We start from the raw sequence: 71,723 nt of genomic DNA, 5'->3' as shown, positions 1-71,723 counted from the left end.
TTGCATACATGTATTGTAATATTGTACATTTTTATCAATTTGCTAGAATATGTGATACCTCACCAACAAGTATCTTTTAACGAAATTCAATCAGAATATTTATCAATTTTTTAAAAATATTTTAGTTGTTGCGTTACTTGTTGGTGTCCCTGCCACACTGTACTATGGTGTAGCCGTGCGTTATGCACGTGGATTGTTTACTTTCGTTTTGACGGGGGCTTTACTGAATAGAGTCTGGTGACTGTACATAGAAATTTCTTTGAATAAAAGTCGAATCGTTCACTCATGTGCACTCACTAAGTGTTATGCAAAGCAGGGGCAGTGGTTCAAGGATATCTATGACGACTTGCAGAAAGTGTGCAAGAACGCGACTTGAATGCTTTTATATGTTCACAATACAACGACGCTGTTTAGCACTTTTCTCCACTACAGCCTGTGCTAAGAATTGTTGCATTTCATACGCCTCCCATTTATTTATCTGTCATCTGAAATCAACGCAAATTTTTCCCTACAAGCACAGAGAAGTATTCTTTCAGTGAAAACTTTTTTAAACGTTTTTTTTTTGAAGTCGAAAGAAGTCCGTGATGCTTATCTTTCTAACTAGACTGGGGTTTAGATCTTTACTAAAGACTGAAGAATTTCATGTATATTTTTTTCAGTGTATGTCAACCTAAGACTGCTTATGGTTTGTCGCAAATAATTATAAACGTTTAAAAGGAATTCCTAAAACTGCGTTTTATTACTTGTCTTTACTTCCAGAAACATGACGACATTGACGGCCCTTTTTCAAAGCTCGACTTCGTTTCCGAATTCGCTTTATCACATAAAGCTTTTAATGTTCCGATAATTGTTTTAAAAATAAATCGCTTGCTTCATATATCATACAGTTTAATACTTCTGTAAAAAAACATTGACTAATTTTAACCTGGAATCTTCAAAGTTGGACACCCAAACAGCACTGTTAGCAGGCGGAGCCGAATTGAGACCACGCCGCGTTTTGGAAAATGCCGGTAACGGTCGTCAAATTCAAACTAGTGCACGACGCAGCAAAAAGTTCGCCCCTCGTATACGATCCGAGTGCAAAATCGTCGTTGAATTTCAAGTTTTCTAAATAAAAGCAATGGATATTAATTATCAACTATTTTTTTTATTTTTAATAAGCAATTAGCAGTTAATAAAACATATATTATACTCGGAAATACTCTGACACTATCCGATTGTCGACGAAATGAATTCGGCAAACTTCGGACACTTTCGGAAAGAATTCCTCCCGTTTTAGTCACGTGATGTAAATTGTAATACATTGTATTACCGGAGGCTACCTGACCTAAGATTCATCAGGAATAGTCGGAACCTTTTGGTCTGGGAACCAGACTACGCAAAACGATGATCAACAAAATGTTGTGGAACAAAACGGAGCATTTAATATCGCTTTTTAGGCCCTAATTGATCGTGGACTAATGCTGGCTCTGAAAAGCCAACCACAAATTTGATTGAGGAAATAAAATAATTGGAAATCACAAGTTCATGGGGAATATTTCGTTTCATTTACAGTGTTCCATTTCCGTGTATGTTCAGCCATGATAGCCTGGCCATAGAGAGGTCTGTTTACTCTGGCGTGATGTGGTTCAAAATAGCAGCCAAAAAGGTTAGGGAAACTACCCTCGATGAGCAATAGGCATACAAGTTGGCAATATTTATGACGAACAAAAGCCCAAGTTCACGTAATCATAAAGTGGGTTCATCCCCATGGCAACGGCATTGATATTATAATTAAAGAATGAACCCGGCAGACCCAGACGGCACAAACACCTGATTTATTCCGAACCATCTCGCGTGCTTCCTCCCGCCAAATTGCGTTAACATGCCATAAACATCAGCGGGAGGGTGCATAATGAGAACAGCCAAACATTCGACACCTTTGGAGCTGTGTGACACAGTGAGAAATTTCCAGGACAATTGTGTGTACGGTAACCAGACGTACCCAGATTTTTAAAGAGGAAATTGCCGACCTCAAACTTGTTAGTGCCATATTTGGCAACTATAATGTGCGTTATTAGTTTAATTACACAAATGAACAGGTTAATTAAACATAGTACCATTGAAGGTACCTAAAAGTAAACATAGAAGACCGACAGACGAACAGAAAATGTTACAAAATAAGCATATTTGTCTGGATAATTTTTTTAGGGCGTTACCGGCAAGTTAACACAAACTTGGTGTCAAATAAATCAAGGGAGTTACTTTTCTTTGACTTTTCATACAAGTTAACATAAACTTTAACTGTATGACCTGCAGTGGCGTAGCCACGGGGGGGGGGGGGGGGGGGGGCGTAGGGGGCGACAGCCCCCCCCCAGTCGCCTCCCCCACTGAGATTTTGAGTTTCTAAAAAAATTATCATTGATCTACATGACGCCCCCATGAAATGTTCCCCCCCCCACTGAAAAATTCCTGGCTACGCCACTGACAGTACATACAGGGGACGAAGTTGGAAAAGAAACACGCATCGCGATATCGGAACGCTTGCGCGTAGTTCAGACAAGTCAAAAGATCTATCTTTGTTTTTTTCGTTTTTTTTCTTTTTTCCATGGAAAGTGAATTTCGATTTTCAATTATTTAGCTTGACCCACCCACCCACAATTTGGAAAAAAGATCGAAATTTTAAAACATTGAAAATTCCGAATGGCCCCTTACTGTGGTACTTTTTTGGTGTATACATGATGAAAAATGACCATTTTCTCAGCAACCCAAAGTGCTATTTCCAAGATTTCTTTTTCAGTATTGTTGTGGCGCAGGATTCTTTTGTTTATGGTCAGTGTGCTGTCCAGAGGGCTGAGAGACAATGGGCGGATTAGTATAGTGAGCCATGAATGGCTTTTGTTCGGCTTGTGCATACTTCGCGTACTTAAGATCAACGCCTTAACGTACTTAAGATCAAATTTCACCATTGGTATGCGTTGCATTGAGAATATAAGCGGGTATAGGCGGGGCTTTGTCCCCTATGGCTTTCAGCGTTGCATCAATTGTGGCATCCCCAGTCAGTTCTTTTGTTTGTGCAAATTGCGTAGCTTGCTTTTCTGGTTTTGCTGTTGGCTTTCCTTGTAAAAGGGCCACCATTTTGGTTTCAAACTCGTCACTTCTTGTGCAAAGGGTGTGCATGGCCTTCGTAACTTGTTGTGTATTAGCTTCTACAACTTTGATCAACGTACTCATTTGATTAGCCAGTAGAGCAATATTTGGGTCGGGTTTGATTTCTGGTTTGGGTGACTCATTGCCATTTTCCGTATCAGTGTATTCAACGGTTATTAACCCTTTTTCTGACAATTCATGTAGTTTGGATTGAAGGGGTGGTGTTTCATGGAAGTCGTCTATCGTTACATTGCCCTTTTCGTTTCCGACAGTAGTTATAATCTGAGCAAATTTTAACCCTATCCCAGGAAGAGTGGTTAGTTCTTCGGATGAAGCTTTGTTGATATTAATCGCCATGTTGTTACATTATTAGCCCTTACTTACTTAAATGAATTTATATTACGAAGAAGCTGTTATTTGGGCTGTATCGACAGCCGGTCACTTTCGATACTGCCAACGCCTTCTGTTGGAAGTGACGCTCAACAGTTGGAATACAGGTCAACTCGTACGCGAACCAACTCGTACGCGACCAACTCGTACGCGGGTCAATTCGTACGCGAACCGACTCGTACGCGGACCGACTCGTACGCGGACCGACTCGTACGCGGACCAACTCGTACGCGGACCAACTCGTACGCGTGAGTTTAGACGATTGGTTTAGCTCACATGGACAGATGAAATTAGGTTCGGTACGGTAGGTCGGCATAATTTTACCTTTTCTGAAAGGTGGAGATTTTCAAATTAAATGTAGTTGATTTTTGAATCCGCCAGTGCTACTTACAGTAGAAGAATTCTGCGTTTGTTTGTTTTTTTACAAGTTCGCTTGATTGATTGGGAAGTTGTCTTCGCGATAACCAGTATGATTGGTTCCCGCCGCACCGCGCACTGTGTATAAAGAATGCATGATTGAATCGCTGTAACCTGTGTATGCCGCGGTACAATTGCTGGTTGGTTAGACAAGTAAAATGACAAGAAAACACCGATATTTGCGAGGTCTATTGTATAAAAAGGAGCTACTATAAAAAAAAGGAATATAGCATCACGCATGCTTATACAGTTGTACGGACAGTGTCCGCCAGTTTTTTGCTTGGTTCAGATAGTTTTTTAGTCCTAATTATTATATATCCAAATAATATTTTGTAAAAAAAGAAAAAATGGGGAGTTGATTTTTTCATTTTTTGTTAAAATCATAATTTTATATAATTTCACCGGAAATGCGAGGTTTCTTGCCGTCAAATGCGATTTTCTTGGGTCAGAAAATTAATTTTTTGCTTGGGTCCGATAATTTTTTAGTCCTAATTATTCAGTATCCAAATTATATTTTGTAAATTAAAACAATGGGGAGGTGAATTTCATTGATTTTTTAAAATTAGAATTTTATTTAATTTCACCAGAAATTCGAGGTTGCCCTAAAAATATTTTTTTTTTCTTGGATCCGAAAATTAATTTTTAGCTTTGGTCCGATAATTTTTAGTCCTAATTATTATGTCTCCAAATTATATTTTGTAAAATAAAACAATGGGGAGGTGAATTTGATTTATTTTAAAAAAATTGAATTTTATTTAATATCACTGCAAATGCGTGGTGGCCCTGAAAAGGACCGATTGTGTTTTCAGTTAGTGCAATTGTCTATTCTCTCACTCCCAATCACACACAACGGTCACACATTGAACTACGGACTGCCCGTCACACTATTCCCAAATTCTTACCAACCATGCCAACCCAATCCTCGAAACCACTCCTAAAATGGCCCGCGTACGAGTTGTCTCGCGTACGAGTTGACCAATCCGCGTACGAGTTGACTCGCGTACGAGTTGGTTCGCGTACGAGTTGACCTGTTTCCAACAGTTTGACCTGATTGGCAGTATTAACGCAATTTAGGCTGACAATGGTTGTTATCTTTGGCGAATCAATTTTCATGTACCAAAAAACGCTGTACACTTTATGGATAATTTTAACAGCTTCTTTATTACTTACAGCACTATGTAATTATGAAAAATTCTCAAACATGTACATATCTAAACCAACAAAATATATTAACAACATGTCATTGGTTTTGACGAGTGTGGCCTCATAAGATATCTCTCAGCAAACGCGAAGATACATCGTTCATTAAATACTTGTCAACGAAATTTGTTTTTCTCAACAAACGCCGAAAAAATGTTCCAAAAAAATGATACTTCATTTGAATTACCGATTTATTCTCGTTGCCAATGTTGTATTGGCACCTTATTACCTCAGTGCGGGGTGCACGGCGGTGGATATGGAACGCCAAACGTACCAATTTATGATGTTACCGGGTAAACGTAATTTGATGATGTCGTCAATGCATTATGTGACGTAGTCAATGCATTATGTGATGTAGTCAATCCATTATGTGATGTCGTCAAGCTATTATGTGATGTAGTCAATCTATTATGTGATGTAGTCAATTCATTATGTGATGTCGTCAATCTATTTTGTGATGTAGTCAATCCATTATGTGATGTAGTCAATCTATTATCTGATGTAGTCAATCCATTATGTGATGTAGTCAATTCATTATGTGATGTAGTCAATCTATTATGTGATGTAGTCAATTCATTATGTGATGTCGTCAATCTATTATGTGATGTCGTCAATCCATTATGTGATGTAGTCCATCCTTTATGTGATGTAGTCAATCTATTATGTGATGTAGTCAATCCATTATGTGATGTAGTCAATCCATTATGTGATGTAGTCAATCCATTATGTGATGTAGTCAATCCATTATGTGATGTAGTCAATTCATTATGTGATGTAGTCAATTCATTATGTGATGTAGTCAATCCATTATGTGATGTCGTCAATCCATTATGTGATGTAGTCCATCCTTTATGTGATGTAGTCAATCTATTATGTGATGTAGTCAATCCATTATGTGATGTAGTCAATCCATTATGTGATGTAGTCAATCCATTATGTGATGTTCTCAATCCATTATGTGATGTAGTCAATTCATTATGTGATGTAGTCAATTCATTATGTGATGTAGTCAATCCATTATGTGATGTAGTCAATCCATTATGTGATGTCGTCAATCCATTATGTGATGTCGTCAATCTATTTTGTGATGTAGTCAATCCATTATGTGATGTCGTCAACCCATTATGTGATGTTCTCAATCCATTATGTGATGTCGTCAATCTATTATGTGATGTAGTCAAGCCATTATGTGATGTAGTCAATTCATTATGTGATGTCGTCAATCCATTATGTGATGTCAATCTATTTTGTGATGTAGTCAATCCATTATGTGATGTAGTCAATCCATTATGTGATGTAGTCAATCCATTATGTGATGTAGTCAGTCCATTATGTGATGTCGTCAACCCATTTACGTGGAGTTACTGCGTAATGGATTGACAACACCGCATAATAGATTCACTACATCACATAATTCGGGAGCCAGGGTGACCGTTTTAGCTGAATTTCGGCTAAATTTGACAGAATTTTTCGGGACAAAAACTAGTGAGACAGAAAGTTTAGCAGATCGATTTCGTTAAGGAGCAAGCAGAATTTTGTAAAATTGGTAATTTGACGGGAAAATATGGCAGATTTGAAAATATAGCCGATTAGTTTTGAAATAGCTTCAATTTGAAGCTGCCTGACTGTAAAATACTTATGCCAGTATAGACACGTGCAGTAAAAAAAATCAATTATTTTTTTAAAGGAAATTTTATATTTCTTTTGTTTAAGGAAATTATATACTGCATGTGAGCATAAGTGGTTATAATGAATTCCGTGTAATGATAGGTGATTTAGTAGATTTTTGTTAAATCTAGCAGATTTTGAAAGTACATCTAGCAGAATGCTGCCAGTACCTTACGGTCACCCTGGCAGGAACTATATAAAGGGATAGCTCACAGCGTATTGCATTGACCATACTCACGTGGAAGCGGCATGCAGGCGTGTGCTGCGTTAAAGTTGTGAACATGTGACTCTCGATATCAGACGTAATGTTATCCTAATTACCAGACACATATTACCATGAAGACTTTGTCTGTTTTTATGACACTTCGGACATTGTTATTAATTATAATAATGGAACACAGAACATGTTTAAATTATCCCTTGAGCCCAATGAAAAGTACCAAGCACATTTTGCTAAAATTAATTTCATCATCGGCGACGTCAAATTATATAAATGTCGTGTCTAGTCAGGTTTTATTATACGGCAATAAATTCGGTCAGCGCTCTTTTAAGACGCGCCTTCGGAGCCCTGTAGTTAATTTCTTTATCATAAATTCATGATGCACCGGCATGCTTCAATTTTGGAATGATTTCGTTTTCATCAAGAAAATGAGCCGTCTTGCTGTACGATGGAGAATATAGGTACAGGGAAGTGTATGAAGAGAGCCCTAGGGTGGTTGGACATTTTTAATAGTTTTACCAGATCCAGATGAACCTTGCTGAGGATGTGCTAGCTATCATAGCATCGCTGTTTGAGACAGGCATGCGAAAATATTATCCAGTGAGTTATTGTGCAACTGAGCAGAAGAGGGAATTAAAGGGAAAATACAACATTTGCAAACATCAAAAAATAAAACTACCAAATCATTTTGAAATACCTTGCTGGACTGTTAGTGAATGACAGTGTGCACCTGGTATACTGTCATTTTCAAGAAAAGTGGTATTTTTGTATCAATTTCCAACGCTGATCGGCCGATCAGCGTTGGAAACAACTGGCTTTTTTCCCCAAATACTGGCCCCGTGACCATCGCACTTGTTTGCAATCGATTACAAACCTATGAACGGGTACGAGCCAGCAAGACTGGTTCCCTGACCTTACAATTCCCCAATGTATGTAAACTGCTCTGTTTCTTCTTATATGGAGTCAGGTAACCAGACTACAGGAAAATGATAGTTTTTCTTGGTTTTTATAGCATTTTCGAACCCAAACCCCGCTCAAAAAAGTCAGTGTCACTATATTTGCTATATATTTCCAACCCCCCATTCCATCCATTTCTGAAAATTACAGCAAAAACAAATGATGTGTATTCCCTTTAAGAAAACAATGGTGGAAGGAGATTAAGCTTGTTGATAGATTTATATGAACCAGTTTATCTGTTGGAGACAGAGATCCAAGGGCAGGCTAATTAGGTTCACGTGCTCAAAACAACTGAGCAGAAGGGCGGATGGCGGATCCAGGCATTTTTGCAGGGGGGAGGGGAGTCGGAGGTCAGGGCCGTCAGGGTTTTTTATGTCCAATTGTTGTGGACAGGCGGTTATAAAAACTAAAACCTTACTGCCTGCAAGCTATCAGAGGGGGAAGGGGGGGGGGGGTAGGGACATACGCTTTAGAACGGCACAGATCATTACAGACTTAAATTTTCCATGTGCCGCGAAAGACAACGAATTATTTCAGGAATGATCGGTGGGTGGCAAAGTGGGATGGGATTAAGAATTAGTGGAACAAGAAAAGTACTAACAGGTAGTGTGGTTATAGATCAGTAAACGTTTGATTATGATCATGTATAATCCTACAAGACAAATTGAAAGTGCTGAATATGTCAACTTCTGTAATTAACTGGTTATGTCCCACCTTAGTGATCGTAGCAAGTATTGAGGCCTTTTAATATCAGATTGTCTTGACTAATAGTAATATACCTATGAACCGCTAACCGTGTAACTGGTCATAAACTTGTCGTGCTATGAAAGATTCTTAATACCAATTAACAAATTGAGATACATTCTGTATATATATTTATCCTTTCGATTAGAACTTTCATAAAAATAGAAGTATATTATTCAGATTAAAGAAAGAAAGAAAAAGCGCCTGGAAATTTAGTGGGGCCTAAATCATCTATTATTAAACGATATCCATTTATAAACACTGATAATCACATGCAGTTTATAATTTTCTTAAACAAAGAAATATAAAATTTGCTTTAAAAAAATTAATTGATTTTTTTTTTACAGCACGTGTCTATCCTGGCATAAGTGCTTTACAGTCAGGCAGCTTCAAATTGAAGCTTTTTCAAAACTAATCGGCTATATTTTCAAATCAGCCATATTTTTCCGTCAAAATACCTATATTACAAAATTCTGCTTGCTCTTTAACGAAATCGATCTGCTAAACTTTGTGTTTCACTCGTTTTGGCCCGAAATATTCTGTCAAATTTAGCCGAAACTAGTCAGCTAAAACGGTCACCCTGGCTCCCGAATTATGTGATGTAGTGAATCTATTATGCGGTGTTGTCAATCCATTACGCAGTAACTCCACGTAAATGGGTTGACGATATAATGGACTGACTACATCACGAAATAGATTGACGACATCACATAATGGATTGACTACATCACATAATGCATTGACTACATCACATAATGGATTGACTACATCACATAATGCATTGACTACATCACATAATGCATTGACTACATCACATAATGGATTGACTACATCACAAAATGGATTGACGACATCACATAATGGATTGACTACATCACATAATGCATTGACAACATCACATAATGGATTGACTACATCACAAAATGGATTGACGACATCACATAATGGATTGACTACATCACATAATGCATTGACTACATCACATAATAAATTGACTACATCACATAATGCATTGACTACATCACATAATGGATTGACTACATCACATAATGCATTGACTACATCACATAATGGATTGACGACATCACATAATAGATTAACGACATCGCATAATGGATTGACGACATCACATAATGGATTGTGAACATCACATAATGGATTGACGACATCACATAATAGATTGACTACATCACATAATAGATTGACGACATCACATAATGGATTGACGACGTCACATGATGGATTGACGACATCACATAATAGATTGACTACATCACATAATAGATTGACGACATCACATAATAGATTGACGACATCATCATATTACGTTTACCCGGTAACATCATAAATTGGTACGTTTGGCGTTCCATAGGTGGATAGGTTGAGTCTTGGGTGGGTAGCTCAGCACGCAGTACAGGGACTCAATAGACGTGTAGACTGTGTTGAAGTTACTCACAAGACTGCCACAAGGCCACAAGGCCGGCTGGCAGCTCAGAAGGCAGCCGCGCCATGCTTCAGTGACTTTATTCATGGAGATTTATATTGAAATACCTTTATTGTTATTCACATCAGTGATACAATAAGAACATTAAGAAATTACATTTATTTATAAATAAAACCATCTACGTTTTGTTCATTATCACACAGAAAACGTCAAACATGGACAAATTCACAAATGTACATACACCAAAGTAGCAGTAAAAAAAAAAAAAAAAAAGGAAGAAGGGGGGAACCTAGGACTCAGGCGTAGGAACAGGGGGGAACCCTGAAAGGGCCTGGCAAGGTAAAAAGGGGAAAATTCCACCATCTGGAGGGGGACAAAGCTATAAAAAAAAGGCAATTTGGAGGGACATGTATATTAAAAAAAAAAAAATGTGTTTTTTTTTTTTTTTTTTTTTTTAAAAGGGAGAGATTCAACATGCACAGAATACTTGCAATAAACACCTAAACCCTAATGTCTGGAAATAGAAAAAAAAAAGGAGAAAAAAATTGCACATTCAAAGGCCTTACTTGATGCTCAACTTCCAGTCAAGCTAGGGAACTTGTATAAGAAATTGAATTTGCACAGAACTTACATTTGCAAAGGATGGCTTCTAGGCTATAATATTATAATGGAGCGCCAATCACATTCAAACTCCCTATATTAAAAAAAAAAAACAATAGAAACTGCATGTATAAGTAACATTTAAAAAAATATTGATAAAACTGTCACAGATCATATTCACACAAAAAAAGAAAAAAAAGACATGGACTGGAATTAAAAACTTAAAACTTAAAACTTAAAAAGTCTAAGTTTTTACATGTAGCCCGATGAGCAAAAAAAATTTTTTTTCCACACAAAATCAGCTTATGAAAAGGAAGAAATTGCACATGTATTCAAGGGCCTGAAGATGCTCAACTACGAGCCAACCTAGGGAGCCTCTATCAGAGAGTATAATTTGCTGACAAAAATGCCAATGAGCCCACCATTAAATTTAAGGGAAAAAATAACCCAAAATGACAGTCCCATTCGAGATCCCTTTACACTGAACATGTATCCCTGAATCAAATTACAGCAATTTTCTGAAATTATTCACACATTCGCTGGTTTTTATAATAATAAATGAGTGGTTTAAATGACCAGTCACACTCGATTCTCCGGTTACTGAATACAGTATATGAGGCATTCACTACTGTAAAACACATTCTCCATGCTTTATTCAAAGCTTACTACACCAGCTTACTGCTCCAGGGTCGTTCAAGACTTCGTAGATTTTTTTTCGTAGATTTTTTTGCGTTGGTTAAGCGACACATTCGGCCTTCAAAATTGTTCCAATGTTCAAACAAAAATCCTTCTGTTCAGTTATAGGTTATGCATGTTTTGTAAACTTTCATATTAATGCGGCAAAATTCAAATTAAAAATAGCTCCGTAGATTCCATGATTTTCTCGACTGTTTTATTCGACTTTAACAGAAATGTTTCATTATTTTGTGTATGTGGCAACAGAATTAATTCTCCCCATTTTGAAACGAACAATATGATTTTGATGGAGGTGTCCAACAGAAGAATGGCACAGGCTTTACATGTTACATGTATATGTATAGTCCGACCCGTAAAGTCATACACATGTACGTGTATGTGTGTACATTTTATACAGTACATGTACAGTACATGTGTACATGTATTTGTACATGTACATGTACATGTACATGTACGTCGGTTACATAGTGAGGTACATTAGTAACAAAAATGCTAAGGATCGTTACACAGTGGACAAAAGCACCATTTTTTCACCAAAGCATCTCCATGGTATACCTTTTCGAAAAAAAGACGGACGCAAAAAATTGGATGATGGAAAGGGCATGTATGACGTTATTATGACGTCATCAGCTAATTATTACATGAAAAAATATAAATTAATAATAATCTTCAGAACTGCAAGCATCTCAACAACAAATTTGGTATCAAATTAAAGGGGACAACAAGATCTTTCATTTGAGTGGTATGTCATTGGGATGGAATATAGTTGAGGGTGATTTTGTGGGTCAAAAAAACCTTTTTGGTCAAAAGACCTGTTTTTTCGGCTAAAATCATGGATTTTGGGTAGTCACTTTGACACCTGGTTTTAACATGCAAACAGTATGTGGTATTGTGAGATGTTGTTTTTAAGTCAGAGAGAAAGGCTCAAATTCTATGCCAAAAGATTTTTTGTAATTGATTATTAGTATCTTAAATGTTTAAACTTGTTCCAAAGATAAGCGGAGAAGTGAGGTACCAATAGTGATAAAATCGTGACACGGGTGGACAAAAGCACCATTTTCACACCAAAGCATCTCCATTATTTACCTTTTCGAAAACAAGGTAGGATACAAAAATTGGATGATGGGAAGGGCCATTTATTACATCATTATGACGTCATCGGCTAATTATTACACACTTATACATTAAAATGGAGATATTAGTTAGGAATAAGCCATGGATCGTTTTTTTTCATTTAATATACGTTTCTGAGATCAAGGAAAGCTGTGCAGTTACCAATTTTGTTCTTAGTTCTTTAAAAGATTTAAATACAAATAGTTTGATAAAATGAGGGATGTTTTCTAATTTAATGTATTATATTAAACATGTATGTACATGTACATTTGACTCTCGCTCCTATCCCCTGTTGTGATCAATGATTCGTTAAAATGCAATGTCTTACGTCATGATTATCTCATAAATGTTACCTCAGGAATGATGCCACAAGGCATTATTTTCCACAAAAGTTTCTACTGTCCCTTCGGCTCCGTATTCTACATCAACTGGCAATGCATTTATTGCCCTAAACCCTTCAACATTAGCCAGGAATTGAGCATATACTTCTCCGGCGTTACAATTTAAACCTTTTTGTGGACAACGTAGTTTTTCTGGTGTAGTTTGCATGCAGATAATGCAAGCAGTCCAATCCATGATGACTGTCCTGAAATACGATAGTAACTGTTCACATAAGCAATAAAAAGGTAGAATGTTCAAACCAATTATACGTTCGAATGTTGCAAAATAATACGTTTTGTGGAAGTTTGTAAACTTGCAAAGGTATATTTTACGCAAGATGAATTATATCTACAATTTCTACGAAGACTTCTGTTCATTTTTACCAAAATCTCTAATAATTAATAAACAAGACTACAGATGAAGCTTATTTAAAGATTATTTATTTGCACGATCTCAGTCGCAATCCAGCTTTGTGTAAACAAGAAAGGATAAACTACTCACACAGTGGACCTTCAGAGATGCTCTGCCCGTGTCACACAGAAGATGATGTCTGATGGATAGATGGATGGAATAGGATAGACGGTCCATCAACGACAAGGATAGTGTATTTAATCGAGAAACACACTATCGAACCTTCGGACTATTGAATCTTATTTTCAAGCCCGCTGGAACAAAGTTTTGCCAGGGGGTGCTGGAATTTCTAAAGGACGGACAAAATTAATGCTAACGCGGAGCACAAAGCCCTTACGGCGTGGCTTAAAGGGCCCCTAAAAGCTTTGGAATATGGATGCTCTGTGGTGCAATATGAGGCGATTCCTGGCCACTTTCATATGACTTTTTTAGCAAAGGTTTTTTTGAGATTATAAAGAAAATTAATTTTACTTTTTTGTTTAGAATATACTGTTGCTCTTATGACGTTTCTACTGTACTGAAAAGTCGAAAACCCTGTATTTTTTATCTCCATTTTTTGTTCCATTTAATTCTGGACAAAGAATTGTATCATTATGCATGACATCGCACGTAAATATTATTGTTGCTAGGCTGCTTTCTTACATTTAGTAAATTCCGTCGTGTATGTTTTTTTTCCCCGAGCCCTTACGGTGTGAGGCCACAGGGCCAGGGGCCTGCTTTAAGGCCCCTGAAAATGTTGGATTCTGGATGCACTGTGATGAAATATACTGAAGTATATACTTAAACTTATAAAACCCGAAAGGGTGTTTTTTGGTTCAAGTTAAAACAAAATGGTTCCACTGGAAGCGGGTGAATTTCTGTTCATAAAAATATTCACATAGGCCTAAACGATGTAGCTCTTGATATATTTGCAGTGTTATTTGTTTGTTACAGGGAATGGCAAATATAAAAGACTAACAGACCAAATGCATCTTTATGTTTATGATCGGTAGGTGGCAAGTTTGCGGCTAGGCAAGGATTTATCGGTCTACTGAGTTTTTATGAGGAAAAACTTGCAAAGGGTAACACATGAATAGCTTTTTTATTAAAACGAAACTACACTGGAACTAGTTTCAATGGAAGCCCGTCCCACTCCTATTAGGTTGGGATGTGTGTGAACCTTGATATTTGTTAATTTTGAGTACAGAATGCTAGCAACGTCAATGAAACTTTTAAATGAAAAGAAAAACCTTCAGGGGAAAGGTATGAACTTTGCCCCTATTGAAAGAAAAACATCGTGGCAAGCATAATCAACTTTGCCACCATTGTCATGGAAAAGGTTATTTTTTCGGGTCAAAGCTTCCATAATGGCGGAAATATCATAGACATGTCATGATTTTAGATACATTGAGAGAAATATCGATTCTGCACTGCCTGAACATTTAGAAAATACCTCCTCCTGATATTTTACAGTGTTACTTTGTGCTAGACGCTCGAAGCGCTAGCTAGCTAGCAACGTCAATGAAATTTTTAAATGAAAAGAAAAACCTTCAGGGGAAAGGTATGAACTTTGCCCCTATTGAAAGATCGAATGAAAAAAATTGTGACAAGCATAATCAACTTTGCCACCATTGTCATGGAAAAGGTTATTTTTTTCAGGTCAAAGCTTCCATAATGGCGGAAATATCATAGACATGTCATGATTTTAGATACATTGAGAGAAATATCGATTCTGCACTGCCTGAAAATTTAGAAAATACCTCCTCCTGATATTTTACAGTGTTACTTTGTGCTAGACGTTCGAAGCGCCGCGCTAAGCCGCGGCAAAACTAGAAACGAACAAAACGAGGGAGATATTTTTAGAGCAAGCATAATGTATAGCGCAGCGGCGCAATTTCAACGTCGTAGAACACTGCTGGCTGGAACACATTTTTGCCCGGGAGTAGGGGGTGCTTAAGCATATTTCAGCACCCCAATCCAAAAAGTTGGGGGTGTTGCAGCACCCACAGCACCCCCCGTTCCCGCGGGCTTGTTATTTTCGTCTCGGACTATTGAACCTTCGGACTGATTAACCTTATTCTAAATTCGGACTATCGAACCTTCGGATAAATAAACCTTCAGACTGATGAACCTTCGGATTAATGAACCTTCGGACTTTTGCATCAAATGTTCGGATTAACGAACCTTATTTCATTTTCGGACTAACGAACCCCCCTTATGGAAATTTTGTGCATTTGAACTATCGAACCTTCGGACTAAAGAACCTTCGGACTATTGGACCTTCGGACTATCGAGCCCCCGTTTGTAATACATTGTTAAAAGACGTATCATCACCATTTCCGGCCACTCTGTTAATCTATTTCAGGTTACCACGTTCCTTTCTGTCTGGCTCCTAACCCATACCTCATTACCCGTAATATACAACACATATAAGAATGTTACGTCTTCCAGCTATAGTAAATGGTCAAAACAAATGGACGTGGTAAAGACCAAATTCAAGGAGCCGCACAATGTCACACAATTTATTTTCTGCGTGACAAATACCGTCATTGTAGCACTTTTGTCCATAATAAAAAATGCTTAGATTTTTCAAGAAAATTTGAAAATAGTGACGTCACTGCAACAGCAAATCAGCTTATTGTTACTTTTAAGTAACAATGAGCTGATTTGCTGTTGCAGTGACGTCACTATTTTCAAATGTCACTGATTATATCACTCTTCAATTCCCTGACCCTCAAAATGTCAAATTAATTACTTGGAATCTCATCACAACGCTTCACGACCTTATTTTCTACAATTAATTACTGTACGAACTTGGTAGTATATTGTGACGTCATTATTACGTCATAAAGTACCCTTCCTGTCATCTGATTTTTTACATCCTACCCTATTTTTGATCGTAACACATTGCCAAAGCATTGGTGAAAAAATGGTGCTTTTAAATACCATGTAACGATCCTTAGCATTTTTGTTACAAATGTAGTTCGCTATAAGATGCCTCACTTTTCCGCTTATCTTTGGAACAAGTTTAAACATATTTATGATACTAATAATCAATTACAAAAACTCTGGCATAGAATTTGAACTTTTCTCTCTAACTTAAAAACAACATCTCACAATACCACATACTGTTTGCATGTTTAAACAAAGTGTCAATGTGACTACCCAAAATCCATGATTTTAGCCTAAAAACATGTCTTTTGACCAAAAAAGTTTTTTTTTGACCCACAAAATCACCCTCAACTATATTCCACCCCCATGACACACCACTCAAATGAAAGAGCTTGCTGTCCCCTTTAATTTGATACCACATTTGTTGTTGTAATGCTTGTAGTTCTGAAGATTATTATTAATTTATATTTTTTTCATGTAATTATTAGCTGATGACGTCATAATGACGTCATACATGCTCTTCCCATCATCCAATTTTTTGCGTCCGTCTTTTTTTCGAAAAGGTATACCATGGAGATGCTTTGGTGAAAAAATGGTGCTTTTGTCCACTGTGTCACGATTTTTTCACTAAGGTACCTCACCAACAGCGCTGTGCGGTTTTAACGCTCGGTTCAGTTCGGTCCCTTTGAGAGCGCTATAACGGGAATCTATGGTTACGGCGTGGCGTGTCATTTAAGTCAAGGGTTTTTGAAGGCTTCTATCACCAAAGATCATTATATAAACATTATATAAACATTATATAAATGAAGTCCCTGAAAATTACTCAGATTTCAACTCACTACAAGAAGTGGAATACTCACCGTAGACTCAAATCAAGGTGGAGCTCTTATAAGCGACAACACTTTAGATAACCACAATGAAGCAAAATATAACGACGGACTTTTCCCCCGAGTGTTTGCCGCCGCCCAACATGTGCCCTATGATCAAGGACCGTAAGTATACGGTCCACGAACCGAAAAAGCACCGCAGTACACAGACACTAATTATTCATACGCGCTCGGTAAAAATCGAGAACTAAAACTTAATTAACCCCGCTAATTATAAACACAGATTCTACAGGTTTGATGCCGTTGCATTTGTAAACACTTCTGGTCTTAAACAAATATTAAAACTGCATGCGAAGAAACTTTACAAAAGAAAACAGGGCGGGTCTAGTTTCCATGGCGTAAGAATTCAGAGAAAACACTCAAGCGGACATTTTGCATGTTCATTGTTGGTCCACTTAACAAAATAGTCAATAAACCAAAAATAACATGGTATATGGAGACCCTGGAAAAGTTGCTTAAACTGCATGTCCCGTTAACGCATGCACACGTCTGTCAAAGTTTATTATTATGAACCAAGGGCGGATCCTGAACCCAAGTTTCTTGGGGGCCAAAAATGTTTTAGTCCCCCCAAAAGTGGGTCCAAAATATTACAGCAATTTCTGACCATTTAAACCAAATCACTTTGAGGAAAAGATGTCGGTGGACGCAGTGCCTGCTTTTAGGGCAATGTAACTTTAAAAAACATTGGCTTCGTTTTGAAGGGAGGGAGGGGAGGGGGGGGGGGGGCTTGGTCCCCGTTGGCCATTGGATCCGCCCTTGTTATGAACAAGCCAGTAAAAAACACTCATCTAAACATGAATATCTAGTTTAAGGATTATCTGAGCACACCTCTCCCTGAGCAGATAGTTCTTTAAACTTGCTCTCTTTGTTTGTGCTTTTTAAGAAATTCATTTTTTGTTCTGACGAATTTTCAACAAATATATAAAAATACGTAGAAAACGGCCTTTTTATCTACAGGTGACTATAACTCTCTAAAACAAGGCTTTTACTTGGCTTGATCGATCTTTTGCGTTCGCACAGCTAGTGGACTGGTCCCGGTCCCTGCATTATCGAATGCAATAGGGTGGTGGGAACCAGCCTACAATCAGGCACCTGAATTCAGGCGGCAAAATGATACGAAAAATTGTACATTATTCCACGACTACATAAAAACGAACGTGTGCGCATTTGTTTTCTTGTTATTCATAAGTAGATAAGATTGCATGGAAAATAGCCATTTAAAAATACATGTAACTCGATTTCTGTCCCAGACGAATCTCGAAAATGGCATGGGGGGAATGCAACTTTAAGAGGCACGCTTTTTGACATAATTTTCTGCTCAAAGCAAATGACACCAATTATTGACAAACAATGCGTGCAATGTGTGGATGGCTGAGCACTGTATGGTTATATCAAATAAGAGCTGAAAAATGTGGCAAAGTTCAAAGGTAGGTCCTGAATGGTCACGATCTCCCCTTTCAGCAGACAATGACGTCACAATAAAGAAATGTATTACACCCTTTACGCCAAATGAAACGGGTGTTCAATCCTTTCAGCCGAGTACTAAAAGGTTATTTTTACCCTTTCAGCCTAAGATCAATGATCCCCAGTCGTCCAAAAAAAAACCCTAACCCTGCTCAATCCAACTACAGGCGAGTGAACAAAAACTTCAATGATACAAAAGAGCTTTTTTTTTCAAAACCAAGTTGAAGTTTTGAACTTCTTACACATTGTAAGAATGACATATTCGTTAGTAACACTGTGTGGAATTTAATTGCATGTACCGTTTCTTTTGTGAACCTTTTTTATGAGGTACACGTTGTGTCCACAAGGCGTCTAAAATTGCACAAGAGCACACAATTGTGTGTACCCAGAGCCGTTCTTTCTGCGAGGTTAAAACTGAGACATGCATTAACTTTAGTAAAGGGCAGTGCTGCGATTGTGTGAACAACGTAGGACACCGTATTACCCACAGAGAATCTTGAGTAAACATATTAAAAGAAGTGAAACAGAAAAACAATGAAACAGCAACATTCTGTTGCCTCGTGGACAAAATCGTACATCGCGCACGGCAAGTAAAAAGGTTAATAAAACACAAACGGTTAATGCAATTACTTCACTTTTTATAACACAAGGTTACAAACGAATAGGTAATTCTTGCAATGTTTAACCCCTTAAGGACGGGGTGTAATGGGGACATTCCTCCACACATAGAGCAAGTGGCCCGCATGACTGCACAGCCTTTGTGTGGTAGCGGGACTGCACAAAAGCAGCAGCTGTGGAACTACCCACTAGCTGTGTGCCACGGCATACCACAGCTGGCAACCGCATTCCAATGAGGATTAGCGGCCGCGGCCATGACCGCTTCCCGTGCGCATGGGGCTAAAAAGTTCGAAGCTTCAGCTTGGTTTTGAAAAAAGATGGCTCCTTTGCATCATGGGATTTTTTTTTTTTAACTCATTCTGTATTTTACATTTCCTTTTGATACTGTTGGATTGAGCAGTAATCCGTTTGTATATTATAATATTCCTGTTGGAATCTGTTGGATTCAGCAGGCAACTGAAAACATTCAGAGTCAGATTCTGTTGGGTACTGGTAAATAATGCCAAGTTGGACTCTGTTGGATCCAGCAGACAGCAGAACAAGTGGTCCCTTGGCAGCATGTGTCAACCTTCTGTGCGGTCGTTCCCTATACTTATGTTTTTTGTTATTAAAAAAAGTTTATTTTGTGCATTGTTAAACGACCTCAAATGACCCTAGTTGACCTTTGATCTCCAATACTCAAAGACTTGTGATGAACCCCCAGCCAAGGAGCACGCTATGCAAGTTACGTTAAAATCCATTAAATTCTGCAGAGAAAGAAATATTTGAAGCGTATTTGAACAATGACCTCTAATGACCCATACATGACCTTTGACCTCAGTAATCCAATGAAGAATTGTGGCTTCCCACCCAAGAATCACTGCATCCAAGTTTCATCAAAATCCATGGTAGCATGTTGAAGCTATACATTTTTTTTTAAAACATGACCTAAACTTGTTAATTGTATCATAATTGACTCATTTGACCTTTGACCTGTGACAATTGACCTGAAATATATTCCACATTATCTGTGGTACTCAATGACCCTTGTGTCCAAGTTTCATGGAAATCAGGCGAATGCTTGGGTAATGAGAGTTATTTGAAAAACTTTTAACATACGGACGCTGGTCATACAGAATTTAGGACTGGTACCGTAAGTGTCTCCCAAAACATTCGTTGGGTTGACACAAAAACGAGGCACGGTTGGATTCTGTTGGAGTCGGCAGGCCAGTCATTTTATATGTTGAGGTACCCAACAACTAGGCATGTTGGATTGCATTGGATTGAACAATAAACTCATTATGAGTAACCGTCATTCAAATTCATACAAAAAAAAAAATCAGTCTTGTAAAAGTAAAAAAATAACATGATAGGCCCTTAGGCCAAAAAAAAAAAAGGCTCCGGTTTCGGGAATGGAGCTTGCCCAAAAAGTGGTGCAGCGACGTGGCTTTTTTTTCTTTTTTACCTGATTTTTTTGCTTCAAATGTCAGCTGATGACTGCAAATGGTGGCCCACTAAACTTAGTGCAAATTATATGGGAGTCCAGGGAGGCCACATAAAGCTTATTCTCGACCATAACCCAATCTAAAAACACGTTAAAATTGTGCAGCAGCAGAATTCCAGTCAGACCAGTGAGTTTGGCGGTTTTCAGACATCATCTTTCATTGAAAAAAAAAACTTTTTCATTTTGCCGACGCGCATGGCTACGGCGACGCGCGCGCATACCAGAAACCGAATACTTTTTTTTTTGGCCTTAGACATAAAGAGCTTTTAAAGAATTGTTATCCAATTATAATACACTGATGTAATCTTGTGGACAGTTGCAAATACTGCATATTAAAATGTTGGATTGGGAAAGAAGTTTTATCAGAGGTCAAATAAAGTATTGTCGTAATCAACAGGATGGAGCAGATTAGCTCATTAAACAAGTATTTTTCAACGTTCTTACAAAGATCGCCTACACGGATTCCATGTAGTGCCCGCTTAAAGGGAAAATACAACATTTGCAAACATCGAAAACAAAACTACCGAATTGTTACGAAATACCTTACTAGGATGTTGGTGAATGACAGTCTAAAGCATCCTGTAAAATTATGGCACCTGGTGTGAAGTCATTTTCAAGACAAATTGAACTTTTGTATACATTTCCAACAGTCGTCGGCCGACCAGCGTTGGAAAAACCTAACTACAGTCGACTCTCGTTAGTACAAACTCTGTTAATACAAAATTCTGGTTATAACAAACATAAAGCCTTGGTCCCGACTGTGCATTTATGTGCACAATGAATGGGACTGATGTTCCTCTTAATACAAAATTCTGATAAAACAAACAATTTGGCTAGGTCCGACCGAGTTTGTTATAACGAGACTCGACTGTATTTTTCAAACTACTGCTCCATATTTCCAATTTTTTTTTTTCAGTCAAAATTTTGTTTGCTATTGGTTCTATGTTCATGAACGGGTGCAGGCCAGCTAGACTGGTTCCCTTACCTTACAATTTTCCGGCATTTTTGATCCATTTCATCTTTAGTAGAGTCGGAGAACCAGACTACTTGAACATGTTTGTTTTTCTTGGTTTTTGCAGCATTTTTGAACACAAAACTTCAAACATGTCAGTGTAACAATATTTGATCTATTATACTAACCCCCAAATTAGTTCGTTTCTGAAAATTACAGCAAAAGCCAATGATGTACATTCCCTTTAAATTCTCTATCACGTACACAATCTGGAACGTGGAGCTTCCAGGAAGCATTGCTGTGCGCATTACGTAAAATGCGTAACTGAACCCTAACCACCCTGAATCCTTGAAAAACCTCTTTGCCAACGTGGAGGAATTTGGAGGATTGAGGTTACATGGCCAAAGTGCGTTACTGATTCCGTAGGATGCACTTTGTTAAGGTCTTGGGCTGGACCTTGTGTTGTTTTTGCTCAGCCATGCATACATTTAGGCCCGGATTATGCTTGAAATCCTCCATACTGCTCTAGGATGTCACTGGCCAAGCATCAACATACTGACAGTCACTGCCGCAGGATTTTGCAGGATTCAGGCAGTGGTCACCCCTCCACGGACCATATTCAAGAAACAATGGAGGAATTTGCAGGACTGAGGCTACATGTATATGCTATTTTTCCATGAGGCCAATTGGAGGATTTTGCAGGATTGAGGCTACCTCCTAGCAAAAAGGCCTAGGGAGTTAGGTTTAAAACTCTCTGTAAATATCACTTCATATGAGTATTGATGACCCTTGAACGTACCGGTTTATGTACAAACAATGCGCTACCGGTTTTCCAGTGCAGTGGAGAAAGTTGGACGATGCCGAAAGGCTCGTAGCAAAAATGCCTCCAGAGAAAGAGTAAAATTGCTAGAACAGTAACAATCCCACTAAATCCACTTGTATATAGGTCGGTCGTCCACAATCTGTACTTCCATTTTGACCGGGCATTTGAACCAATGGGAAAGCAGCTCCTCTGTGTAGCCAATCAGGAAGTAGTATTTCTGCGGAGCCATATTTCGGAGCATGATGGCGACCAGGATGATTTGATTGGATCGTCGTTTGATGATGAGATCGGTGGCCAGACAGTTATGGAAGGTTCCGTAGATGAACTTTCGGATGAAGAGGTCGTCCACGGCAATGTCGGCTGCGCCGTGTTCGTCTTTGAGATGAGCTATGGGAAATGTCGGAAAAGGAGAATTTCAAATGGTGGCAAATAAATGCAGTGTTGTAATTGATGCGCGTGTGTGGATCACAAGTGCGTCACAAAACTGGTCACAAAATAACAAGAGGATTCACAAGTTCAGTCACAAGTAAATCACAAGTCAATTCACAAGTTTAATCACAATTAAATCGCAAGTAGATTCATAAGTTCAGTCAAAAGTAAATCGCACGCAGATTCCCAAGTTCAGACACAAGTCAATCACACGTCAATTTACAAGTTCAGTCACAAGTAAATCACAAGTGGATTCATAAGTTCAGTCACAAGTAAATTGCAAGTTGCTTCACAAGTTCAGTCACAGGTAAATCGCAAGTTCAGTCACAAGTTCAGTCACAAGTAAATTGCAAGTTGATTCACAAGTTCAGTCACAAGTAAATCGCAAGTGGATCCACAAGTTCAGTCAGAAGTGAATCGCAAGTGGATTCACAAGTTCAGTCACAAGTAAATCGCAAGTGGATTCACAAGTTCAGTCACAAGTAAATCGCAAGTGGATTCACAAGTTCAGTCACAAGTAAATCGCATGTGATCCACAAGTTCAGTCAGAAGTGAATCGCAAGTTCAGTCACAAGTTCAGTCACAAGTAAATTGCAAGTTGATACACAAGTTCAGTCACAAGTAAATCGCAAGTGGATCCACAGGTTCAGTCAAAAGTGAATCGCAAGTGGATCCACAAGTTCAGTCAGAAGTGAATCGCAAGTTCAGTCACAAGTAAATTGCAAGTTGATTCACAAGTTCAGTCACAAGTAAATCGCAAGTGGATCCACAAGTTCAGTCAGAAGTGAATCGCAAGTTCAGTCACAAGTTCAGTCAGAAGTGAATCGCAAGTGGATTCACAAGTTCAGTCACAAGTAAATCGCAAGTGGATTCACAAGTTCAGTCACAAGTAAATCGCATGTGATCCACAAGTTCAGTCAGAAGTGAATCGCAAGTTCAGTCACAAGTTCAGTCACAAGTAAATTGCAAGTTGATACACAAGTTCAGTCACAAGTAAATCGCAAGTGGATCCACAGGTTCAGTCACAAGTAAATCGCAAGTGCATCCACAAGTTCAGTCAGAAGTGAATCGCAAGTTCAGTCACAAGTAAATTGCAAGTTGATTCACAAGTTCAGTCACAAGTAAATCACAAGTCAATTCACAAGTTTAATCACAATTAAATCGCAAGTGGATTCATAAGTTCAGTCAAAAGTAAATCGCACGCGGATTCCCAAGTTCAGACACAAGTAAATCACACGTCAATTCACAAGTTTAATCACAATTAAATCGCAAGTTGATTCACAAGACCAGTCACAAGTAAATCGCAAGTGGATCCACAAGTTTAATCACAATTAAATTGCAAGTTGATTCACAAGTTCAGTCACAAGTGAATCGCAAGTGGATCCACAAGTTTAATCACAATTAAATCGCAAGTTGATTCACAAGTTCAGTCACAAGTAAATCGCAAGTGGATCCACAAGTTCAGTCACAAGTAAATCGCAAGTTGATTCACAAATTCAGTCAAAAGTAAATCACAAGTGCATCCACAAGTTCAGTCAGAAGTGAATCGCAAGTTCAGTCACAAGTAAATTGCAAGTTGATCCACAAGTTCAGTCAAAAGTAAATCGCAAGCAGATTCACAAGTTCAGTCACAGGTAAATCGCAAGTGGATTCACAAGTCCAGTGTCAAGTAAATCGCAAGCAGATTCACAAGTTCAGTCACAGGTAAGGCCAAGTTCGCGCAAGGACTATAGTTGACCAATGGTTAACTAACGTTTGCCCGAACTCTGTCTAGTCGACGGTGGTTGACTACGCTAGTCCACTATTTGGAACCAGCCTACTGGGGTTGGTTGCTTCGCTGGTAACCAATAGCCGCGCGCATTCATAACGCTAGCAGAGAGCCAGGATCCAGAAGTTTTGCGATGACATTTTGACCAGCATTCGACTAGAGACGTTCGCACGTTGCTATTAGTGCGTAAGCGTAAGGTACGTCACAAATCAACCACTAGTCGACTAACGGTCCTTGCCCGAACTTGGCCTAAATCGCAAGTCAATTCGCAAGTTCAGTCACAAGTACATGTACATCATATCCGGGACGGGTTCCAGACAAGTTGGGGGTAGAATCATTCACCTTGTCCAGAAGAAGCTCAGCATTTGTCCCAGACATGTTCCAGGGAAATTTTCAAAATAGAAACTGCTTGACTCACTAATAATAATAAACTTCATTGCGAGAAGATTGCGGGGAAGTTGTTCATAATCCTGCAACTTATACACGATACAAAGTCCGGAACATGTCCGGAACTCGTCCCAGATATGAATTGGGACGGGCTCTAAGAGATTAATATCTGTTGTAACGTCTTGTCTAATTTGAAGAATTTTCCTGAAGTTAGTTATGCTAGAGGAATAAATCATCTTGTCAGTGCAACAAGGTTGTAACTCCATTCTGCAACAAAGTCTTATCTCGTGCGAATACGCTCTGCGCAACAAGGTTGTATCTCAACGTCCATTGACTTTCGTGTGTACATCCGGGTTATTTTAAGTGAGATATGACCTTTTGACTTTCTGAATCTCGCGTTTCAGGTACTGCCCATTTTAGGAGATACGGACAAGACGAAATATTCAAGTCAAGCATGCCCCACCTGTGTGTTGGGCGCTCCAGCCCTTTCTGACGCCTATCTGGAAAGGCGGGTTAGCCTGTTCATATGTGATGGGCTTTTCTCCTTTGCTCACTCGGGCACGGCCGGCAACAGTCTTGCTGCATACTGCACTTGTTTGCAGACATCGGAACGGCAGATTGGACCGATGAATGGTGCGCTGAAGCTGTGGAAAGAAAGACAAGGTTGCTAAGTCAAAAAGTTTTCTAAAACCTGGCTACTGGAAAATATATACATCCTTGGCCCTACAGCCATGAGGTTAAAAGAATTCTACCAACTTTGGGGTAGCAGGATTTGGCAGATTGGAATGGCAGACTGGACCACTGTAGCATTTAAACAGTCATGACAGCGGCTGATCAAAACACTAACATAGAAATGGGGGTCTTTCACTTTACAATCGCAGAAATCGTACTAGGGCACAATTGCAGAATACCCTGTCAATTAATCTGTCCACCATGTACGGTCGTGGTCATAGTCGGCTTAGAAATCACGATTGACTGACCTAAATACACCTTCTCACTCCCACTTGTAGCCCCATAATTACCTCCGTAAATAAAGGCCACACTTGGAACATGTACCCGAAAATGTAGCACTTTGTCAAGTTTTTATTTTCACATTTAGACTTTAACCCTTACCCTACTAGACCCTCCAACGCATGCCAATATGTGCCTCAAGAAAATCTCCTATGTTTTTTGCATGGCCCTCCAATATCTGCCATGTCATTTCAAGGGTAACTGGACAGGCACTCCAATACATGCCACAGAGAACAATGAGAGTCCTCTGATAACAATCAAGTGCCCCCAGCTGGTCAGTATCAGGCACCCTCCAGGGCCTCCAACTCCTGCCAATTGGAGCCTTCACTGCTACATCAAAGTATCCTCCAATAAACTGCAGCTGGAGGGCATTGGCATAACCAACTGACATGCAGTAAACTACCCTCAGAGAGTAAGGGTTAATTGTAGTTTATTTACGCTTTAGAAGCATACTCATCTTCCTTATAGCAATAGAAAATTAGTCACCCCCATTTTCAGACACCCATATTTCCAGGTTCGTTTGCACAAGTTTGCATGTATCTAAAAATTCCAACACGAAATTACATGAAAAGCAGATGTCTGACTCTGAAAAAGGAGGGGACTATCGCTGTAAAGAGGGCGAGTATGCTTCTAAAGTGTAAATAAACTACAAAAAAGTCCTAAAGCTCCATAGACGCGGCGCTATAGGATCTTTGAGAATTCCTAGCCTAGGCCAGGAAGATTTTTTAAAAGGAAAATAGCGCCCTCTTTTGGATCTCCCGACTCAATCGGCACTCCGATCCCACCGACCTCTTCGACTACACTTTTATGGGGTAATTTTCGAGTGGTGGGACATACTGCAATTAGCATACTCCTTGAAATGCATTCCGGTATCAGATTATAGTAAATGTATCGTTATACGCGTATACGAGTGAGAAAAATCAATGAAATACTGACTGAAATAACCCGTGCTCCAAATCTCTGTAAGTGCATGGGAGTCGCCATCTTGGAATCTCCATCAATGCAACGACTGGGGGCGCTGTAACAGCAGGGCGGTTACGGAAAAATTGTGAAAAATTGGTTGCAGCTCGGTTGCATGGACAACAAAGTCGGCTTCGGATTTGTTTCCGCTCATGATACAGAAATGGTATTACTATTACATCTATTTGTTTTTCTTTTAAGGTGCTGTTCTTAATAATTATGTCCTTTTTATTAGTAATTATTGTTTTTTTTCAGCGTGTTTGATGGAAATATATATATTGTTTTAATTGTTGGCGGTTTGTTTTGACAACGAACTCCAGCCGGCCCAGGGCCAGGCGTACGATGAGCTTGAAATTTGGCCAAGTACAATTTATATTAAATCACGATTAGTGCAACTTCTGGAAAGAATGTTGTCTTAACATTGTCGCAGTTACACTCTGGTTGCTAAAATGAAAATATCAGCGACGGAAGTGTTCCAGACAGTTGTAGCTCAGGCACAGCTAGTCCGAGTAACTTGGACCCAACTTATCGCCTTTTTTAACATTTGGACATGGTCTGGCGATCGCCAGACCATGTCCAAATGTTAAAAAAGGCGATAAGTTGGGTCATCGCCTTTTTTAACATTTGGACATGGTCTGGCGATCGCCAGACCATGTCCAAATGTTAAAAAAGGCGATAAGTTGGGTCCAAGTTACTCGGACTAAGGCACAGCTTGATCCTGAAAAGGCTGTTGCCGACTGTTCTGTGTCATTGCAAGGTCGACCTGAGAGCGGCTTTAGTCTTACCTTGGCCCAAAAGTTTGAAATATTATATATGTACTATCAACCCCATTACGCCAATGTTTGGGCTAAATCCGGCCCATTGTGAATATAAACTTACCATTCTTAATCGATTGAATAGAAAGTTGGTGTGCACTAGGACCAGCTTTACATCAGGCTTACCCTGTCTTGGTTTCTCATTTACAGATGAACGACACTTTCAAAGGTCGTCTGCAAGACGCTGCATTAATCGATCCATACTACCTCAAGAATGGCACCGGTGGAGTGTCGAGGCATCACTTCTCTGAGATTCCCCATTATCTGCAGGGAAATCCGTTCATCCAGCGTGGATACCTGTCCCAGTTGTCGTATAAAAAGTGCATAAAAAGGTAGGTTTGTTTGTTGGCCAAACTTGTTTGATGTGCGTGAAGTGTCTGTTAACAAATATATCCCATTTTTTGGCACAATCCTCCAGGATAACTGCATTGTACAACATTATTCACATATTATTGGAAACGAACAAAAGGCATGACAAGCAAATTATCATATGCCTTTTTTTATGGGATGTATTATTATCGCAAACGTGCCATAGATTTTGTAATGACTTCTATTTTTGAAATGTTTTACCAAACAGTACTTTTCTGTGGTCTAACGAGACAGTCAACGTGTGGAGCCATCTCATCGGATTCCTGATCTTCTTAGCCTTGACGATTTACGATAACCTGGTCACCATACCAAACTTCAATGGAACGCTGAGCGACCATTTGATCTACACGGTCTTTCTGACATGTTTTCAGGTAAAGTTGAGAGATGGTAGCATTAAATCTCGCCATGTTGGCCACAAAAAAATAATTACAAAATATCCCAAAGAAAATTGGTTGGAGTAAACACATTTTTTCAAATTTGTGAAAGAATGGTCTGAATACTGTGCAAGATCTTGAATTTCATCTTCAATAATATAAAGTTCTGTCCATTACCTTTCACTGTAAAAGTTAAGCGTCTAATAAAGTACGAGTACTTGTAGACATTACTATTACATTTTTTTATGGTTATAGCTCAGTTTTTGTCACCGGAAAAATGAAGAAAGTGTGCCCCAAAAGAGCCAGTTCACGTTCACTTTTCATGCGAACGTCTTGGTACCATAAAACTCGGCAGCAACTTGTGCTTGTGTCTCAAAATTAAAACATCCCGAAATGCCAAGCGGCGTCACTTTTTGCCCTGCGTTTGCTGGAGTTCGCGGTCTCCCCAAATGTCAAACTATAAAAAAAAACCTGTTTTGGACGAACTCTCAGTGCTGAGATTTTTCTTGAAAAGTGAGCAATATGCTCCAGAGAAAGCCGTGGAAATTTTGGACTTAATATTTGTTGGTTTTTTTAATTAGAGTGTCATTTTTATGGTCTTTAACTTTTACATGGGATAATGGATATCTCGAAATATTCTCGATACTGGATTTCCGACATATCGATTATTGACAATTCTAATATCGACACTGTAGATCTTATGAACGGTGCTCAGATGCACTGGATTCCCATAAAATGGTGCATGTTTTAAGGTCAACTTGCAGGCTCTATTGTTTGAATAAAATGAATCTCGATCTCCAAAAATGTTACATTTCCTACTTTGCAATCAAATCATGACACTGAATTAAATCCCTTCGACTGAGTGAATCACATTTTCCTGCCATTTTTACCCATCTAGGTATACATGCTATGCTCTTAATCTGTGAAATTGTTCCTATAGTCCTTTATCATGCTGCCACCATTTCAGTCATGTTCCCTGTATCCAATAACAGCACTGAATAATAATGTTTTTATGCAAAACGGAACCAGACTATTTTTCCTTCTAGCCTCGCTTTGGTTACGTTGATTTGAATGGGAAAAAATCAAGATGGCTGCAACATGATAGTCTATTCTGTTCAATTTCCTTTTCAGAATCAATCGCCAATTTCCCTGATCATGAATAGCAGACTTTTCTTCTTTCTTTCTAGGTTTGTATGCTATGCTCAGCCGGTTTCCATCTGTTCCGTGTTCATTCGGAGGAAGTGTCCAAGCGTTGGTTTAGTCTAGATCTAGCTGGGGTCTCTGTCGGCATGCTGGGTTGCTATTTCCCTTCCGTCTACTATGGGTTTTTCTGCTATCCGGTGAGTACAAGAGAATGTGGAAAAAGTTTGATAAGGGATGTTATTGGTTAAAGGGACGATACAACATTTGCAAAAATCAAAAAACGAAATGATCCAATTATCACGAAATACCTTACTGATTGATAGGGACTGACATTCCCTTTAACTTGTGGTTGATTTGACGACATACTTTGCACCTGCACGCTAGGAGCGCAACGTTCGTGGGTGAGAAAGGCCCACGGGCAAAATTAATCACCCATGAGTTGGGCACTACCGAGTGTAACCCTCACCCATGTAGTTCCTCAGGACTACCCTGCTAAATCCAACAGAGTCTAACCGGAGTTTCCTGCTCAATCCACTGTGCCTTATTTTGAGTTGTCTGCTGAATCCAACGGAGTCCAACATGGCGTTATAATGCAGTTCAGTTGCCTGCTGAATCCAACATTTTGCATGAGGAATGTACACAAGGGGTTAACTGCTCAATCCAACAGGCTCCATCGGGTATATGACATAGTTGGATCCTGTTGGATTCAACTAACACCATCCAAGAAGTCTTCATTATTGCTTGAATGAAGGCCTTTGTGCATTTTCATTGTTTCATCGGTGATAAATTTGGTTTTAATTTTATCCAAATAATTTTTTTTTGGAAGTGAATAATGAAGCAACTTATTACACGTACACATACAAGTATGTCCACTTGTCTTGCAATATGTACATGCATATATAAAAACTTAATGTGCAAAAAAAAAACCTTACAAATTTAAAATCCCATCTAACGACCCTTCCTTTTTGGGCAATTTTACTGCAAACACAAAAAGGATTTTGGCCTTTGCATTCAAGACGCATGTTTTCATCCAAATGCTTTGACTGAATGTTATCAATTTTTGTATTGTGACTTGAGATTGCACACTTTGTTTTCCCTTTCCTGCGTGTAGTACTGGAAGAACGTCCACATGGTCATCGTGTGCTCCCTTCTCGCCATGACGCTGACCGTACAGCTTCATCGACGTTTCCTGACGTCCGCCTGGGCCACCAAACGGCTTCTACTATTCTGTATATCGGTAGCCTACGGCGTCGGGCCCAGTATACACTGGATATATCTCCATGGAGGGTTCCAAGAAGAAATAGTCCAAGTGAGTCTCCTTTGACGTTGCATGAACAGCAGATAGCGCTTTTGAGTATTTTAGTACTCGTACTCGGGTACATGTTTTTGGTACTCGTAATCATGACAAAGTACTCAAATTTTCTCCCGCCAAGAATTTAAACATTTTTTTAAGAGCTAGACATGCAGAAACAGAATCAGTTTTCAACTGTATGTGAGATTGGGCTGCATTTGTTGAACCCTCCTGCTGTGTGAACAGTCAAAGACAGTCAAAACATCAATCCTCTTCCCCTGCCATGACTTTTGCACAGGCTAGTCAATAACAGTCAGATCATATTTCAGGCAAGCACTCTGACTAGTCAAATTCAGTCAACCGACAAAAGCAGGCAAGTTGTAGGCTCAGCTGGCTAATCAATCACCTACAGTCAAAGCGTAGCTGTATCAAGTTACATAAACAGTCACAGCCAGTCAATCCTGCTTTATGTGGGCTGGGAGCTCTTAAAGATTGAAAACAGTCACTTGATTGATTTTGACTGCAAGGAGAACTTGGCACAAAATGTGTGTTTGCATAGAAGGGTTAGTTTGATAGCAAAAAGCCTTTGAAAGCACGCAACGCATTGAACTTCGCTCCTACTTGTAGAAAGTACTAGTACTGGCACTCATACTCGCACTCAAGTACTGCCTTGAACTGATAATCGTACTCATGAAAAAGAATTCATACTCGTAATCATGACAAAGTACTCGTAAACAAAACAGTGACCCTGATAGCTCCACGGAAAATTTATAAACAAAGGGCGGTGCCATATCATGGGAATAGATATACGGTGGCGGGTCATTTGTGTTGGTAATCAAACCTTTTCTTGGTTTTCCTTTCCTTTTGCAGATTTTCGTTCCAAAGTTGATACTAATGTACACCTTAGCAATCTTAGCCCTCTTCTTTTACGCTTCCAAGTTTCCAGAACGTTGCTTCCCTGGTAAGTTACGATGCACTTCTTCTTTTTTTTGTTCAGTTTACTGCTAACTTTTGAATTGTTTGATTGTCCATATTTGAAACTGGCAAAAGCTGTCGAAATTTCGGATCTTGCAGTGTTTCAGTATTAGTGTTTGTTTTTGTCTAAGTTGTTCATGAATTGCAATGAAGTCATGAAAATCAGAAGAAAAAAAATTGGAAAGGTTGTTTTCTGTTGATCAATGATAAATTGATGTTCCTTCTGCTACAAAACTTGATACTCAGAGAATCAGATTTGTCCTTTTTTTCACATCTGCTTGTCCGACTCTTTAATTCTACATCAGTATTTTATTCTGAGTTCCTATAGAAGATTCAAATGTGATTGAAACTCTTTGTAAGAGAATTACCCCGCCCCCCCTCCCGAAAAAAAATAATTGAAGGATTTTTCATTGATGTTTTATGCAGGTAAAGTGGACTACATTGGCTCCAGCCACCAGTGGTGGCACATCATTATCGTTATCGTATTCCTATGGTGGCATCACGTCGGAATCGAACTGGTAGAATACAGGACCAAATACCCATGCCTTAGTGAGAATGGAAGTCTATTATCTCTATAGCATGCATGCCTCTATTACCCATACCCAGAGGCTGAACTGCAATGGGGGGGGGGGGGGGGGTGATGGAGGCACCCCTTCCCCATTGAAGACCAGTGCCCCGCCCTCCACCCCAGCCCCGCTCAGAATTTTTGAGAAGGCCAAAATAGCATGTTATTGTGTAGAACTTATTGAGTGTCCCCTGCTGAAAATAGGGCCCTTAAACTCCGTCCCCCCCCCCCCCACCACCACAAATTGGACCCCTGTTATGCCACCCCCAATTACACGCCAACCCCCTCCAACCCCCCACCCTGCCCCCTCCAACCCCCCACCCTGCCCCTCCACACACACATGCATGCAAAAACCCCACCCACTCTACCCTCCCCCTCCCATATAAACTTGAATTCATGTACATGTATATTACATTAACTAGGTCGTGCTATTGCGATCTGGTACACGGTACCCTGGGTGTACTTATACATGTAAATGTTTTGTGCAATTTGCACATGTACAAGTTCAACTTGCAGCTGTTTAAATGCATGCTGTCTTCAGTGATAGAATATATTTGGTCCTAGAATTAATTAGGCCCCCCCAAAAAAGTCTCCGGTTTCTGGTATGGAGCTTGCCCAAAAAGTGGTGCGGCGACGCGGCTTTTTTTTTTTTTTTACCTGATTTTTTTGCTTCATATGTGTGCTGATGACTGCAAATGGTGCCCGACTAAACTTAGTGCAAATATATGGGAGTCCAGAGAGGCCACATAAAGCTTATTCTCGACCATAACCCAATCTAAAAACACGTTAAAATTGTGCAGCAGCAGGATTCCAGTCAAACCAGTGAGTTTGGCGGTTTTGAGACATCATCTTTCATTGAAAAAAAAACTTTTTCATTTTGCCGACGCGCATGGCTACGGCGACGTGCGCATACCAGAAACCGGAGACTTTTTTTTTTGGCCTTATGACAGCATTTATTAAATGTTTATGGAAAACCTTTCTCATTTTGGTCTTTTTCTCTAAAGAGTGCAATTGGTGGACAAATTGACAATGTCACCTTCCCACACATATTTGTAATCTTTTTCATACCCCAGTTTAAGATTATTTGTATTTACCTCAGTGCCCCACCTGTAATTTCTAATTTCTTTTAATAATTTTATATGAAATTGTTGATTAAATCCAACATCTTGCCGTTTTGTCCGATATCCCAATTCGTATCTCCTTTGTAGGAAATTTGAAGCTTAAAATGTAACTTAATTGGAATTTTGAGAGATGGCTGCATTGACGATCGATCACGTTTTCAAAAAGTGGCCCTGCATTTTCCTAAAATTTAAAAAGGGAATGAAATTTTAGTAAATGAAAAGTGACGTATGAAAATGTCTTTTAATATCACAATTTTTTTTCTAGAGCTATTTCCAAAAAAAATTTTGTCATAAAAATTAAAGAGAGTTGTTAAAAATAATAGTTAAAAACCAAACCCTCAGGTTTGTTGGCACCTACTGAAAGTATTTTAACCTTCTTATGTGTGGCTGCCATATTTATGTCATTTGCAACTAGGCTGAACTTCTAAGAACTAGCATGTATACACTAATTCGGGGAACAAAATTAAAAGCAATTTTTGAGGTAGCACCATGTTCGCGCGCATGCCGCACGTGTTCTTAAAGACGAGGCAGTGTGCGTTTCTCGGTAACCCTATTGGTTGAAGGAGCCCGCAGTGCGTGCGCACTACCTGAGCGCGACTCGCGCGAGTCTGAAGGGCGCGCGTACTACCTGAGCACGACTCGCACAAGCCTGGTGCCACCTCAGAAAAAGGCCGTCACTGAATGGAGATTTTTGAGACGGTGGTGGCAACAAACATACCGGTCCTTTTTCAATTGTTTACGTCATGTTTTAAAGCCAAAGCGTGCATGCTCAATATGACGCAAACAATGGAAAAAGGACCGGTGCGTTTGCTGCCACCACTGTCTCAAAAGTCTCCTATTAAGACCAATTTGCATTGTCGCATGACATTGTTGCATATATCTTTCAAAGGATATAGGTACAATTATGAATTCACATTTACGCGACGCAAGTCGTGCATTTTATCGCTCATTTATTTGTGCGTATTGTTGCGTATGTGTAAATTGGCCTTTATTCTATATAGGAAGTTTGATTGTTCAACGACTTTTTGTGGATGTGTTTGAAATACAATGCTGCGTTATGTGATGTGTACTATATCTTCCCATGTGGTCCATCGACATCCTCTATTTAGATATTTATCAGTACATGTACTTACACAAGATCTGAAATTATTTTTAGCAGATTTTAACTCAAATTTGAATTGTTTGGATCAACACCTTCAATCTACCAGACAGAATCATGACTTTTGTAATAGTCGCGTTCCAACTAATCCCCAGTAATTATAATTATTTAACTAGATTTGGTTATTTTGTTGAAACTGCCAAATTCCAATTCTTAGAATTCTGTAAAAGCAAATCAGAGATTTTGATTATTTTAAAATGCAAATCGATGTAAAGCTTTTGCTTGTGTACATTGTAATAATGTATGATGGAATGAGAATATATATATGTTTGATTGTTTGCTCGTTTAATGACTAAAAAAAAATTGGATGATAAAAACCGTCTGTGAAACTGTGATTAAAGTGTTTTCTTTCATTATATGATTTGTGGGGGGGAGGGGGGATGGATGGAGTCTAACTGTGTGATATAACGCCCCCCCCCCCCAGTCCGAGTATCACCCGTTGTCCACGGAGCCAATCCTGAACGTCTGGAATGTCTAAACATGCAGATATATGCAAGCTGCGCACCAGCCAATCGGAGTCGACTTTACAAAAAAATCGTGACGTCATTTTATTCCCAAATCAGGACTAATGGTTTGATTTGTCAATTCGAATGCATTTGTTTGTAATACAACATTCAGCTAGGCGCATATCGCGTAACATGATACAGAGCGTTAGCCCCATAAATGTGGCCTATTTACTGGACTGCCTTTGTAAACATAGGCCACACGTCCACATGTACAAAAATCGTGTCGACTTTGCCAAATTTTGATTTTCACATTTAGGCTTAGTTTGTAGGATTTTTTTGCTTTAGAAGCATACTCACCCACTTTATAGGCTAATCAGAAAGTGCTGCCTTTTTCAGATGTCTAATTTTTGTGAAATTTCATGTTGAAATTTTGATACGCAAACGTGTAAAAATGAATCTGGAAATTTCACGAAAAATATACATCTGAAAAAGGCAGCACTTTCTGATTAGCCTATAAAGAGGGTGAGTATGCTTCTAAAGCAAAAAAACCCTACAAACTAAGCCTTAATGTGAAAATCAAAATTTGGCAAAGTCGACACGATTTTTGTACATGTGGACGTGTGGCCTATGTTTACGGAGGCAGTCCAGTAAATAGGCCACATTTATGGGGCTAACAGAGCGTGTGACACAGGTTTTTTTTTTATCCATATCTATGATTGCAACGGTGAATGACTGAAGACCCGATATAGAAAGCGTCCGCTGCTTGGTCAAAATCTAGAGGTCAAGATGCGGAGGTCTTGCCTAATTAATCAGCAAATCAGTTCATATGTTATATAGACTACCCCCCCCCCCCGGGCCGTACGGTACTGAATGACTCATTTTCCCAGGGTTGTTGTCTGCTGATGAATAGCGCCCTCTTTCTAATTGCCTGACTAGACGGGTACCAAGTCGTACTTGGATATATGAGGAACGCAGTTATTTTAAGGAACCAGACCAATGATATTCTTACACGGCTGCGCCCGACCAAAGAAAAACGTCTGCAGTCTGCAGTCTGCTACAATTTGATCCCCATTTCAAGACAAATTTGGGTTCAAAATGGTTTGTGAATGTTGTAAAAACCCATACTGTGAGTTCCTGTGGAAGTATTACACCCCGATTGTCCGGATATGGGGCATGGGGACAGCTGCAGGTTTGTCTATCGTAACCAAAATAAATTCCACGAACCACTCGCCAAAGACAAACATGACAAAGTCCTTTTTTTTTGTTTTTCCCACCATATTTTAGTATTTTTGCTCATCCCCTGGCTAGCATTAGCAATAAGATTTGTAAAACGAAACTGTCACTATGCTGTCCCTATAAAAATGACTGCTGCTCGTAAGAAATGTTTAATTGCATGCCACAACTGCTATTTCAACTGACCAAGTGAGGGGAAGGGCATGAATGATTGAACATGTTGAATGAAGGGGGGCGTGACCATTGTTGTGGACTGTCTGTGGTGATTTTGTAGCCCCATAAATGTGGCTGAAATAGACTACCCCTGTATTATCAGCCACAAAAGGCCATACACCCTGTGCGTGGAAGGTCCGGTTGCTGGGGCAGCAGAAAATCAACTTAAGATTGGAATTATTTTGTCACTTTAATCACGCAATTGACAATGACAATCACGTCTACAAGTACAACTGCTTAATACTATAATAGCAAAAAACACATTGAATGCATTACCTTGACTCTTCAGAGTCTAGCTATCTTGTAATTTCGAATTGAATTCAGACAAATTTCTGCTGAGATAATCTCCCTCACTAGCTTGCGTCAAATTTTGGCAAAGTGCATCGGTACGGATGTTTCCTGTCATTCACTATTGGTCAAAAGTGCATGCATGCAGGCGCACTTTTGACCAATACTGAACATGACATGCTGAATGTTAACAACGAAATTGTAATTGTTTCTCAGATAATAACCTTTCAGTTTCATATGAACTCTGTAACTAAGTGTAAGATACTAAGAAATACTTGTACATTTCTTTAACTTTAAGTTGCTGAAATATTGCATTTGGCCATCAATTTGCAAGAGGCCTGAAACTGACAAGACCAGGTTGTACTGTCACTAGAGGGCCTCTGTCACTATTAAGGATGTGACGTTTAAACGTTTAAACCAAAACAATTCTTAATCTGTTTACATATTTTCCAAGATGTTTAAACGAAACCCAAATTATAAAAAAGGACCTACGTTCACACGATCTTCCTTTGAGTTAAACATACATGGCACAAATAATTTTTTGTTTTCAAAGTATTTAATTTACAAGTTTTTATTTTTTCACTGACTGCCATTGTTGATTTACATGTATCATGTCATTCAAGCCGGTCTGCAGACATAATGGGCAGGACTTTAAACGGGACTTTAAACATTTAAACGGTTCTTAAAATATTTGCTAAATGTTTACAAAATTAATGCAAATTCACATCCTTAGTCACAATGATGTTTACGTACTGTGTATACAGCAGTTTCGCGGCAATATGTTTTCCTCAAAAATATCTCTCGGGGAATTGTCAAGATAAAGTATTTCTTATATACAGGCCCTGCGCAGTTTAATTGCAGTAAGAATGCAAAATTACAGGAGAAAAATGTCTGCATAAAAGCCCTATGTTGCACAATGGCAATGCATTATTTGTTTTTTTATTTTGCTTGCTTGTTTTATGTTTATGCAGCTTTCTGGGCAGTAGGGATCACGTCATTAGAAACCAAAGATTTCTATGGAATCTATTTCATGTGAGTTTTTATTTTGTAATATGTAACCGTAATTTCTACTAGTAAAACTCCTTGGAAATTTTTCTTTTGGATGTTATCTTACTTAATACTTCTGCCTACATGCAACATGTTCAGTTGCCTCATTGCAATGTTTTGCAGTAAGAATGTCCCTTTTATTTTTGATGGTATTTTGTTAGATGCAAATCCTATTTTTCATCAGTGTGGACGTCAAATCTGACACCAGTATCCAGTTACAGGCGAAGCAAACTTGACGAATAGTCAAGATGGAACGTGCACTGTGTCCACAAATTGTTCACTGGTTATCCCATAAGTTGTGCAACAGTGGGAAAAGCACACACTTCTCACAGAATAGCGCAATATGCGGACTGCGATGTGGACCATGGTATATGGGATATTGTTTTAAACCATTGCTATGACGTCACACTATTGTTAAAAGTGTGGATTCGGATCTACGAATCTCTTACACTGGTCACAAAGTGTGGATTCGGAACGACGAATCTTTAGTAAAGTGTGGATTCGGAATTACGAATCCACACTTTGAACATGTCGGACAATTGTTCTCCATAATGAGCATGAATAGGACCGTCTGCGTGAAAATTTGCTTTCCGAAAATTACCAATACATCTTCACTGTCAGATTTTCCGCCGTCACTGCAAAATCTACTTTTAGTCAGAAAGAAATCGTCGTCTGAACTATCCATTTTGACGTAAGGAGCGAATAATGCACACAAAATGACTTGGTTGTACGGGTGTGTCGATAGGCCTACACATGCTAAACACGCCAGGAAACAATGTTGCAACCTGACGCCACTTCCGCGCTTGTGTACAACGTCTATGGAGAGTCATTTCAAGTATTTCCTAACAATTTTCAAAAAACATTTATCAGTTCCAGATTCATGTCTTATCATCATGTTTGCAACGAATGGCCTTCATTGAGATGATATATGAAGAAAAAAAAGTGGCGTCAGGTTGCAGCATTTTTTCCAATACTTCTGTTGACGCAATGGTTTAAGTCGAAGAATACACTCGCAAGTGTGGATTCTTAATTTACGAATTCACTCGGCGCTTCGCGCCTCGTGAATTCTTAAATTACGAATCCACACTTTCTCGTGTATTCTCCTTAACATATCGCGTGCTTGGATACTGTAATTTTATAGGTCTAGGACAGACACGTGTCTGGACACACCGAGGGTGATATCGCACTGCGTTCGTTGCACCCGTTGGAACCTGCTGGCATGCTATAGATTTGCGCAATGAGAACTGCAACATCAACCACTTAGTCTTGGGTCCGGCAGGACATGAAAACCTTCAATTATCAAAGGCTACATCGCACTGATTTAATATAGCTTCGCCTTGGGTGCTATGCACCCCTCGGGTGTTAAGAACGTCATATCCCACATCACAGCAGTCAACAACTGTTAAATATCACACTGTTGTGGCCAAGGATCTACAAGTTGGGGTTAGGTAATCAAGTTTGCTTGGAAATAAAACTCTGTGTACATGTAGGCACAACGTTTGACAGAAATTTGACAGACATTAGTGCTTTAAAGCTATAGTCCATCATTTGCAGCCATCCGAAAAAGTAACTGACGTATTATTGTTGAAAAACATACTTGGTTGAAAGATAGTAAGTGGACTAAACTCCCTGTGAAATTAATCTTTCTGGCAAGCTATCATTTTGAAGTAATCAACGAAAGAAGGCCTTTCCAACAAGGTGTCTTAAGACACGCCGTAGAAAAATTTAAATTAGTAGTTCGTTTTGTTATTCGGCGCAGCGCGCGCAAGCATTGGTACGACATACAGGCGCGCGCGGTTGCTATAATTCGTCGGATCAGTGTGCGACATCGCGTATAGCTGCAATTCAAAACAATTCAAAACATGATTCAGCAACTTTTGATTTGAAATTGAGATCCTAGAATGCTGTTTTTCTCAGTATATGCTGAAGCTTAGCTGAAACTTCATCAGGTTAGTTGTTCAGTATCCTTCATTAGATTTTGAACACTTTTGTTGCTTCAAACGAACAAAATGCACTAATTACAAATGATGGACTATATCTTTAATTACAATTTACATTTGTAATTTTAAAATGTAGTATTCTTCAGTCAACGTTACTTTCCATTTGTTCCACCCAGTGTTGTGGCTTCCATCATCACGCTGCTTGAGGTGATTTTCTTCTTTGAACCCTGCTTTACGAAATGCTGCTCGTAAGTACTTTGTTGTTTATCCCTGGCTCTGCATCAGCATATTGACAATGATTGCTGGAGGATTTTGGAGGATTGAGGCAGTGGTTACCGTTCCAATGACCACATTCAAGAAATCACAGGAATTTTGCAGGATTAAGGCATGCAAGTGCTCATATAGAGGTATCCTGAATCCATCAAAATCTTGCAGCTAGACTTACTGTCCTGAATCCATCAAAATGCCCCATTTTTTTTGCAATATGCAGGTATTCTGAATCTGCCAAAATCCTCCAAAAGAAGGGTGTTGATTTTAATGGATTCAGGTACGTTAGGGTTAATAGTGCTTCAGGTTCTCAATCCTACAAAACCCTGCCAAAATCGCCTAGTGGATTTTGAAGGATCTTTTAGGAATATTTTGTTTGCGTTCGTATTTTCAAAAAACAGCTTTATCCTATTACGTTTCTAGACCAGACAGTTGTTGTGGTAAGACGTGGACCATCGTCTCTTGGCTCGACAACTGGAAACGAAGCTTTAGATTTACCCTTCTCAATCCTACAAAACCCTGCCAAAATCGCCTAGTGGATTTTTGAAGGATTTTTTAGGAATTTTTGTTTGCGTTCGTATTTTCAAAAAACAGCTTTATCCTATTACATTTCTAGACCAGACAGTTGTTGTGGTAAGACGTGGACCATCGTCTCTTGGCTCGACAACTGGAAACGAAGTGCCATCTACATCGCGCTCTCGGTCATCTGTTTCTTGGACCACGAAAATATTTGGTCGATTGTTGCAGGTGAGTTGCAGTTTTTTCTCTCGAGTCGTACATCTTCAGTCTTGTCATTCTTCCGTGGTGCACCTTATTCTTTGTTAAGTAAGCATGTCTGCAGTTCCACCGTTTGTTGTACTGAACATACTCCAATCTGAATGCAATGGTACATATGGATTTTTTTAAGTTTGTCAATGTGCAAATTGCAAAAATGTTAAGCCTTACTCTACTGAATCCAACAAGATCCAACAGCAAAGAGGGATTTTTTTTAAAATCTGTGGATTTTGTTGATCTGAGCAGTGAACAAAAGATTTTTGTGGAAGTTGTTGGATCCTGTTGGATTCAGCAGGGTTCTCACTAGTCTTGATCCAAGACTGAACTAGATTTTATTCCCCTAATGATATCGGTCCAAGCCAAGCACGGATCTGTTGCTGCGACGGTGAGAGTTCGATACGAACAATGTAAATGAAGTACAGTACTGGGAACGTTGGCAGTGCTGCCTAGGAAATTTCAAGCATGCAGTTGCACCTCGCATGCTCTGTGTGCAGCCTAATTAGCCCTTACCCTCAATCCTCAAAAATCCTCATGGCGGTTTTGCAAGGATTTTGGAGGATTAAGGATGAATAGTGTTTGAGAAACGTGAGGATTTTGGAGGATTGAGGATGAATGGTGATTGAGAAACATGAGGATTTTGGAGGATTGAGGATGAATGGTGTTTGAGAAACATGGGGATTTTGGAGGATTTAGGGTGAATGCATGGTGTTGAAGCGCATGAGGATTTTGGAGGATTGAGGACGTTTGACGTTTGTCAGCGCGATAACTTGAGAAATACTTAACATATGAACTTCAAATTTGGTTTGTGGATTGTCCTTGGTAATCCTAAGAAGCCTTTTGCATTTGGGGCCAAAAGGTCAAGGGTCAAGGTCACAGTGGCTGAAACAATAGAAATTTTGTCAGCGCGATAACTTGAGAAATACTTAACATATGAACTTCAAATTTGGTTTGTGGATTGTCCTTGGCAATCCTAAGAAGCCTTTTGCACTCTGGGCCGAAAGGTCAAGGGTCAAGGTCACAGTGGCTGAAACAATAGAAATTTTGTCAGCGCGATAACTTGAGATATACTTTACATATGAACTTCAAATTTGGTTTGTGGATTGTCCTTGGCAATCCTAAGAAGCCTTTTGCATTTGGGGCCAAAAGGTCAAGGGTCAAGGTCACAGTGGCAAAAACAAAAGAAATTTTGTCAGCGTGATAACTTGAGATATAGGCCTACTTTACATATGAACTTCAAATTTGGTTTGTGGATTGTCCTTGGCAATCCTAAGGAGCCTATCGCATTGGGGGTCGAAAGGTCAAGGGTCAAGGTCACAGTGGCTAAAACAATAGAAATCTTGTATTTATTCTGAGGTCATAGGGATTAGGGATTAATTCATATAAAACCTACAGAAGACACTAATGCTGTCAATGAACGTTCCATTTGACCAAGGTACATGTAAGTTGATGTTAGAGTGGTGTTATGTCATGGAAACAGTCACGGTTGCGGGGCATTTGTGTTTGTAAACACACCTGACTTGTTCTGGGTTAGCGCTGCAAGAGTTCCCAATACTTAAAAATGATTTATCGTGTTGGGAGCGAACTCTGGCTTTACCACTCCTATTAGGAACTAGCTGCGCTTGGGGAATAAAATGCAAGTCCAGACTTGGGATCAAGACTAGATTCTCTCAAAATACTTGGATGATCAGAAATTTGTGACACATTTACATCAAAATGTGCGATTGACCACGAAATATGAAAAGATAAGATACATGTGGACAGCATCACCTTTATTCTTTCTTTTTCTGTGGTGTCTTTGTTTCTGTTACACCCTTTGTTCTTCACTTGTGAAATCTACCTAATCGCTTTACTCTATTCAAGGCTCTGGTGACGGCTAATCTTGTAATGCAAGATATTGAGAAGGAAATGCAGAGGATTGTGGGAAGCCTGCTGCACTGACAAAGCAATGTTGTAGTCTAGTCACAAGTCCCTGCAAGTCCTCACAAGTCATCCAGTCCCAAGACAAGTAGTTATCGTTCAACCCCTGTTGTTGGTGGCTGGACTTGTGAATGAACTTGCGATTTACTTGTGACTGGAATTGAGATGGAATCGACCACAACACTGCTTTAATCAATATGCGTGCATTCGGTAACACTACTCAGATATGATGCGTATACATACGTAAAGTATTCTCCCTGGACAACAAATATTATCCAATGAGAGTTCAAAGATATTCACCCGTTTCTTGTCAGTCAAACACTGCGCATTGACCAATCAGATCCTGACCACGGTCACAATGTAGAGTTATATTTAAAAACCCTAGAGAGCACACTACGTGCATGATCTGACAGAGAAGTGCAGCCGCTGTACTTAAGGTGGAACAACTTCTGAATTCTTTCTAAATATAGCACGCTGTGTGTGCTTGCGTGGGCACATGGGGGGATTTTGCAATTGTGACGTGTTGGAGGTAGTCTTAGCCCATGATCAGCTGTGTGGTTGCGAAGGCCAAAGCGTCCCTGGTTGTTCGGCCTTTGCAAACACACGGCTGATGATGTCAGTAATCGATAGCGACGGTTGTATTTGAACAGCACTGACAGTTACTGTTGAACAGCGCCCTTATAAAACTTTTTTTTAAACATTCTAGCACTAACAGGCGTGCTGGTCTAATTATGCCGTTAGATGGTGCGCTACTGCCAAATGAACTTGAAACTGCATGATCCACTATCAATCACTGGCGTTTTGGGCCAAGACTTTGTTTGGAGGTAATTGTTCCACCTAAAGTACGAGGGCCGCATGTCCATGTTGGCACATCTGCGTGTGTGCGTAGTATAGCAAGTGTGCTCTCTACATTTTTAAATATAACTGTGTTGGTCACAAGTACTGTGATATTAACCAAAGTGGGCGGGGCTTATGATCAAATCCGGAACAGTCCATTAGCCGTTGCCAGGGTCCTTGAATAGGGCAGTAAATACGAGCAATACTTTGCACTGGTTAACTAATCCTGTCCCACACTCCCCCTCCTCTCCTGTTGTTTTTTGTTTCCCCCTCCTGTAGGGAGCTTGTTAGCCCTGCATGCCGTGCTGTGTGCAATGCTTGTCTGTGGCCCTTTCAAAGAACAGACCAAAGAACAGAGGGACGTGGAACGGGACAAATACCAACTTCTCTCCACTAACATCTAACACTTTTCCCGAGTTGAATACTAACGCTGGAGTACGAGTCTAATAATACCAGGATGTAAATTTCATGAAGCTGGAACCCTTCAAGAAGCAAGGCGGTGATAAAATTCTCCACATTTTCCAAATATGGTCATATTTTTTTATTTTCAATGGGCCAATAAGGCCAAGCTTCCATGTAATCCTCACCCCTACTATACACCACAAGCCTGTAGACTCCCATTGGCCAGACCCTAGCCACTCCAGAGTAAGGAGTGTTGAAAGACAGCAGTCAAGATGGCGCCTAAATGCCTTTGTGCAGTAATTGGAGATCTTAGTGGCCACCCCCTTTGTGCCGCCGATCTCTTTGTGTCAACCCCTCGTGCCGCCCAGAGCTCAGACAGGTTGTAAACAATCCCTGGCCATGTGAATGACCTATATCTTGTGCATGTACAGGCATGCCAGGGTTATTGACCTAGAAACACGTGTGGTGATAAAATTTTCCATGTGGTTTCACCGCGTAATTTTTATGTGCTTGAAGCTCGAAGGGTTGCTGCGTCCTGATTACGTGGCTATGGCTGGAAATTACACATGTGTCTATGGTAGCCGCTGCAGCCACTTCCCATATCACTGGTGTAATTACAAGCCGTACCCATGTAACTGCTCCCTTAAATTAAATGCTTAGCACAAATTCTGCCGGGTACCAGTCACAAGGAATATAAACTGCTTGTAATATTGACTGGTTACCACTTCTTGCAAGCAAATATTTTCACATCTCAAGCAAATTTCTTAGCAGAAATTTATGTCTTGCCTGTAAGCTTTCTCTGCACTAGTCTTCCTTCGAGCAGTTTCATTTACGTGGACAAAATAGTTAGGGTTTGCGGTAACACTGGTGAAAGAATCTCTTCTTTTTGAAAAGAACTTGTTGGTGCTTGTCTTATCAATACCAAACATCGTCCTAAAAAAGAGATTCTTCTAATAAGTTTCAAATCTTATTTATGTGGAGAAGTAGCTTTAAACTTTCTGTTGAACAGAGGCCTTATATTACAGAGCGTAGAGGGGCCACAAGCAATAAAAATTGTCCAAACTAGTGTCTCGCTGTGGGACGGGCTTACTATCTCGCCATGGCAAGATACTATCTTACCGTGGCGAGATACTATCTTATCGTGGCGAGTTACTTTCTTGCCATGGTCTGATACTATCTCAAGAGACAGTAGCTCTCCACAGCCAGATCTATATAAATAGGTGTCTCGCTGCAGCGACAGATTTACTATCTCGCCATGGAAAGGTACTATCTTGCCGCGGTGAGTTACTTTCTCGCCATGGTCAGATACTATCTCAAGAGACAGTAACTCTCCACAGCCAGATAGTACATTGGTGTCTCGCTGCGGTGACGGACTTCTTGCTATGGCAAGATACTATCTGGCTGTGGCGAGTTACTTTCTCGCCACGGTCAAATGCTATCTCGAGAGACAGTATCTCTCCACAGCCAGATAGTAACTCGTCACTAACTTGCCATTGTGAGAAAGTAACTTGCCGCAGCGAGCTAGTAACCTCTGCAGCAAGATGGTTAGGTGTTACGGCAAATTAGTATCATTCCGCAGTGCGATAGTTCCGTGCTGTGGCAAGATAGCAACATGCTGCAGCAAGAGAGTAAATCGTCTTGGAGAGATAGTAACTCGCTATGCTGGGATACCACTTAGAATTGTTTAGCTGTTTGTGGCTCTTTTATGATTTGAATTTAGTACGTCTATAGGCAACATGTTATAACAATAGTTCCTTACATGTACATGATAAAGGTACATTGTAGCAGTGTAAAATATCACAGACTCTGTGAAGCCTTTGAGTTGTAAATACATGTATAATATATTTTAACATCTATGCCTGTCTTAAGTTTCACACTTTGGTGCTGTGTCTCTGGTGCTTGTATGAATGTGTGATTTCTTTTGGTTTGGATGTTGTCATATCATTAATACCCTTCAGCCCAGCCCCCAGCACATGTTGGTGATAACATGAGTGTTTCTTCATTGGCATAGAGCATGTTCCAACAGCCTGTGTCTCATGAAAAAAGTGCATGCTAGTTGGAATTTGATTGGATATTTGATTAAGCATTCATGGCAGTGATTGGTCAAAACATCATGGGGGTGGGGCTTGATGCATCAGTCTATTTGCATATGTACATAACATGAATAATAAAATATTTATACAAAGCTCAGAGCTTTACTTCCATGAGAATGCCAAGAACTAAAGTTTAGGGTGTGTATAACATACATGTACATGTACTAGGTACAAGTATAGTGAATTTAGAAGGATATTTTCCTTAATTTGAATTTTTTCTGTGTATATTTGATTGTCCTGTTTGTTGTGCTATAACCTGAAATCAAAGAATAACAAGTTTGTTAAAGTAAATCCATATTTTGTATCAAAATGTGGTCTAGACCAAAAGCCCAATATTTATGTTCTTTAGGCCTACATCTCCAGTGGTCATGGTGGTTGTTCATGTAAATAGTTCTTTATTAATGCCCATTTAAATTTAATCGCATGAGTCACTATCAGCAAAATATTTATGTAAAAACAAAATACACCTTTTTTAAGTCAATATATATTACATATTTACAAATACTTATATTTATAATATAAATAAAAATACTTTTACTGTTTAAAATAAAATACAAGTCTTGGTAGTCTTGATTTGAGAAAATGTTTTGATCAGGCATATATGTGTTGAGCATACATTTTTTTTTCATTCTCTAACGCAGAAGTAGGTTTGTAACTTATTGTTGGAAATAGCATTAGTTATGCTAAGCTGTAACAAAGTGTAGTTGGCGGCAGCCTGAATTTTTATAGTTCATCTAGTTAAATGGTTCCTGTTTTTGTGCCGTTTGTTCAGTTCCCTCACTGCCTATTCATTTAACTATCCGTGTTAAGCTTGATCAGTGCATTTCGGATGTTCAAATATTCGATCAGGTCCAAGTTCAAATAAGCGAATATTCAATTATTTGAAAACAACCACTCCTAAGGCATAAGTTATTCTTATTTATGCTAATTTATGCTAGGTGGCATACTAGTACTTCTCTAATAACAGTAATAGAAGTCAATGGAAATTGCTGATGCATGCAGTGCACCATATGTTTTTCGTTTGTACTACTGTTAGTCGTCCTGATAAATAATTTACAGTTTTGATGTTTCTTTTTAAAAAAATATGTATGAGCAGCACACCTTTATATCATCAATGAGTTCATTGAGTTGATAAAAAATGCCAATGTTTCTTCCATGTAAATGTCATTCGAGTATTTTACCAGAAATGTAATCGTTGGTTGTATTTTATTTTTTACCAATATCATGTAAATGGTCATTTATGCTAGATGTAAGATCCTACCGATTACTCTCCATATTAACATCTTTTCATTTGAAGGTGGTAGATTTATTGATTTCTTTCGGAAAAATGTTTTGCTTGTGTTTTTTTTTTTCAATCAAAGTGCAATTCAATCCAAATTCATTAAAGCTTGAGCAACATACTTTTTGTTTTTCTTGAGTTTTCATGTTTATTTCAAACTTGTCATGCAGAAGACAAAAAAATATGTATGTAGACAAGTCCCATCTGAAGCTGAACTGCCTAAATCTTCTAAAATCTGAACCAGGCTATCCGTAACCGTATTGACCAGTCCATCATGTCCGTTGTTTCATATCGTGTCTGCGCGTACGCATACACTTAGTAGCGCAGAACCAAAATAGCAGCATCTGATGAAAGCCTCATACAGCTAATCCTGCTTTGAAACACAGAAGAATGGCACATGCACATGTATACATACAGTCGAACCCTGATAAGAAGAGCATTTAACCCTAACCCTGCTGAATCCAACAGGATCCAACTATGTCGCATACCCGATGGAGCCTGTTGGATTGAGCAATTAACCCCTTGTGTACATTCCTCATGCAAAATGGTGGATTCAGCAGGCAACTGAACCGCATTATAACGCCATGTTGGACTCCGTTGGATTCAGCAGGTAACTGAAAATAAAGCACAGTGGATTGAACAGGAAAGTCCGGTTGGACTCTGTTGGATTTAGCAGGGTAGTCCCGAGGAAGTACTAGGGGGTTAGGGGTACGTACAGCATCCTGCTTATAACAAGCAAAATATTAGGTTATAAGTCCCAAGTCGTTGTGTTCCATTACTGTTAATACAAGGTACCTGTATAACAAGGTAATTTGTGTTGGTCCCAAGGACCTTGTTATAAAGGTTTTTCGATAATTTATCGGAAAGAGGGTGAAAATAACGATTAACTATGCATTTCACACTGAGGCGTAGCGCACGATACAGCTATGCCATATACACATGTAGCGGGTAGCGAGTTGCCAGTGACATCAAAAGACCACACAAGTCAATGCCCTATCCGGCTCCCAAACTGAATCTGTTTGCCTCCAAAACTCTCTCGACCGCAACAAACACAGACTGAACTTCAATCTCCCCCTCCTCTCATACAGGAGTGGTTTTGGACCTCCTAGCCATACTCTACCTCCTCCGCACCTACCAGGAGCAAGCCCTCATGCATGCTGCCAGCGAGCAAACCCCCCAACAAGCCTCTGCCTCGACCACCAAGTACACCCGCTTCGATGCCGGGCAGAGCACCAAGAGGAAAGAGATGGACACTCTGGCTCCCGTGTCCAAGCAGGAAGAACCTGACGAGGACTACATCAAGGAGGACTCCAAGAATCCGTTCGGAGACTTCGACGACGATGATGACGCAGATCCAGAAGGAGATGCTGGCATATCACGATATCCGTAGTTCTGAACTCAGGTGATGGCAAAGACCTTCGTTTTCTATTTCTATATTTAGCCATAACCCTCAAGGGTATGTTTTTTGGTAGAAAACTGGGGCCAATTTCATGGCTGTGCTCAGCACAGAAACTTTGCCAAGCACAGAATATATTTGCTCAGCAACAACGGGTTACCAGCCTCAATGTCATGTAATGTGTATTGCTTCCGACTGGTTGTCGGCTGATTTTGTTTTGCTTCAGACTCGTGACCGGTCTCGGTCTCGAGACCGGTCTTGAGATCAGTTTTTGGTGGTCTCGGTCTAGGGCTCGATACCCAGTGTTCTCGGTCTTGGTCTCGGATATTTGAGGTGTCGATATTTCCTGGTCTCGGGTCGAGACCTGGAAAATATCAGTACAAAAACAAAACAAAATCGAAACCACACACTGGTCGTAATGATTATGACGGATTGCTTCATAAGTAGAGTCGTTGGTGTTCGCGACTTTCCGTGATGGATTGTATAACAAGCTGCAGATATAGATATAAATTTTTTAAATGACTGTACAACTATAGCAAATTTTGTTATTTGCCTTTTCCATTTAGACATCGGCTCCGAAAATGCTTGCTGGCCAGTGTATATTGGACGTACAACGAGGTTGATTGGTGATCCTTTGAGAGTCAGCCAAACTTTGAAGAGATTGGGTGCTAGCCTGATGATTCCAGAATAGTACTGGAAAAAAAATATATTCTGGAGACTTGTATTGTTGTATATGTATAAAACTTTCTGTATAAATTTGGTAAGGGGTAGCGTTTAATTTGGAAGAGGTACAGTATTGGATGCATTTTTAATTTTTTTTTTTTTTTTTACAAAAGACAGGTTGGCTGATTAGATTTTTCATTCAAAACGAATATTTTGCAGCTGCAGTAATGGCATTTATCTTTTGTATCATCTTGAAAAAGCAAGATTTTAGCCTTGTCAAATCAGTATAAGGCTGAACATTACAAAGTATTAACATATTTTTAAAACACTTTCTGATTAAGGCTTGAAATCAGTTCGTTTTTTTGTGTGAGTAGAGATTGTGTAATTGTAATGGAAAGCTTTTGAAGCATCTTGATTTTTTGAGGAATTCTGTGGCTCTTTGGGATAAAATTCAAATAATGTCTTTCTCTTAATTTCAGATCTTTGCAACGAGTATATTGTAAAAGGATGTGTATTTTTTTCAGTCATTGCTAATTAAGTTTTTCTGAACTTGCTATTTAATGCTATTTAATCATTGAGAAATAGCTATAACAATTGGTTTTAGTGCAATGTAGCGTTATCTGAAGGCTTTTTTGGGGTGGACTTGTTACTATTTAAATTGTATTTATGTTTAAGCTTTTGCTTTGCTAACTTATTTCATAACTCAAAATCCATCAAGATTCAAAAAGGGGGGGGGGAAGAAAGAAAAAGAGGCGCGAAATCATTTTGCTGGTAATTTAATGGGGTGGGGGGGGGGGGGCAAATGTCCCTGCCCACCCTCGAAAAATGATAAATCGAGAATATGCTGGAAAAGTGGAGTGATTTTTGGGGGTAAATGTGCTTTGCCCACCTCTAGAAAAAATCCTGGCAACGCCCATGATTTGATGGAGGCCGGCAAAGGACATTGTTGCTTCTCACAGGGCTTTGTGGATTCGCCAAGGTTCCTTGTAAATGCATTTGGGTTATGCAAATGTAATTTCTGATATTCCTATATGGTGCACTGTTTAACTCTAAGCAATATATTTGAGTATAATTCATCTCTTCAATATAACTTGTCTTTAATTTTATACAAGGTATGCTGTATATTTTTCTATATTTTAACCACTAAGTTATTTTGGTATCAAGATGTTGTTGGTGTAGTAACTAAACTGATTAAAGTGTAACAAAAGTTTGAGATCTCATGCAGTGATTTATTTGGTAGTGATGTTGGTAGAGGGTCTTTAGAGTGGGCTTGGTAAGAATACAGGGCGAGTCAAAAAACGAAACCCAAATGTCAGGACTATTGTTTTAGTGAAGTTCTACATGTAGCACTTTCAAAATCTAGGATATGAAAGCCCAATTCATCAGCTTTCTTTTAGTACAAGAATCATTCGAAACACTCATGTACTTTCCAAGTTACGGAAATTTAAACACAACCACTGCTTTAAAGTGCTGTCCACGGATCCCCCCAAAAAGTGTGCGTTCTTTCAGCAAAACGAAAACAATTCACACATATCCCTATGTGATTGGTTTTCGTTTTGCTGCAAGAACACTGAACTTTTTTGTGATCCGTAGACAGAACTTTAAAACGTTGGATGTGTTTAAAATTCCGTAACTTGAAAATTACATGAGTGATTTGAATGATTCTTGTATTAAAAGAAAGCTTATGAAAACGTTTGGTCCTTCACCGACGTGTAAACACTGTATACTCGGTGTGCTACCTCCCGAGTGAAGGTTGGAAAAATCACTCGGGTGGGACTCGAACCCACGACCTGCTTTCTAGTGCAGACGTCTTACCACTCGACCACCGAGCTTGTGGGGTCGGTTGGCTGGCTCGAATCTGATGTCTATGTAGCAGCGGTACCGCAATTAAAAACTAAATAATTTGTGCTCCCGAGGAATAGTCTAAATTTAAAACTTGTCATAAATCAATCAATCAATCAATCAATAGAATTCCTGGCTTTAAAAATGTTATGAGTGGAAAATGGTATTTAAAAGTTTAAATTAATTTTATTCCTATTTTAACTGGATAGCCCATTCGGTGGAATCATGGAATCCACTGATCGGCCCAGTAAAGAGAATAGACTTGCATGTTACTTAGTTGACAACCTTGCCTCGATTTCAGATCAGTTTAGTGACGTCATGCAAGTTTCAACAAAACTGAGCTACTGCAACAGTGGCCATAATGCATGCCATGTTTTTGATGTCGGGTGATCGTTATAAACCGGTTTTTTTTTGGCGCCGTCGGTATCCTGTTGAAAGTCATTCAGGAACCGAAGACATTAACATACAACACCACGCACAGTCACGTGACCCTCGTGTGATCACATTAACAGCAGTTGGTGGGTACCGGGTACAGTGACCTTGTCATGGATGTTGAAGTTCAAAGTCGATTGCCGGATCAGATGGGAACAAATGCAAGCGTTGTGTGTAGCCGGGAACAAATGCAAGCGTTGTGTGTAGCCGGAGAACGTGAGTACTTTTGATGTTTGAATACAATTCAGTGGTATCGTGATATTCAATTTATCGTGATATTTGCAATTGCAAAAAGCCCACCCTTTCTCTTGTCCATAATGCTCTTGGTATCTGAAGTCAGGTCTGATCTCTTGAGGTCTATTGCTGATTGTGTATTGGTGCATCAACACAACCCAAAATGTACTTTTCAGAATTTATTCCCGACAACTAAGCTAGCTCTCCAACTCTGGCCTTTTCAAGCACAGGGGTTTAAAAGGGGGTCTACCCGATGTTCCCCAATACCTATGTTCCCCAATGCCTATGTTCCCCGAAATTCTTAGGATTAGGGTTAGGGTTAGTGTTGGGGTTGGGTTAGCCTGGTTTAGGGTAAGGATTTCGGGGAACATTGGTATTGTGGAACATAGTATGCACCCGTTTAAAAGTCATCTTTAAAAAAAAATTCACTTCCTTGCGCACGCAAGCTTCATGCCACCATAATTGTCTCCATTAAAGTTACATGTACAAGGTGAGTAAAAAAAAAACGACACCCAAATATGTTGGGACTAGTTTTAACGAAGTTTTGCTTGTAGCACTTTCAAAATGAAAATCTAGGATATGAAAGCCCAATTCATAAGCTTTCTCTTAGTATACAAGAATAACTCTAATCACTCTTTTACTTTTCAAGTTACGGAATTTCAAACACAACCGCCGTTTTAAAGTTCTGTCCAACAACTTCCTTTCAATATCAGTCATTTTGTAGTCTATGTAATATTAGACGTTATATACAGCCTGTCCCCCAAAAATGCTGCAAGCAGAAACGGGCTCTGTGTCCTTGGAATATTGAAAAATGTTTCATGATGCTTATACATTGTTAAACCTGCGATATTCAGCTTTCAAATGCTATTTGTTTTATCAATTATGTGCCACTTTCCGTAAGTTGATACTATAAACGGCAGTATTGCCAGTATTATACATGTACATGATCGTGCAGAAAAATAATTAGCAATGAACAGGTGAAGAAACATTTTTGTTATTCATATTATAATGTTCTTTTCATTATTTGTAACACACTCTCCAAATCATCATAATAGAATCATATCTTCTGGAATTGCGAACCTCCAATGAAGTCGGATTTGAACAGGTTTCATGTCTTGCCATGTCATTAGGCCTAACGTAGTAGCGTAGTTGCACAAATTGATTTTTGAGTGTTTGTGTTCAACGGACCATATCTCTGATTTGGCAATGCAAAATTGATAAACCAAATAGCATTTGAAAGCTGGATATCCCAGGTTTAATATTATCATAAAATATTTATCAATATTCCAAGGACACAGAGTCCATTTCCGCTTGCATAATTTATTTTTGAGGAGGCTGTACATGAGACTTGGCTCCGTGTATTTATTTATTTATTTATTTTATTTTCCAGGCTATTACAAACAGTGAAATACAGACAAAACAATTACATGTACAAATAACACTGAGTAGTAAACATAACAGAAAACACAACAGAAAACAACACCCAAAAAGCTCCCGCAGGATTATCCAAAATAAACAAGTTTCTGTCGAGGGGCTCTCCAAACTATTTGGATAACAGTGATTAATACATTTAGGATAAAATTCATTAAATAAAATATTTATAAAATTAAGCAGTTATGCAAAATATAATTAAAAATACAATTAAAAATACAATTGAAAATTACAATAAGTTTAAAACGGGTGATACTCAGACTATATAGTCATTTTGATGGTCGACCAGCTTCTGTAATATACCAGGGAGTCAAAATGGCATCGGGACCTATCATTGTGCAAGACTTCGAGCAGTACTTGAAGACCAAGTCTTCTGAGCCATGGTGGCAGTACTTCAGATCGGGAGCAGACTCGGAACAAACGTTGGCTGACAACGCATTGGCTTTCCAAAGGTAAATGTTCCAATATCGTTTGCTAGCCGCAACTAGAACAGTACGTACATGACAACATACGAGTCATTTTCGTTAAAACGTATATAACACTTCACCCTTTGCCCTCCAATGGACCGATCCAGTAAGCCCCGCCCACTGCGCACGTGGGCAAATTACCACGTGCTCCTCTCCAATGCCGATCATGCCACGCTGCATTTTCCTGCCGCGCGCATCATACGCGCGTGCACGCATGTCGGACTTCTGTGCACGCACGTCGGACATAAATCACGGCTGTGATTGGTCAGTATGGGGCAGTGCTTACTGGATCGGTCCATTATGGTATGTGTGCATGCCTAATAGGCCATAAGATTCAAGACTTTGTATACATTTTCCATGTCCTTATCTACATCTACGCCGGTATTTGGCAAAGTCCACTTCTGGATGTTAACGCTGAGGTGAAGCTTATTAAAGGTGCATGCATGTCAACATGGGGAAGCTTGTGCAAAAGAAATGTAAGTGCGAGTACCGTCCAATCTTGGAGTTGGCCGAGCGACGGTATGACCCGAAGACGTCCACAAGCTGACAGAGCGTTGTGATGACTTCCAAAATACTGCTTCCAAAATACTGCACCTAAATTACATAAAATTGAAACTTTTGGGGGAATCTTTTCACTCCGTTCATATTCAGGCCGCAGTGATGAATTTTAATTTTTCGCTTTAATATACAAATTCTCAATCATGTTCAGAACGGAGCCGCTACGAATTATTGTTAACTTCATAACTTCGGGTAGCATTCAGTTCGGCCTATTCAGGCTTGTGACTGGCCACCATAACTTCGTATATATATATATCATTTGTGTGATCAATCTCAACCCAGGTATCGGCTACGACCTCGCTATTTACGCGATGTTTCCCAGCGAGATCTCAGTATCAGTCTGCTGGGTCATCGTCTGCAGCTTCCAATCGGGGTTTGCCCATCATCCAGCCATGGTATGGTGCATCCAGAGGCAGAAATCGCAACCGCTAAAGGTACGGCACAGACAGTTTTCTGAATGATGTTTTGAGAATTTGGGAAGACTTCAAAGAAGTATACGCGGGCAATTTAGGCCAAGTTCGGGCAAGGACCATTAGTAGACTAGTGGTTGATTTGTGACGTACCTTACGCCTGCGCACCAATAGCAACTTGTGAACGTCTCTAGTCAAACGCTGGTCAAAATGTCATCGCAAAACTTCTGGATCCTGGCTCTCTGCTAGCGTTATGAATGCGCGCGGCTATTGGTTACCAGCGAAGCAACCAACCCCAGTAGGCTGGTTCCAAATAGTCGACTAGCGTAGTCAACCACCGTCGACTAGACAGAGTTCGGGCAAACGTTAGTTAACCATTGGTCAACTATAGTCCTTGAGCGAACTTGGCCTAAGTTACCAAACGGATGATGTCAGGAATTGGTCATGCCTCATGTCAGCTTCCCGAACCGCCGTGCCTCATATTGTTGTTATATCAGTTCCTAGATCCAGTGAATAATTTTGATCCTGACGACTCACGTGACATCCAAATGGTTTGGACGGCAACTACGTAGACAAGACAGTGCATGCGTGTTGCCATCTAGAAGGTGCGTTCGCCGCGTGTTACTCTTGCTATACAGGGTGTTTCAAAAAAAGGAAACCCAACTTCAAAGAATGAGTATGGACAGACGATATGTTCACTGGCTATAAATCTGGTATCATCTGAAAGCGTCATCTCTATGCTTTTCAATGATACCGTGTTTAGGTTTTCTGAGTCATGCATCACTGAGCATCATTGTCTTGAAAACTGGATGCAAAAATGTAGTTGGTTCACTTTCATAAAAAAAAACCCACTGGGCACGGTGTGCCTATTGTTACGGAAATGTCTGTGAAATGGCTTGAATGTTAATCCTCAGGAAAATGGCACATTGTTTTGAACGTGGCTTGGTCAAAACGAGAAATTCATGACAAACAATAAAATCCAGTTTTGAAACCAACCCGACTTGGGTTTTTTTGGTTTCATTTTATGCACTTGTGTCTTCTTCTTGGATACTTATTCTCATGCACACCATGCCTATTGTGTTTGACATGAAAGTGAACCAACTGCAATTTTGCATCAAAAATCTCATGACAGTGGCGCTCAGTGATGCATGACCCCGGATGCATGACCCTGGAAATGTAAACAAGGTATCATTGAAAAGCATAGACATTACGCTTTCAGATGATACCAGTTTTTAAAGCCAGTAAACATTTAGTCTGTCCAAACTGGTTCTTTTTAAAGTTGGGTTTCCTTTTTATTGAAACACGTACCTGTATACTAGCGCAAGAAAAGGTTGCGTGCGCATTACTCTCGGTGCAAGAGTATTTACTCCCGGGGTGCGTTCGAGCGTGCTACTCGTGTTAACCCGAGTATACTCCTGAGCGCACGAACGGCAGGAGTACGACCCGCGGGTTTGCAAACAGTACGTACCTCTAGGGCATCCTCCTGAAATCTCCCCCGAATCTGGAGCGCATGCGCGACTTATTCGGGCAATTACGGCCCATTTTTAGTCCCAAGCATACTAAACACAACAAAAAAGCTAATCAGTGAAGTTGCACAAAAGTATGGTGTACTATAAAGGACACCTATCAAAAGTCCTGGAACTGGAACGGAAATTTGAGAGTTTGCTTCGGAACTACTATGACTTTTTTTAATTGCTTGCTGCACATTACGCCAAACTGGTGCGCGCGCATTACAAAACCAATAGGAGATGCCCTAGACGTTGTTACTGACAAGTCCGTGGGCGATATTGGTTGGTCGTGATAGCGGCATCGCAATACGTCTCGCTTACCCTCGGGTCGTACTCCTGCCGTTCGTGTGCTTAAAGAGTTTACTCCTGTTAGCACGAGTAACATGCTCGAACGCACCCAAATAGTTCAGGCGGTAACGCCATTTGCACGTGTTCCGTAGGCGTAGCCAGTGTTGGTTCCGCAATGGGGCTCAGCATGTGGTCTAACAAGCCTCTGGAAGACATAGCCGCAGCCGTTGCGCCCGAAACACCGCTGTTCCAGCAGCTCAACGTCTTTTGTGACAGGACCAGCATGGACAGGCTTACCTCGCACGCCGAGTGGCTGGTCAAAAGGACCGAGAGGGCGGGCTTCAAGGGCATCGTGCTGACGGTGGATCAGCCAGTGACAGGGAATGGGGTGGAAAGGCGGCGCACTGGCCCGGCTGTCGAACCTCTGGATTTGACGTGAGTTAGCCCCATAAATGTGGCCTATTTACTAGACTGCCTCCGTAAACATAGGCCACACATCCACATGTACAAAATCGTGTCGACTTTGCCAAATTTTGATTTTCACATTTAGGCTTACTTTGTAGGGTTTTTTTGTTTCAGAAGCATACTCACCCTCTTTATAGGCTTATCAGGAAGTGCTGCCTTTTTCAGATGTATATTTTTCGTGAAATTTCCAGATTCATTTTTACACGTTTGCGTATCAAAATTTCAACATGAAATTTCACAAAAATTAGACATCTGAAAAAGGCAGCACTTTCTGACTAGCCTATAAAGAGGGTGAGTATGCTTCTAAAGCAAAAAATCCTACAAACTAAGCCTAAATCTGAAAATCAAAATTTGGCAAAATCGACACGTTTTTGTACATGTGGATGTGTGGCCTATGTTTACGGAGGCAGTCCAGTAAATAGGCCACATTTATGGGGCTAGACGTGAGTGTGCTAACCTTGACACCTTTGTCACACGATTCAGGTTGTATGAACCTTCTGCAGTGGACTAAGCCAGGTCGACATAAGGTTCCCCCTCTGGGAAACAGGTTTAGAGGCATTTTGGGGTGTGGGCATATCGGGGTTAGGGTTATCTGTCGCAAAATGAAGAAGGGGGACAAGGAAATCATGATAAAAAACCCCAGAGTAACAGTGTGAGTAATATAAGTTTTTTGTCTCCGTTTTGTCAATCGGTGGGGGACGGAAGTAGGGGGGGGGGGGAGGATATCATATCGTGTCCCCCCCCCACTTTTTTCATCCCCGAATAAGCCTATATACAATTATTCTATAGCTCAGAATAGCTGATTCAATGACAATCATCACAAAGATGATCTGCTGCTAAAAAAATGGTTTTAGTGGTCAGAAATTGCCTCAGATTGCACCACAGAGCGTCTATAGGATTCAATTTTTTCAGCGGGCTCCAAACCCCACGCCGTTTATAGGGCTTCGCACATCGCACTCGCAGTGTTCATCAAGGTATGTCTCCCCCGGATAAGCGATTGACGCCCTTGAACTAAACCAAGACAAAGAGATGTCCACCGTGTCCACACTATAGGTTGGACTGGGTGATCTTGCAGTAGGATAGGCTTAGGCTACCTCACACGCAGACTACACATTCTGCGAGCTCTTTTGACCAACAACTTGAACAGAAAAACCCTGAACAAAACGTTGCCTTCCTGAAATGACTCACAGCAACAGCGCCCTCAAAAACCGTCATTGTGTCAGGAAGAGCATGGAATATTTTTAAATGTTTCAAGAAGTGCACTTTTCAGTAAGATTTACCAAAAATAATATCAAATTATTTTCATACACGCATGGTACGAGAATGTATATCACTCTTCTATTGCAGGTTTCCGCAATTCGTCGTTCCCGGTGGTTCTTACCTCGATTCTGAAGACAGAATGACACTTGACCCCTCACTGACATGGGATGACCTCGAATGGCTTCGAGACTTGACCTCTTTGCCGATCGTACTGAAAGGCATACTCACCGGTGAGTCAAAATAAGTTTGAAAATGATAGTTACCCGTACGTTTTGGTACAAAAACTACATCCAGATCCACCAAGGATCCCAGACCTGAAAATTAACTATGGTTTGGCTATTTATGTTTTGCCTGAGTGTGTAACATTTTGCGTGTTGGCTAACAAAAAAGCCGGCGAGAAATGTGTGCAAAATAAAGTTTGGATTGAATTTGGTATGTTGTTTATCCTCGTGCAGCTGAAGATGCCAGTGAAGCAGTCAAGCGCGGTGTGTCTGCCATTTGGGTGTCAAATCATGGCGGCCGTCAACTGGATGGGGCACCAGCTACGGTAAACATGAGAAAACTAAAGTCATTTGGGTAACTGGACTGGATACCAGCACTAAGATTGCCCCATACGATCTTTGGTACAAGCAAAAGTAAATGTGAAAGTGTTAAAAATCTTTGTTGCTGATAGTTGACTGACAAGTGATGGCAATTAAAGGGAAGATACAACATCGGCAAACATCAAAAAACGAAATGATCAAATTATCACGAAAATACCTTACTGGATTGTTAGGAAATGACAGTCTCAAGCAGCCTGTAAAATCGTGGCTCCTGGTGTGCTCACATCTTCAAGAAAAATTGTATTTTTCCAACGCTGGTCGGCGCCGACCAGCATTGGAGAAAACCGGCTTTTTTTCAAAAACTGCTTCTAAATTTTCATATTTAGTTATTTCGCATTTTTCTTGCAATTGTTTACACACCTGTGAAAAGGGTACAAGCCTGCTAGACTGATTATCTGGCCTTACAATTCCCCCAAAATGGCTTCATTTCATCTTAAGTGGGGTCAGGGAACCAGGCTACACGAACATGATTGGTTTTCCTGGTGTTTCCAGCATCTACAAGCCCAAAACGTGAAACAAGTCAGTTTAACAATATTTTCTATCACATACTAATCCTCCAAATCCATTTATGTCGGAAAATTTCAGCAAAAGCAAATGTTGTACATTACCTTTAAGTGTAGGGAGACCCTACTCTTCACGATTAGAAACTCACTGAATAAGGGAATAACAGTGTGAGGAGCCGGTCTTCACTGCGTGATAATGACCGGGTGTGGGGGTGACCGCTGTTAATGGACCGAGACGGAGTCGAGGTCCATTAACAGCGGTCACCCCCACACCCGGTCATTATCACGCAGTGAAGACCGGATCCTCGCACTGTTATTCCCATTAATAAATACCTTTATAACGAAATAAACAGTTAAAATGCTCAAATTTTGTGACTTTTTTCCGACGATATTTCCAGACTTTTTTGTGTTCATGTTCATGGGCCATATTTTAGCTTAACAGCTATAACGACGTAAACTCAACAGAAACTGCTGCCGTAGCGAAACAAATTACAACAATGTTTTCATATCTTTACCTGATGGAGGAAGCTGAAATCTCGTTTACACATTCCTTGTGTCCGGAATTACAAAGATGCTTGGTTTAGGAAAGGTAAATATGTCGGTGGGTGAAGTGTTTCAAAGAAAATAAATCGTAGATCTACGCTTTCGTCGTAAACATCCTCAGTATATACTGCACTGCTGTACGATGTCGTTTCAAAACTTCCTTACGCGCGCGCACGCACGCATCCCTAGCAACTGTGTTGCGTACGCGCGCGTCAGTCTCACGCGATGGGGGTTGAGCACATGTGCAGTGCTCAATTGTTAAAAGCTACCGCAGGACTGTTACTATATTTTGACCAATCATTGGCTTGCATGGGGCTGAACGGGGCTTGATCAATGCTGGTTCAGGGGCCATTTATTCGCTTGATCTTTGAAGCCGGTCCATTATCACCGTTAATGACCGGCCACGTGATCGAGTCTCGACCAATCAGAAACCATCAACTCTCCAAGGTATTTATTAATGTCTTATAAAGGTACAAATGCGCGTGTAAAATAACTTAAACGCAACAAAATCCACATCAACGCCATCCCAAAAGGAAGGTTATAGCTTTGGGGCGTAGTGGATACTTGCATTTATTACATCAACTGTGAAAAAGAGAGTTGAGGGCATGAACGTCATAGCCGCCATGCGCTTACGTTCAGGGGCGTTCTTTTGTGAAGACACTGCAGAGGTCCGGAAGTCTATATTTTCCATATCGAGGTAAGAAACGCAGAAAGCAACGCAATCAAGACCCATCTGCAACGCAAACAAATGGAAACTTTTCATCCGCAAATGTCACCGACAACCAAGACAGACGCAAAGTACCTCGCAGACGATCGGCAATGTCGAAATTGGTTCAACTTTTGCCGATCGATGGTTACGCATTGTCTTTGCAATCTGCATAAACCTTAGCGACGGTGTGAATATAGGCTTTACACTAAAGCTAACATTTGCCAACGTTGGGAACGGTTGCGCAAGTGGGGCCGACTGTTTGCCAGGAACGTTGGCGAACGTTAATAGCAACAAAGGCGAACGATCTTCCCTATAGACTGGACCACGTCGTTATGTTTTCCAATATGGCCAATACACACAAAGAACGGTTACGAACATGCCATGCGCTGAAATTTTCCGTTTTCAACATCCCAAGTATAAGTTCATTTAAATCACTTCCAATAACCATTAATATATTAAGTCGCAATTATTTTTTGAAGGATTTTAAAATCTTCTATCATTATCGTAGGGCCTAAAGCCCGGTTCATACTTCATGCGAATGCGAAGCGAATTTGACGTCATGAAACATTCGCTGCGAAATGCGCCCGAGTTGAAATGTGTTCAACTTATACGAATTCGCAGCGCAAATACTTACTAACGTCACAAATTCGTGTTCGCTTTCGCTTTCGCGCAGACTCGGACAATGAACCGGGCTTAACCAATGATCGCGAACACGTTCGCGTTAATTTTACAGGAACGCACCCGCGCGTACGTGCACCAGAATACAGTTTTTAGTAAATTTCCCCAACAGATAGATGCTCTACCTGAAGTAGTCAACGCCGTACGTGGCTCCAACGTGGAGGTGTATCTTGACGGAGGAGTACGTAAAGGCACCGATGTCCTCAAGGCCCTTGCTCTGGGAGCACGAGCCGTCTTCATCGGCCGACCTGCACTCTGGGGGCTCGCTTACGATGTAAGATTTGTTTTGTATCGATTCTATATAAGCTATATGATTATATGCTCCTCCATAAAGTTGACACCCCAAAAACACAAGTTCTCTTCTTTTTTTTTGGTCGTCACTTTAGGGCTGAACTGATTATGTGTTTGCAATTGGGAAATCGGACGTAACAACTCGAGTCCCCGTTATATATATATATATATATTTTTTTTTGGGGGGGGGGGGGGGAGAATATTTGACATGGAATTTGCGTTATATAAACGCAATATATGCGCAATATAAACGCAATATCCAACGTTTGTTATTAAAAATTATGATTAACTAAAAACAAAAAGGAAACACGACCAAAGATATTGGAGGGAAAAAACCTGTCCCGTCATCACGCATCAGTCCCTTTTAACAGTCCCATATTTGTTTTTAATAAAAACACGGGGTGGTTTATCTTTGTTTTAATCTGCCAAGAAAAAGAGGCACCTGCTAATTTTGAAGTCCTTGTGCGTTTTGAAAGAAATATTTATCACCCTTTTCTCTTTTCCATCCATGTTCAGGGGGAGGCAGGGGTTAGAAAGGTTCTGGAAATCCTTCGAGAGGAGTTGAGCAGAGCTATGGCGCTAACTGGTATGGCATCTTCGTTTATTTCTAAATTATACCATTTACATCTTCTTAAGCCCTAACTCCCTAGGCATTTTTGATAGGATGCAACGTCAATCCTTCAAAATCCTCCAACTGCCTCCGTAAAAAATTGCATTCAGCCACAATCTTCCAAAATCCTCCCATATTTCTTGATGTGGTCCTGGGAGGGGTGACCACTGCCTCAATCCTGCGAATCCTCCAGCAATCACTGCCACCTTGTTGAGGCAGAGCCAGTGACATCCTGAAGCAGTGCGGAGGATTTCAAGTAGAATCTAGGCCAACATTTATGCATGGCTGAGTATAAACAACACAAGGTCCAGCCCAAGACCTTGACACAGTGCATCCTCCAAAATCAGCCACACATTTTTGCCATAGCCTCAATCCTTGGCCAAGTTCGCGCAAGGACTATAGTTGACCAATGGTTAACCATAGTTCGACTAACGCTTGCCCGAACTCTGTCTAGTCGACGGTGGTTGACTACGCTAGTCGACTATTTGGAACCAACCTACTGGGGCTGGTTGCATCGCTGGTAACCAATAGCCGCGCGCATTCATAATGCTAGCAGAGAGCCAGGATCCAGAAGTTTTTCGATGACATTTTGACCAGCGTTTGACTGGAGACGTTCGCACGGTGCTATCAGTGCGCAGGCGTAAGGTACGTCACAAATCAACCACTAGTCGACTAATGGTCCTTGCCCGAACTTGGCCTTTGGAAACTCTCCACTTATGCGAGGAGGATTTTGGAGGATTTGGGAAGGTTGATAGGTTAATTTCTTCTGAATTTAGCCGCAGCATAGCTTTCTCACGATCTAGTACAATCTAAGTATGAAAACGTTGAGGTTTCTATTTTTCTTTTCGGTTTTTAGGTTGTTCTTCGATAGCTGACATTACGCCAGATCTGATAAAAATGCCATCGCAGTGACTTGACATTGAAGCAACACGAGTATTTCTACTTCACGGGCGAATTCAGTAATCTGACTGGAGGGTGGCTAAAAATGTAGCCAGTAAACGGAACGCTGGAGCTCAGGAGCATTCGTAGAGTGGGAGTAAAAAAGAAAGAAAGAAGGGGTGGGGGTATGGGGTGGTGTTGCTGGGGGGGGGGGGGGGAGAGGACGGTTAGTCTTGCCTTGGGGAGCTATACAGTGCTATTGATGCCCTGCTCATTATACGACCCACGTGGTCGTATTCTAATGGTAAAAATTCTAGTAGCCGCATTTGAGGTTTCAATGTTCAGGTTATGGTTCGAGACGCTACTGATCGAATGTGGATCGCCTCGCGCAGGCACCACGTGCATACGTTTGTTAATCTGCAGTAGTGCGCCCTCACAAGACATCCAACCGCTCGCACAAGCATCATTCATGGGAAGTTGAATGGAGAATTTAAGCTTTTCTTAATTTTGTCACAGGCTTCAGTGGCGTAAGGGAGAAACTTCTGGGGAGCACCAGCAGAGGTTGCATAAATTTAAAATGGGGGTGGGGGCACTAAAGGCAGATGATATATACCATTTGCCCAATGAAAATATCATTGAACCAAGACATATCTTGAACCACGATATATATCTTTGTTCAATTCAAGATTTTAAATATGGGGGGGGGGGGGGGGGGAAGCGACACCCGGAGGCATGGATGTGTGCTGGTGTGTGTGTGTACATGTGGGGGAGGGGGGGGGGCACGTAATGTAATATAGGTTTAATTAACTGCTAATTGCTTATTAAAATCTTTTTAAAATGAGTTGATAATTAATGTTCATTGCTTTCATTTAGAAAACTTGAAACTCAACGACGATGTTGTGCATCAAGTATACTCGGATCGTATGGGCGAACTTTTGCTGCGTCATGTACTATTTTGAATTTGACGACCGTTACCGAGATTTTCCAAAACTCTGTCTTCATTCGGCTCCGCCTGCTAACAGTGCTATTTGGGTGCCTAATTTTGAAGATTCCAGATCAACATTAGTCAATATTATCTTACAGAAATATCAAACTGTATTATCATAACTGTAAGATATAACGAAGCAAGTGATTTATTAAAAAAATTGATCAAAAAATTAAAAGCTATAAGTGATATAGCGAAATCGGAAACGAAGCCGAGATTTGAAAAAGGGCCATCAATGTCGTCATGCTTATTTTTAGCCACGGAGGCTGCCTGACCTCAACCTCGACCCCAGGGTGTCGAGCAGTACGCGCCCATCACTACATGCTCTCTCACCCTGGTATTGGATCATTTGCATGTGCAAGATTTTTGAACACATATGCAAATGAGGAATAGTCTGGTGCCTGCAGGTGCGTTACATTATCGTTCGTTCTTGTATGCGGTGTCTGGGATAAAAACAGAGTCAATTCTTTGCAGCACGAGCACAGCGTGAGTTACGAAAACACGATTTATTTAATTAAACTGTTACGATCTTATCGAGACAACATGCGGTATCACATTTCATATTAATATGCACAAATTGGAAAGGAAATGAGTATTTTCGAGAAGGCGTGGACGAATGATCGCGAAAACACGTACTGCACGTTGTGAATAACAATACCAAGTACACGATAAAAATCCATTACTAGCCGATTGCGATATCGAATCAGGATACAGGAAGAAAGTTTCCTATCCAGGGCTTACTATTGGAAACTAGGTTGGAAATAAAGTAAGCACTGGGGACGAGGTTGGCCTGACCTACAATTTAGACGTGAGCGTCTGGGAATAATTGTCAGGTCTGGGAACCAGACTAAGAGTTTAGGCGGTTGGAAAAGAGGTCGATACGTACGTTGCTGCGTAGCAAGCGCTAGCCTTGACCAAGGCTATCAGCTTGTTCCCATACGAACTTGTTCCCGCTACCGCACACCGCGCGCGCCACGACACAATCACTAGTTGTACTATACCGTTAGCCTCAACGACCCTTGCGTGTGCTTTGTGTGCATGTACGTACGCCCCCCACACACTTCCGCAAATAGCCGTACGTACAGCAAGTCGAGGCGGAAGATATCGTCTGCCTCGACTTTACTGTACGGCTGTTTGCGGAAGTGAGTGTGGGGCGTACGTACATGCACACAAAGCCCACGCAAGGGTCGTTGGGGCTAACGGTATAGTACAACATTGTGTTGCTGCGCGCGCGGTGTGCGGTAGCGGGAACAAGCTCATATGGGAACAACTGATAGCCTTGGTCAAGGCTAAGAAAGCGCTGGAAAATACACACTAAAGTTATGCCAGTGTTCACCGTTGATCGTTAGAGGTGCCAAAATATTAGTACATCTGTCCTTCATCAGGGCTGATGAAGGACAAAGATGTCCGAAAATTTGGCACCTCAACGATGAACGGTGCAGCACTGTTATAACTATTATATATTGTCAGAGTTTAGAAGTAGCCTACTTCTAATCCCTTAACTCTGACAATATAATTTAGGCCTATTGGTTTCAAGTTGGAGTTAGTAACTGCAAGCTTGTATTTATGTGTAATTTTGATGGAATTGGGCCATGGCTTATTATCAATGGAGTGTAGTGATCATTTTTCAAGAGGGCAATTGTCTTCGCCACCACTTTTAGCGGGTGGTAATCTTCGGTTGGCAATGTGTCCCAAAAGTTATCAGATTTACCCCCCCCCCCCAACATAAAAAAATAGAACTTCGCCATCGCAGAGTTGCTCAACCAAACCTGTGAATTTGTGTATTATTATGCAGCATATAATAGGCCTAGAGAGGGTGTACGTGAATGGATAAACCTTTATCCAAGTGGCCTTAAAATAAATACCCAAGACTGTTGTGTACAAAAAAAAATTGCCCATGTCCCGACCCCTGAAAACCCCCAAACAAAATAAAAAACGCATGCGCAGGGCGCCGCCATTTTGAATTCCGATGGCTTCAGACATTTCAATCGACTCCCATAGAGTGATAATTACACGCACTTCCAGTTTTTTTTAATGCTCACAACTCTTGATCGCCAATGCGTTTGAAATGTTAATCAATTAAATCTAGTTGAGTTGTTGCCCCCCCCCCCAAACGCCGTAGAATATGTTAAGTTTCGTTCAATAGAGGGCGCGCCACATAAATAGTGGTCTCAACAACGCGTCAACACGGATGCTGCAAAATTGAACAAAGAGAAGAAACTCGTTTCCGATGAAATACTCAAGAAATTAGACGTTGAATAAAACTAGTGGTCTCCATTAGGATTGTATTTGTCGCAATTAAAACCCTGTATTGTTACGGTCATAATAACTTGATTGTTATCAATGCTCGCCATTGAAAATATGGCACGAGCCCCACACCTCCCCCCATCCCCCCTATTGATTTTCGGAGGCCTAAGTGTCTGGAGAAAATAACCGGTCTACATTTCAGCACGCCTCCCTGAAAAAAATCTGTATCCACCCTGCTACCCCCCCCCCCCCTACAAAAAATGGCTCTAGAACCGCGCCTGCTAAAACAGGCCTTATACGATCAAATTCTTCTATATTTAATACAGGGTTCTGAGAGCCATGGAATTGGGAAAAAATATGGCAATGCACCTCTGGCCCGGACTTGGGGCTTCCAATTCAGAGCATTATATGTAGGACTATCCTAGGTCTGATTCTTGCCCCCTGAATACAAAATCGCAACGATAATGTTAGCGCGGAACCAGCCTATCGCAAAATGGAAACACGGCTATCACCAATATGCAGTTTGTTTGGTGATGAGCTTCGATTTTCGCTGAATTCGAAAGTGTCTCTGGCAATTATCAGTACTTTTTAGCATTTGAAACCTATGCAGTTGAAGTGTGTTTGAAAGTTGCCTTTGTGGAGACACTGGCGATTTTGCCTACTGGTTATGATAAGAGTCAGGTTTTTTAGATAAGCCATGTGTTCAACTGTCGTCCATGATGTAAACATCATTTTTCAGAAAATAAATAATCATGGTGCGCACGCGCAGAGGTAATCCAATCAATGGCTTTAAATGAAAACTAGCTACCGGTCCCCATATTATGGAAGCGGGAACCAGCCTAGTCTTCCCATGGGTCTCCCTCACCGTAAGGCTCCTGTGCCATGAATATGCATTAGCGTTAATATTAATCGTAGCCAATGATCGTGCATCAATGAGCCTGCCTGAGCCCCGGCGCGGGCGTTATGCTGAATCGCACTCGATAGGCCTATGATTAGTGCGTTGAATGTAACCAGGCAAAAAGTGTGTTCTGGTGGTAAATATCTACATTTTGAAACATTTGTCACGTTGGATTTCGAACCCTGCAGTAAAAAACCAAACCGGACTAAATTCTATCAGGAGGAAGTAACCGAGCCTGTCATCAGGATGCGGCGTCTTGCCCTGGCGGCACTTGTTGCTTGCGTCTTTGGTAAGTCGCATTTATTTTACTTCAATCTTTTTCTCCAAACATTTGATTCTATGGGCAGCGACACGACCCCCTCAATTCATTTTTGTTTAGTAAGCCTTTAATTTCAATTCGTTTTTTTACGGGCCGTTAAATTGCAATTAGATTAACCATTATGCCAGTAATAATCACTCTCCTGACCGGAACTTCGAGTTTATATCTCTGGTTCTCTTCAGAACCATTCTCTTAGTTGAGAAATTATTCCCACATGGTGTTTCCTCAAACCTTTCATTCATTAGTATCTCCACCATGCATGCAAAGCCTCCAATCTTACTCATAATGTCAGTGAAAAGACTGTTACAGCGCTGAAGCTGCTTTTGGCAAATTGCAGCACCAAGACAATATTTCTCGACGACACATTAACCTCAATAATGATCATTCATTGAACATACGTTCACATGATGTCAAAAATTGGTGATTTGTTTGACGACTCCAATTCTATAGGCATCATGATACTATAATCTTTCCGTACTTCATTACGTTACTGTCCTTTTTAGACTTTATACTTATACTTCAGTACATTAAATATTTAGAATATTAAGTCAACAAACTGCTGATGATTTTTCTGTTTTATTTTTTTGCTTGAAATTAGGCCGATTCTTGAATGGCATTAAAATTAAAACAAATCGGATTTATTTGATTGAAATGCAGATTTCTTAAATTTAAATCACATTTTTTTTTTCTTATTTCAAAATATTGATGCGTCAAAAAATGTGTCTAAAAACTCCCCATGCACCCTTACACCCATCACTAAGGAGTTTACAGGTTCCTATAATAACCATCATCTAAAAAACTCAATTGATAACTGCTTTTGAAAAAAAATAGAGATCAACAAAAAAAACCAATCTCTTGATTCCATCTACATGTAGTCAAGGGCGGATCCAGAACACAATTTTTTTGGGGGGGGGCCAAAAAAATTTTGGTCCCCCAAAAAAGTGGGTCTAAAAAATTACGGCGTGGGGTTCGGGGCCCGCGAGGGCCCCGAAAAATTTTTGGATTCTAGATGCTCTGTGGTGCGATCTGAGGCAATTTCTGACCACTTTAACCAATTTTTTTTGAGGAAAAGATGGTGGTGTACTCATTGCCTGCCTTTATTGCGATGTCACATAAAAAAAAAAAAAAAATTGGTTTCGTTTTGGGGGGGGGGGGGGGGGGGCCATGGCCCCCTTTGGCCCCCCCCCCCTGGATCCGCCCTTGCATGTAGTCTACCTTATTGGTTCAATGGTACATTAATACTGAATGAAGACACTTTAAAGGTACATGGCTTGATTGATACAGCTGAGATACGTTGTGTGTAGATATGAATGAAAACATGAAATATGGTACGTATACATGGTATGCCAAAAAAATATGAGAGCAGTTCTGCATGGGCATGTTTATTTCATAAAAAAATGCTTCTTATTTCATAACTGGCAGCACTGATCCTTGTGTAACAAATAGTGTTTGATCGATGGTTCGCTATACAAAGTGGAGAACATAAATCAGGCCTTGACCTTTAAAAGGTATTTTATAAATCTCATTCTAAATTTTTGTGGAGAAATGTCAGCAATAAGTTTATCAATTGGGACTTTAATACACTTTTAGATGGTTCAGGTAAGCGTATAAACCAGCACAGTCGATTCAGAATATGACCGTTATCGGATCAAGAAATTATTAAAGGATAAGTGTGCTGCCCTTCAAATTAAAACTTCGAAGAAAAACTTTTAAAACTCACATCTTAATTTTAATCAAAAAATTGATTTGGGGGTAATTATGCAAAACCCAAATGTAAGTTGAGTCGATGCTGATGAAGTAGGGACGTTTGAATTTGTTAATAACACATCTTACTCTTTCTAATTAGGTGGAATCAGTTAATTTAAATGATTAAAATGACCCTCGATCAATTTATTTTGCCAAAAATAAGATTTGTACAAAAAAGTGATTTAAATCAGTGATTTACAAAAAAATCGTTTGATTTAACTTCAGCCAACCCTGGCCTTTAACTCACCTTTTCCCCCACGAATAAAATGAAACAGCGAGCTTGATTGATTGAACTGAAAGCACAAAAGGCAGACAAAATTAAACCAAATAATATAAAATAATTGGGATAGACAAACGTCATGAACCTGTTTGAAGAAGCCTCAATACTTGTAAGGTGGATACGGTAGCCCTGTAACGACACTTCAATGTTAACCTTTTCAATATTAACGTTGAAACTTCGCAATATGCACGTTGTACGTTGCTTAATTTCGCAATGTGGAACTTGACCCTTTTCATTGTGAACGATCTATTCTCTGACTGTTAATGTTAATGTTCGATCTTGCACCTTGTTTCTTTGCAATATGAACCACGTACCTTCGCATTGCCAACGTTCCACCTTGCATCTTCTTGATATTATTGTTGAACCATGCTCCTTCGCGATGTGAACGATGTTAATATACGATGTCCTCGCCAAGCCATATCAGCCGACCACTCGATAGGATAATTGTCAATATGACGGCTGTTCAATGTCACTTAAGCCTCATATTCGGGGTGTCGCTTATCGGGCATTTCGTCACTTACTAATTATATCATTTATTTTGAGGCAGATGAGCTGTTTGACTGGAAAAGAAGTGTTTATTAAATTAGACCAATCATTTTCTTGAAGATAGACTCGTCGTCAATTGGAATAAAACAAAGAAATACGTCATGAAATATTCAATGATCACGTAAGAATGCTTTTCATGCAACACTTAATTTCAAAACAAAATGAAATATGTCAGACCTTTAACATAATTTGTTACATTTTATAGCTATTGGGAAGATAGGGTAAATATTTGGGGGATTTTGTTCAGGCATAGCATTTGGCACACAGTCAGAGCCTATCTTTAAAAAAGATAAATCTATAGGGCCATCGCAGATATGTCCTTAAAATGGATAAATTGAGATTAAACTTTACAAAGTGACTTATTAATATCTAATTTATTGAATAGCATTGCTAAACACTAATACCCGACACCGAGACTGAAAATGACGATTTATCAAAATGCGGCGGGCAGAGGCGATCTATGGTTGTGTCTCTTGTGCAGTGGACAGCGGTGCAAAGAAGGACGAATAATGATATCATAAGAGTTGTTTTCAATGAAAAGGTACTGTTGGTGTGATCATGCGTAGGCCTATTATACGGCTATTATAATCAATGGAGAAGCCGCTAGAAAGTCTCGGGTATCGGTATAAGCTGAACAGCGCAGCGTTGTGAACAGGGTAGTCTCATCAGTAACCCCGGTATTCCGAACCGATCACTCGCATGGCGGTGTACATCATGTCCCTTCGGCCAAATGTTTGTCTTTTGAAAAAGAGAGACTGACAAACACAATTCCAAAGGGAAAACTTTGGTTTCGCGCAACTGTCAGGCAGACGTGACACCAATATATCATCTTGTATAATTTGCCGTGCAGTGCTGCGAAATATGGGCACCGTCTGCATATGCATGGTACTAAAATGAAGGATAGCTTAAAACAAATTACAATAACTTTACAAAAAAATGTGTGGAAATCAAAAAAAAATGGCTGACATTATATTGACATTTCGTTTCTAAAGCTTTCTACACTTATGGTCTTAATTTCTTGAAAAATAGGAAGGTATCACAGACTGTTAATGCCAAGTAAACAAATTACTCCCTTTTAACGTGTTATTTTTTTTCCGGTTTCTATCATCGAAGAGGAAAGTATACTTTAAATCAATAATAGGTAAATTGAGTAAAGAGGAGAAACTTTTTTGGAAGCTTGACTCGTATGAGGAGCTTGCGACACCATCACGGTGTCTGTATCAACTGGCATTGTTCGAGGCCCTGGGTAAATTGTTTAGGTACTTGGGAATTTGCATTAAATATTTGCACTGCCTGCCTGGCTCGATCACCATGCAGTGACGGTCAGTGAGACCGTCAGGTACAGAGGTTGAGACTGGCCCG

General features: G+C 40.1%; 5 protein-coding genes and 1 long non-coding RNA gene across 6 annotated transcripts in view; 3 read left to right on the top strand and 3 right to left on the bottom strand.

The window, feature by feature from the left end:
* The window catches only part of LOC119731195, an 11,786-nt gene extending 6,399 nt beyond the window's left edge, over positions 1–5,387 (bottom strand). Inside the window, exon 1 of the mRNA XM_038204269.1 lies at positions 5,366–5,387. The gene's annotated coding sequence lies outside the window, so the exon portion shown is untranslated. The remainder of the gene's footprint in view (positions 1–5,365) is intronic.
* On the bottom strand, positions 3,936–4,351 carry LOC119731196. Its single transcript, XR_005271439.1, has 2 exons — positions 4,051–4,351; positions 3,936–4,014 (listed from the first exon to the last, which is right to left on the bottom strand). It is a non-coding gene; the product is annotated as an uncharacterized LOC119731196 (long non-coding RNA).
* A 16,924-nt stretch (positions 5,388–22,311) lies between the features above and the next one.
* On the bottom strand, positions 22,312–27,076 carry LOC119731255 (28S ribosomal protein S24, mitochondrial-like). The gene is made up of 3 exons (XM_038204347.1): positions 27,000–27,076; positions 25,516–25,696; positions 22,312–22,855 (listed from the first exon to the last, which is right to left on the bottom strand). Exons 1-3 carry the CDS (start codon positions 27,045–27,047, stop codon positions 22,572–22,574), a joined length of 513 nt encoding a protein of 170 aa, XP_038060275.1. The 5' UTR covers positions 27,048–27,076; the 3' UTR covers positions 22,312–22,571.
* LOC119731254 (progestin and adipoQ receptor family member 3-like) lies at positions 27,064–32,861 on the top strand. Its single transcript, XM_038204345.1, has 7 exons — positions 27,064–27,189; positions 27,989–28,170; positions 28,416–28,578; positions 29,769–29,921; positions 30,836–31,033; positions 31,886–31,976; positions 32,417–32,861. The coding sequence occupies exons 1-7, from the start codon at positions 27,139–27,141 to the stop codon at positions 32,566–32,568; spliced, it is 990 nt and encodes a 329-aa protein (XP_038060273.1). The 5' UTR covers positions 27,064–27,138; the 3' UTR covers positions 32,569–32,861.
* A 3,421-nt stretch (positions 32,862–36,282) lies between these two features.
* On the top strand, positions 36,283–50,363 carry LOC119731239. Its single transcript, XM_038204326.1, has 6 exons — positions 36,283–36,470; positions 37,987–38,047; positions 40,179–40,250; positions 40,886–41,016; positions 48,660–48,973; positions 49,534–50,363. Exons 1-5 carry the CDS (start codon positions 36,377–36,379, stop codon positions 48,959–48,961), a joined length of 660 nt encoding a protein of 219 aa, XP_038060254.1. The 5' UTR covers positions 36,283–36,376; the 3' UTR covers positions 48,962–48,973; positions 49,534–50,363.
* Positions 50,364–53,878: 3,515 nt separating this feature from the next.
* Positions 53,879–63,447, top strand: LOC119731272 (hydroxyacid oxidase 1-like). The gene is made up of 8 exons (XM_038204403.1): positions 53,879–54,021; positions 54,877–55,028; positions 56,953–57,235; positions 58,613–58,755; positions 58,981–59,072; positions 61,673–61,834; positions 62,368–62,437; positions 63,318–63,447. The coding sequence occupies exons 1-8, from the start codon at positions 53,885–53,887 to the stop codon at positions 63,371–63,373; spliced, it is 1,095 nt and encodes a 364-aa protein (XP_038060331.1). The 5' UTR covers positions 53,879–53,884; the 3' UTR covers positions 63,374–63,447.
* The last annotated feature ends 8,276 nt before the right edge of the window (positions 63,448–71,723 follow it).

This window comes from Patiria miniata, unplaced genomic scaffold, assembly GCF_015706575.1.
Source record: "Patiria miniata isolate m_02_andy unplaced genomic scaffold, ASM1570657v1 HiC_scaffold_23, whole genome shotgun sequence".
Lineage (NCBI taxonomy): Eukaryota > Metazoa > Echinodermata > Asteroidea > Valvatida > Asterinidae > Patiria > Patiria miniata.
This window is presented reverse-complemented; position numbering and strand designations above follow the sequence as displayed.

Excerpts from the sequence above, each read along its gene's own strand:
- LOC119731255 (XM_038204347.1), bottom strand. The coding sequence starts at position 27,047 with ATGGCGACTCCCATGCACTTACAGAGATTTGGAGCACGGGTTATTTCA. Across the intron at positions 25,697-26,999 it reads TTGGAGCACGGGTTATTTCA|CTTCAGCGCACCATTCATCG; the intron begins GTCAGTATTTCA and ends TTCTTTCCACAG. Across the intron at positions 22,856-25,515 it reads CTGGAGCGCCCAACACACAG|CTCATCTCAAAGACGAACAC; the intron begins GTGGGGCATGCT and ends CATTTCCCATAG.
- LOC119731254 (XM_038204345.1), top strand. The coding sequence starts at position 27,139 with ATGGACAACAAAGTCGGCTTCGGATTTGTTTCCGCTCATGATACAGAA. Across the intron at positions 29,922-30,835 it reads ATGGGTTTTTCTGCTATCCG|TACTGGAAGAACGTCCACAT; the intron begins GTGAGTACAAGA and ends TCCTGCGTGTAG. Across the intron at positions 31,977-32,416 it reads TCCAGAACGTTGCTTCCCTG|GTAAAGTGGACTACATTGGC; the intron begins GTAAGTTACGAT and ends TGTTTTATGCAG.
- LOC119731239 (XM_038204326.1), top strand. The coding sequence starts at position 36,377 with ATGGTTTGTGAATGTTGTAAAAACCCATACTGTGAGTTCCTGTGGAAG. Across the intron at positions 36,471-37,986 it reads GGGCATGGGGACAGCTGCAG|CTTTCTGGGCAGTAGGGATC; the intron begins GTTTGTCTATCG and ends ATGTTTATGCAG. Across the intron at positions 40,251-40,885 it reads TGCTTTACGAAATGCTGCTC|ACCAGACAGTTGTTGTGGTA; the intron begins GTAAGTACTTTG and ends TTACATTTCTAG.
- LOC119731272 (XM_038204403.1), top strand. The coding sequence starts at position 53,885 with ATGGCATCGGGACCTATCATTGTGCAAGACTTCGAGCAGTACTTGAAG. Across the intron at positions 55,029-56,952 it reads AGAAATCGCAACCGCTAAAG|GCGTAGCCAGTGTTGGTTCC; the intron begins GTACGGCACAGA and ends CGTGTTCCGTAG. Across the intron at positions 61,835-62,367 it reads TCTGGGGGCTCGCTTACGAT|GGGGAGGCAGGGGTTAGAAA; the intron begins GTAAGATTTGTT and ends ATCCATGTTCAG.